The sequence below is a fragment of the Magnolia sinica genome, chromosome 8 (genome assembly GCF_029962835.1).
Source record: "Magnolia sinica isolate HGM2019 chromosome 8, MsV1, whole genome shotgun sequence".
Classification (NCBI taxonomy): Eukaryota; Viridiplantae; Streptophyta; class Magnoliopsida; order Magnoliales; family Magnoliaceae; genus Magnolia; species Magnolia sinica.
In genome coordinates this window covers 81,019,843-81,070,588 of record NC_080580.1, presented here as the reverse complement: position 1 = coordinate 81,070,588, position 50,746 = coordinate 81,019,843, and the positions used below count along the sequence as shown (strand labels likewise).

Below are 50,746 nucleotides of genomic sequence, written 5' to 3'. Positions count from 1 at the left end.
GCTCGAGCCCTTCTGAGACCATCGAAGTTGAAGGCTCTACCCAGGTCAGTCCTTCTGTCGGAGCCTCAGCCTCCAAAGAAGGCGAAAACTGCTCCCTCGGTTGCGGAGCCTTCTGCCCCAGTCGCCACTACCTCGGTCGTCCCGCCCCTCGTCGATCTTTCTGACCCCGAAGAGAGGGGGGAGGACGTTCCGGTCGAGTCCCGGGCGACTCCTGAGCCAGGACCTATTGTAGAACGGGTCTCGGGGCGAAGAGAGGAGCAGAGAGGGGAGAGTTCAAGAGAGGAGTCTGCTCCACAAGAGCAATCATCCTTCCGTCGAGCCGTGGCGGACATGATTCCTCGGGCTGTTTCTGCAGAGAGCGAAAGGGAATTCACTTCCATCTTTGAAGCTCCTGGGAGACGGATTCTCTCCCATATTGCGAAGGTCTTGCTTCATGTATGATTTCAAATTTATCCTTTAACTCCTTGTTTCTTTCGTCTTTTAATCGGACTTTATTTTATTTTTTTGCAGCTCGCTCCTTGCCTGATGAGAGCCAGCATAGACTTGACCGAAGCTGAGAAGGCCCAAAAGTGTGTGGCGGATGTCGAAGCGGCTTAAAAATGGGCAGCAGAGGCAGAGGCCCAACTTGAGATTACCTCAACTTGGGTCGGCTGTTTGACTGGCGAGTTGAGTTTAGCTCGGAAGGCGACTGAAGATGCTAGAGCCGAATGTGCTCGGATGGCTCAGCTGCTGAACGGGGCTATTGATGAGAGTCGAAAACTCCCCCTGGCTCGTGACACCTCCGAGGAGAAGCTAGCTCGGCTAAAGGCCAATACAAAAGCAGCGCTCAAGGTGGCCAAGAAAGAGGCAGGAGAGAAGGCCGTAAAAGACTTCCTTAAATCTCTAGAGTTTGAAGACGAGAGGGATTGCTTATACACGAGCGGGTACAAAGCTTGCATCCAAGTGGTGAAGCAGTTTTTTTCCCAACCTTGATCTCTCGAAATTCAAGGAAGGGCCTCCCGAGGATCCAGCTACTGAAGCGGCTGAGTCTGATGATGTTGCGGGTGGTACCGGGGCTAAGTCTAAAGCGGCTCAGGTTCCAGAGGTCATTCCAAATGACCCTTGATAGCCTTGGAGCTCGATTTTTGGTACCATCATCGGCTCCATTTTTTGCACTAACACCAGCTCCACTTGGAGCTCGATTTTTAGTACCATCATCAGCTCCATTTTTGGCACTAACACCGGCTCTGGGCAATCTCGAGAATAGCATTAACCGAAGAAGAAATTCACACGTTTTCACCGATCTTTCTTTTGCCCCTTTCTAATCTAACAATGTATTATTGAAGTAAGATGTAACTCAATGTAACATACTGATAAATGAATATGCTCAGTTTCATTTAATTCATTTTTGGCTCAGTTTACATGCCTGTTATTTTCGAGCATTTTTCAATGCTTTGCCGTCTTGACTTTAGGGGTAATAGGTTTTTAGATGCTCGACATTCAACAGATGAGGTAGTAGCCGTCCGGTTAAGTCTTCCAACCGATATGTCCCTGATCAAATGGTGGCTGAGACGATATAGGGTCCTTCCCAGTTGGGTCCCAGTGTACCTGAGCTAAATTCCTTAGTATTGAGGAACGTCTTTCGGAGAGCCATGTCTCCCACTCGAAAACGTCTGACCTTGACTCAGCGTTATAGAACCGAGTTACCTGTTGTTGCCGAGCTCTCATACGTTGTCGAGCTCTTTCTCTTTGTTCGTCCACAAGATCGAGTCTAAGTGCTAAGAGTTGTTCATTATCCTTTTCGTTAAACGAACTGACTCGGGCTGAAGGCAACCTGACTCGACCGAAGTGACGGTTTCCGAGCCATAAGCAAGGGAGAAAGGATTTTCATCTGTGGCGGTTCAAGTTGTAATTCGATATGCCCACAGTATTTTTCGGAGTTCCTCAGCCCATACTCCTTTGACTCGGTCGAGCTTGGTCCGAAAACGCTGTTTGATGATCTTGTTGACTACTTCAACTTGTTCATTCGTGTGATGATGGTGGGGCGATGAGTACACATTTTTTATCCCGAAGTTGCCACACATTTCACGAAAGCTATTATTGTCGAACTTCTTTCCATTGTCGGTAACAATGGTCCGGGGTATTCCAAACCGGCAGACAATGTTCTTTCACACAAAATCAATGATCTTCTGTTCGGTTATTTTTGCCAGTGGCTAAGCCTCGGCCCATTTCGTGAAGTAATCCATGGCTATGACAGTGAACTTGGTCTGGCCTCTACCCGCAGGGAGTGGCCCTATGATGTCGATTCCCCATTGTATGAAGGGCCAAGGACTAGTCATAGGAGTCAGCGCTTCTGAAGGTTGTCTTGGGATAACCGCGAATCTCTGACATCTGTCGCATTTCTGAACGAACTTACGAGTGTCGTGTTGGATAGTCGACCAGTAGTATCCCTGACGTAACACCTTATGCGCGAGTGACCATCCTCCTGAATCGTTTCCGTAAATCCCTTCGTGGATTTTCCGTAGTACATAGTCCGCTTCACTGGGGTTTAGGCATTGTAGCAGTGGAGCATAATAACCTTTCTTGTATAAAGTCTCATTGAGTATGGTATAACGAGAGGCTCGGATCTTTAATCGTTGGGCCTCAGCACGGTCTTCAGGCAACTCACTCTTGTTGAGATATCGGACAATTGGATCAATCCAAGAAGGTTCCGAGTCAATCGTATGTATGACCGAGCTAACTGATTCATCAATACTTGGCTTAGCGACATACTCGACTGGAACAAACCTGAGTATATCATCTTTATCGGCGGAGGCGAGTTTTGCTAATAGGTCGGCTTTGACATTCTCTGTCCAAGGGATCCGAGTGACGACACAATACTGAAAGTTTCTGATCAATTATTTAGCTTTCTCCATGTACGCTTTCAATTGTTTTTTTATGTGTTTGATATGCACCGGTAACTTGGTTAACAACCAGCTGGGAATCACTGAGAACATTTAGATGCGTAACACCTAAGTTAGCCGCAAGTCGAAGGCCGAGCAACAACGCTTCATATTCTGCTGTATTGTTAGACGCTTGAAATCCAAGTCTTAAGGCATATTGCATGTAGGTTTGATCTGGAGTTTTCAGAACTACTCCTGCCCCACTTGCCTTAGTGTTGGAGGAGCCGTCGACATACAGCTTCCAGGGTATTGGGTCGGATGATGACGCGGGAGAAGCAGTAGTCAATTCTTCGACAGCCTTGGTTGTATGCTCATTCATCAGGTTGGTTTGTGGTGTTACTTCAGCAATGAAGTCGCCCACAGCTTGCCCTTTGATTGCTACTCTTGGCTTATATTGAATGTCGAATTTGCTGAGTTCGATCACCCATTTTGTAAGTCGGCCGGATGCATCTGGTTTCTATAGAATCTGATGCAGTGGGAGATTGGTCATAACGACAATGGTATGGGCTTGAAAATATGGTCGAAGTCAGCGCGAGGAGACTACTAGAACTAGGGCCACTTTTTCCAAGAGTGGGTATCTCGTCTCTGCCGGTAATAGCGCTTTGCTGATGTAGTAAACCGATAGCTACTTTCCATCGTGCTCATGTATTAGGGCCGAGCTAACTACTACCTTGGACATTGCTAGGTACAGAAGTAGGCTTCTCTTGACTCGGGTTTCGATAAGAGTGGTGAAGATCCGAGATAAGACTTTAATTGCTGGAACGCTACTTCGCACTCTTCCGTCAAATCCACCGTTTGTCGTCCCTTCAATTGTTTGAAGAATGGGAGACATTTATTCGTGGCTCTGGACAGGAAACGATTAAGTGCCGCTACCCGTCTAGTCAGTCTTTGTATATCTTTAATCATTTTTGAAGATTCCATATCGAGCAGGGCTTTTATCTTTTCCGGGTTTGCCTCTATTCCTTGCTGACTGACCAAGAAATTGAGAAATTTTTCTAAACTTATGCCAAATGCACACTTGTTCGGGTTCAGTTTCATTCAGAACTTGCGTAAAATAAGGAACATTTCTTCTAAGTCGGCTATATGGTCGGCCGGGTGTACACTTTTAACGAGCATGTCGTCAATATACACTTCTATGGTTCGGCCGATCAGCCGAGCAAAGATTTTGTTCACCAATCTCTGATAAGTCGCACCAGCATTTTTCAAACCAAACGGCATCACACGGTAATAATAAAGGCCTTTGTCAGTGACAAAGATAGTTTTAGATTTATCAGGCTGATGCATTACAATTTGATTATACCCTTAATATGCATCCATAAAACTAAAAAGTTCATGTCCCGCAGTACTATCTACCAACTGGTCTATCCTCGGAAGAGGAAAGCTATCATTCGGGCAGGCTTTGTTTAGGTCGGTATAGTCAATATGGACTCGCCACTTCCCATTAGCTTTCTTCACAAGTACGACATTAGCTACCCATTCCGGGTAGTATATCTCTTCTATAAATTTTACCTTGAGGAGCTTGCTAACCTCTTCTTCAATGACAGCGTACCATTCGGGGCCGAGTGGTCGTCGCTTCTGTCGAATTGGTTGGTAGGTCAGATCAATATTGAGTCAGTGAGTGATCACTGACGGGTCGATTCCCTGCATATCTTCATGGCTCCAGACAAATACGTCAGCATATCGTCGAAGTAGGGCTATCAAATTATCTGTCAAGGGTGATCGCAGAGACAAGCCAACTTGCACTGTTTTAGACCCGTCTGTCTCGACCAAAGGGACCGAAATAAGATCTTCAATTGGTTGCCCTCGTTCATGCGTCTCGACCCGGGGTCCAGCGACACGATCATCGATACTTCGGTTGGAGCTTTCTTGGTGGATACTTTTAGAGCTGTCATGTAGCAACGTCTCGCGTCCTGCTGATCTCCTTTGACGACTCATACTCCCGACTCAGTCGGAAATTTCACGGAGAGGTGGTATGTAGATACCACAGCGTGGAGGAGACTCAGAGAGGGTCGACCGAGTATAGCGTTGTACACGGACGATTGGTTGACTATCAGGAAATCAACCATTGTTGTCACTTGGTGCGGAGGATTCCCGGCTGTGAGCGGCAATGAAATGATCCCCTCCGGGAATATCTGTCCCCCCAAGAATCCGACCAACGGGGTATGAACCGGTCGTAACACCAATCGTTCAACACTCATCCTATCGAACGCCTGAGTGAACAATACGTCAGCCGATGACCCTGTGTCGACGAGTATGTGGAACACCCTTTGGTTTGCAATGGTCAGGGTAACGACTAATGCATCATCATTTGGATGATGGATACCTCAGGCATCTTCATCAGTGAACGAGATACAGTACTTTTCCTTCTTCTTTTCTTTTGAAGGCCGAGCTATGATCAGAATTTCGGACTTAGGTCAGCTGAGGCTTCTAGCGTGGTTTTTCCTGGCATTATTTGAGTTGCCTCCACACAGGGGTCCTCCGACTATCGTCCGGATTTCTTCTGTAGATCGGTTGTCGCTTGGTCGTTCTTCCGTTGTTCCTGTTTTCTTGACATGTTCTTTGAGTCAGCCTTCTCGGATAAGCCTTTCGATCTCCTCCTTCAAGTGATAGCAATCACTTGTGCTATAGCCATGATCATGATGGTAGTGACAGTATTTGTCTTTATTTCGTTGATTCGGATTACTTCGAAGCTTATTCGGCCAACTTACAAATCCTTCACTTTTTATTTCCATCAACACCTGTTCTCGAGGTTTGTTAAGCAGGGTGTATGTAGAAAACATTCGGTCGAGTTGCTTGCCTGACTTGCGTTCATCGCGTGCTCGGTCATCCTTACGCTTTTTTCCTCCGGCCGAGTCAATTTCCTTTTTGGCCAACTCTTTAGCCGTGGTTTTTGCATTCTAAATGGCTTCACGCAAGTTCCGCGTTTCTTTGGCGTTAGCGTATTTGTCTAACCAAGTCATGAACTCCACCAAAGTTTCAGGCGGATTCTTGTCTAGGGACGCCAGAAATGGCTTATCCCTCACACCTTGCATGATGGAGTTAAGTGTTGTCTCCTCCGAATGTTTTTGAACTTGGAGTGATTCAAAGTTGAATCGTTTGATGTAATCTTTCAGCAACTCTCCATCCTTCTAAACTATATTATTCAGATGCGCTGGGGGTTTCAACTTCTTCTTCCCACCAATAAAATTGGTAAGAAAGGCATCACTAAGTTCTGCGAAGGTTCGGATGGACTTCAGTTTCAACTATTTGAACCAAAGTCGGGCTACGTCGGCTAAAGTGAGGGAGAAAGCCCGACACATTACGGCGTCCGAGGCATCATGTAATTCCATGTACATCCGGAAGCATTCGATGTGCTCAGTTGTGTCGGTTTTACTAGTGAAAGGCATAATTTTCGAAAGACGGAACCGTTCCGGTAGTCGAGCCTGCATTACTTCCTTCACAAATAGGGACACTTTTGCTTCGGGTCGATTCTGACGCAAATCCCGACCCTGTTTCACGTCCTCGATCTCTTCCCGCCCCTCCCTCCTGAAATCTTGAAGGTTGGCTTTCCAAGGTTCATCGCTTTCGGCCATTCCCTCGACCGAAGGCTGACTGCGCCTCCGCCGATCGATTTCATGTCGGAGGTTAGTGGGGGGCAGCACGACAGTAGCAGAATGAGCAGGAGCTGGCTTGGACGGACCTTGGGGCTGACTTCACTGAGGGAATGTCGGTTGTAGGACGACTGGCTCGGGATCGGCAACTTGCTACGGGACATTAGTCATCTGAACACCCGGCGGAACTTGCTACCGGTGTATCTGTTCCAACAGTTGTTTCATGACGTTGATGTCGGATCTGAGTTCCTGGACTTCTTTGTCCAGTCGCCCATTATCTCAGTTCCGCTGAGTGTTTCTCGTCCCAGCAGAGGTCGCTGGTCGAGCAGCGGAATTCTGACATTGATTCCCTCGAACAGCGTTTGCATCCGATGGTTCAATGACAGTAACCTCATTTAGATCTTCTTGGATGGTTCTTTTACTAACCACCATTAAAGCACATTTTACAGCCTCTGAATAGAGCGTAGGAAACGACTTTTTATATCGATTCCCACAGACGGCACCAAACTGTTGATGCAAAAAACTGGTCGTCCCTCTTTAGACCTTCGAGTACCTGCACAGGAAGAAGACAAAGGAGACCCTGGCTAGAGCAGGGGACTCTCCGATGCCAAAGTCAAGCTAGGAATCTGGGTCTTATAGTATTGAGTGGGTTTGGGAGAGAATTTTTGCGTACCTTTCATCCTTGGAGTCTCTCCTATTTATAGGAGAAGGAAGATCCCGCTGTATGGGGATTCTTTCCCGATATTTTGGAGATTTGATTTAGATGGTGTTTTGCTTACGGATACTTCCCGATCCCGAGATTTTCAAGATCGGGAATCCTTTTACAAGATTCTCGGTACGGTGTTTAAGATTACACCGTCTCTCCTTTGCTTGGCTTGGCCATAGTAGATTCGTAATATCGGTTAGTTTACATAGGAAACTTTTTGCTTACTGTCGGACGAAACTGAGTCGGTTCAGGACTGATGTTTTTCTTCTATCCGATTGTCGATACTACAACCAACCGTATATAGGTCGTTTTCATAATCGGTCAAGTGGCTTTTTGATTTGGGACCTTTAATAGGTCTCTTTAGACATTGCTGCCTCGTTAACCGAGTCAACTTGATGTGTCCTATACTTGCCTAAGGCTCTCGACTCTCAGCTTCGGTCGGGATTCGTTTCTTACAAATCCGAACAAGTCTCTCCTTTGGCTTTATCTTGCTCGATCCGAACTATTGGCTTGGATCCCCCGGACGGTTTCAGTAGAGTTGGTCCACTCCATAACCGAGTCTCCGGACTTGTCATATTTTTCCCCAACAACTTCTAAGTTAGTTTAAAGTTTCAATGTTGTGGACAACATCTTACAACACATGCAATACATGGACAATATGCCCAAGACACATCTCCTCACATTAACTAAAATTCAAATATCATATTACAATAGGGAGCCACAGTTTACAATCTCATCGGTTGATTTGCATACATTATTTTCCATTTTGGGAATTGAAGAGTAGCAGCACAAGTGTTCCATCTCAATTCCCAAAACAAAAGTGAGAATGATCAAGACAATCTAGGCAGGCAAAGATATCAATGCCCTTTAGGGGTCGTTTGGCAGAGTGGATTCGAGGAATTTGTAAGAATTTATTGTTTTTGGGCGTCGAATTCCATGCTGCCAAATGACCAAACTGTTGAAAACAAAATAACATGCTAGAGAATTACCATTGAAACAAATAGGAATGAATACACTCATCTTTTTTATTTTATTTTTTTTTTTAAAAGAAAAAAAAAAGGGCATGCTAGTGTCCGATCTCTAATGCTGATAGCGTGTGGCTATCAACACTATATTCACATGTTGAATATGTTGCATTGCTAGCATGGCCTTGTGAAGTTTCACCTAACAAGATCTCAATCTCTTCATGATTGTTGGGTACCCAGGGATGTTCATGAGACCTTAGCCCCTCCAGCTCCACTACCACTTCCTTCATTGTAGGTCGTTCTTCCCCCTTAAGTTTCAGGCATCTCTTAGCAAGTTGAGCAACTGCCATGAGCTCTTCTTCTCTCCCTTCATCTCGAACTCGGTCCTCTAAAATTTCAAAGAGCCGATTCTCTTTCATCGATGAGAGGAAGTACCTGGAAAGGCTTTTATATTCTTCGGATCTAGTGGAAGAAATGGGCCTCTCACCCGTCAAGAGCTCCACAAGAACTATGCCAAAGCCATATACATCGCTCTTTGCTGTTAATTGGCCTGTTTGATGATACTCTGGATCTAAGTATCCCCATGTCCCCATCACCAATGTCGTTACTTGAGTTTGATCCAGACGAACCAATCTTGAAGCTCCAAAATCGGACACTTTCGCTGTGAAATTATTATCCAAAAGTATGTTGGCCGACTTGACATCTCTATGAAAGATGGGTGCAGAAGCTATGGAGTGTAAATAGTGAAGTGCCCCTGCAGTTTCTGTAGCAATCCTTAGACGGTTTTCTAAGGAAAGTGATGATGCATAGCCCTCACCATGGATATGCTGGGAGAGGGTTCCATTGGAAATAAATTCGTATACCAGGATTGGAACTTCTTCTTCTAAACAGCAACCCAAGAGCTTGACAATATTCCTGTGGCTGATCTGAGACAAGATATGGACCTCATTTATAAACTGCTCGATTTGGGTCTTATCCACTATTTTTGACTTTTTAACGGCAACCATCTTATTGTTACGCAAAATTCCTTTGTAAACTGTACCAAAACCGCCCTGACCAACAATTTGGCTTTTGTCATAGTTATTGGTGGCTGTTTGCAACTCTTCTCTGGTAAAGATTTTGAATATCTCAGCAAATGATTGACGCTTTTCTTCTAATAGAAAACCTCCATTTTCTTGAAAGAATTTTTCTTTTTGTTTGATGAGCCTTCTTTTCCTCCATGCCCAATACCACCAAGAACCACCAATGAGTAAAAGCAAGAGACTTACACCGATACATACACCTGCACATATACTCACACCTAAGTGAATTAGTAAGTTCATAACATGCATACCTGATGAGAACCATACATAAGGACGGTCAGGCCATTTGATTTTTACATGTTGTCTGTTGTCCATTTTTATCTTCGTCAATTTGGATGAAAATAATCTTTGTATAGAACTAAATGTTAAAACACACTTTTAACCTTGATCCTTGTGATTTGAGGAGTTTTTATTTGAGGCGTTCGATCTATATGATAGGAGGAATGTTTGATCCGGAAATTTTAGAGCTTGGGAAGTGAGCATATTTTCGAACTTGAAAATGAAATAGGAAAACAGCCTTCTTCTTCTTCTTCTCCTTCTTCTTTTATTCTTCTTTTTCTTTTTTTCAAGACCAACAGGTGATAAAGGTCCATATTGCCCCAACTCTTCTGAGTCAGATGAGTCGGCAACAATATATGACAAGTTGCTGCCAAAAGAAATCATATAGGAAGGGCCAAGATAAGGCAAAGAGAAAATACAAGTAAGACAAACAAAAATCTTTATTAAAAATAATAATAATAAATAAATAAATTTCTTATTTTTTAGGCAGTTGAGTATTATGGATGTGTATGTTTCTACCAAATCTAGCTTAAATAAAAGTAAAATTCTAATATATTTAAACCCAAGTAAATAAAAAATTTCATACATTCAATATTAAAGGAAGGGTATTTATGTTATTTCACATTTATGGGATTGTTCTCTCATTTAAACAAAATGCATGCCAATCCACTACACGGCCTATCATTCAACTGTTCTAGATAAACAGAAATGAGTTGTATGTATCATTAGTGCCTTCTTTTTCCTACATGAAAAGTTTATGGATTGCCACTATAGAGGCCGGAAGAATAAGGTTATTCTTCAACCAAGAACATATCAAATTGAATTGAATAAAAAAACCAAGTTTACAGGACATCCAACCAAGAACATATCAAATTGAATTGAAATAAATAAATAAATAAATAAAAGTTACTCTTCAAGGGTGCACAAAAGAACCTCCTCTTTTTTCTTTTTCTTTTTTCTTTGTTTTTTTTGGCCAAAGTGTGGGAGCACACTGCCTATAATATTACTGATTAATGAATCTCGTATGTAAAATCAATTACAATGAATGCATAAGGAAAACAAATGGCCAAAAAATAAATAAATAAATGGCTTGATGCGAATAGTAGTAAGGGTTTATACAAAACACACCTACTTTTTTGGCTAACTAGATATAACCACCGAAATAAAAACTTTTTAAGTGAGCTCTTACTACCTTCCATTGGTTGTTGTTAGGGTCAGTCACCACATATTTTGTTTTGATGAGAGTACAAGCCCATAAATGTGAAATAATATAAATACCCTTCCTTTAATTGAAATGACATAAATACCTCTACATATGATGTTCAGTTGTACACGTAAATTGCACCCTACATTCCTTCATATGGACTGTCTAATGATAATGAACTACAATCTAGACCATTCAAAAGCCGGCAACAATTTGGACTATCTGTTCAAAGGTCCGTAGAAACGTTCAAAAGCAGGTGGACAAGGATATGGACCATCTAATGATGGTGGACAAGAACTGAGACTGTTCACAAGTCCTTGAACAACAATTAGGACCATCCAATGATGGTGGACAATGATCTTGACTATTTAAAAGCTCATGGACAATGATCTAGGCCCAACGATATGGTGGACAGAAATTTGAATAATTTAAAAGTTCATTGGTAGCAATCTAGTCCATCCAATGATGGTGATATTGATATGGGCCGTTCGAAACTGTATGGTAAGCGATCTAGACCATCTAATGATGTGGGCAGTGATCTGAACCGTCCGGTGATGGTGGGAAGCAATATGGATTGTTCAAAAGTCCATGAACAGTGATATGAATTGTCCAATTATGGTTGACAATAATCTGGACCATTTAATGTCCATGGACAATGTTCTGGATTGTCCAATGACGGTGGACAATGATTGGGACCGTTCAATGATCTGGGAAATGATGTATAGCTCATCGCGGGCAATTTCATAGCTGAGATGGACCATAGAAGGTCCAATCGGAGGTGGAAGTGATCCAAACCGTCAGAAACTTAAAACAGGCATATCTCACAAACCAGAATGAGTTATCCAACATGCAGAGAAGCTACTTTAGCCACCCAACCCTGCTATGCCGGGTTGCCCCTGCGGAATTTGCGAGATTCCATCAAATCAACAATTGAAATCCCATTTTATTTTCAGTTTTACTATTTATTATTAGTTTTAATTTGATTGTAACTCTTTAACCGATTCGGCTTTAAAAGTTGTGTCCAACGGGAAAAGTGCTTGGAAAAGAAGAGTACATGACCAATCAAATCACACCCCATCATCTATTTGCCTCATCACCAACATACAACAACTTTCAAACATGCTTTATGTGGTCATCTGAAAGCCACATATTATTTAATCAAAATCTCATTGAGTGGGCCACACCAAATTGGCCCACTAGAGTTTTGGATGACCTTCTTTTTTTGGGTCACATCCTAAGGGCGGTGATGATCCTAACATCTTAAAATAAGGGCGATGATGATCCAATATCCTAACATGAGGCTGACCTAATTAATTAAGATAAGGCTTAGATGAAGATGATGATACATGACACTACCATGAATCATGAGGCTGGCCTAATTAATTAAGATAAGGCTTAGATGAAGATGATGCATGAATCATCGCATCAGGCAGTGAAAATAATGGATGGCGTGTATGACACTACCATCACGGTGGGCCCATTGAGCTTTTTAGTGACACGGGCCCACCACAACTGTTGTAGGACATTCGCATCCATACATGTGTCGCCAGTCCAATGACCACTTTGGCCACCACAGCAAATTATGGGCGGACCCACCAGACCAATGACCGGGATCTCAAACACACGTGCCGCATCAGCGCGAGTGAGGTTTCAATTGTGACATTCCCTTCTGTGTGGCCCAATTGAATCTTGGATCGTCCTGATTTTCGAGTCCACCACTTAAAATGATGTGGCACAAATGATGGACGCAATGGATGTCACACAAGCATACCTCACTAGCCCCCATCAAGTTTTTAATTGCACGGGCTTCCAACTACTGTAGGAAAAGTCACGTACATACATGTGCGGCCCACCCAACAACCACCTCCGCCTGATTTTCAACACACGACACATAAACGGTGGGACCCATCAGACCATTGACCAAGACCTTAAACACACGTGCCACATTAGCACGTGCCAGGAGTGTAGGACTCTCTTTATATAAACGAGCCAGGCCCTCTCCCAAAAGAGGCCATGGAGCCTGACTCAATTAGACTTCTGATATGGAGCCTTTTCTCCTTGTTTGGCTTCCTGATTTTCAGCTTTCTACTTACAAATCTCACAAAATAAAAACATGGGTCCTCTCCTCCCTTATCTACTACACCTCCATGTAGTATTACAAGGGATATCTTCTTTTTTTTATTTGTTCAAGAAATCTGATTTCTGGACAGCTTTTTTTCTTTTTTTTTTTTGGATAAAACTGGATGTATATTAAACAGGAAAATCGTGAACAACTCACCCACCATTCAGGTTTGACCAGGGAGAAAAACTCCGGCTGAGCCACACGAAAGCTACATACATGTATACCACCGTCCAGCCCCTCTGGACTGCCCAAACGGACCTGCCTAATGATTTCCAGCTCAACCCTTTTTTTACCTGAACAAAATTATATTTCGGGCCTTCCCAGGAAAAAAAAGGACCTGAAGAATGCCTATCATATCTAAGCCAGGAGTACCCGTGCCAAAGGAACAGATTACCTCTCCCTAATTGCCCCTTGCCCCACCTTATCCAAGAAAAGAAGCCCTCTTACCTATGGAGGGAGCTCCACAAAACGATCACCGAAAAAGGCTGATTGGAGGTTGCTCCCCATGCGGGCCAAAGCATCAGCTGGGGTGTTACCCTTCCTGAAGATATGCCAGAATTCCACCTGCCCTCGTATTCGGAGCTTCTCAATCCTAACTGACCAATATTTTCACTATCAGCTGAGAATCGGATTCGACCACCACTCTGACATAGCCCTTTAAGAGACAAAGAGAGGCCATCATGGACCGCACGTAGTTTAGCTCCAATGTTGGAGAGCACCCTGTAACCAGCCGCAAACCCAAACAAAAACTGACCCTTGTCACCCCTACAAACACCTTCACCCCCTGACATTCCTAGATTACCTCTTGAGGATCCATCGACAATTATTTTTACCTAGTTGGCAAGTGGTTTCAGCCATTTCACCACCGATTGCAGTCCAGGTCTCACCCTATTCGCGATCCTAGCCACTGAAATACCAGATAGGGAATGAGCAACACCCTCCGAGCTTCTACCATTGTTACCGCTGATGTAGAATAACCACCAGGAGACTCTGGTGATCACGACAAAAACAGATGGGGACTTCCCCTCGAAAAATGCCGCATTTCTCGCCTTCCACAGCTCCCAGAAGATCAACGGCAGTGCTAACTTTTGAATGAGGGAACTCCTGGCCCCTGCAAAAGAGGAATTCCACCATTAGGACAACTTGTACTCAACCGAAGCTGCCTACATCACGCTGATCCCAAAAACCATGCCGAAATAGTTCCATGTAAAAACGGCTAGGTCACCATTTAGAAATAAGTGAGCAATGGACTCACCAAAGGGGCCCTGGGCTGAATTAACTAGACAGCAAATGCATTTTGATGCTAAATGAATTCCACGTGATTAGATGGCACCCTCCACCAGCACTGAATTATATAGCAGCTTCCAGATAAAGAGAGAAACTTTTGGAGGTAACTTACTATGCCAAACCCACCTCGCCCAACCCTTACGAGGAGAAAAAGCTCTGCTCCTAGCCCAAGAAAATTTAACAGAGAATAGACCCGAGGAGGTATAAGGCTAGAGAGGGGTATCTGGACCATCAGATAAACAAAAGCCTGCCTGAAAGATGTAGTCAACCACATCCTGAGGGAGGAGACCGAAAATTGCAAGGGAGGAAAGGGGCCATTCGGGCCTATGAATTGTTGAACCTTCATCGAACTTAACTCCTGAGGGATAATACCTGAGACTACCGACTGGAGGGGGCCAAGCCCTATCCAATTCGCACTCCATAGGCTGCATTCACCAGTGCCAATGCTCCACTGCACTTGGTCTTCTAACTGAGGTAATAACTGTAGGATTTTCTTCCAAATCGGGGAAAAGATGCGAGATGCATTACCCAAGCTAGAGGGGGGTTGATTCTGTCCATATTTTACTGCCATGAACGAGCTCCATAAATTGGCTTCCTTTCTGAATTTAACCGCCCAGGCCATCTTTAGCTGATATGCGTGCATGACCTCCGACAACTTACAGATACCGATCGATCCCACCTTCATCTTTAGGTTGCGCAATGGTTTTCCAGCTCCTCCAATGGAGCTTCCTCCTACCTTCTGCCCAACCCCAAAAAAAGGACGCAAAATGGCTTTCCAAAGCCGCAAGAACCTACTTAGGAAGATGGGCTACTGCCATTGCATGGACTGGAATGCTACCCAAAACATGATTAATCAAAACTGCTCTATCGGCCTGAGATAGAAACTTTGATTGCCATCCCTTGATTCGGCCTTCCACCTTGTCAATAAAAGGATGGAAAGCACTCGCTTTCAGCCTGCCAACTACTATCGGGACCCCAAGGTAATTGAAAGAGCTGAAGACTTGGAAATGCTGAGGAGGTTCACGATGGATCTAATTCTGGATGTTGAAATTTTATCTGTGCAAAAAAAGGAGCTTTTCCTGAGATTGATACTTTGGCCAGACGCTGCTTGGAACACATCCAGCAATGTCTTGATTTGGCGAAGAGAATGGAGCCCTCCATTGAGAAAAAGAAGGGTGTCGTTTGTATATAGGAGATGTGATACCTTAGGACAGTCTCTCCTAAGCTTGAAGGGCTGACACAAACCATGAGACACCAAAATTTTAAGGCTCTGACTTAAAACATCTGTACAAAGAATAAATAGACTCGGGGATATCGAGTCCCCCTGCCGCAGGCCTCTAGATGATTTGAAAAAATTGGCTGCCTCGCCGTTAATTAGGACTGAAAACTAGCCGTTAGCCTAACAATTCTCCACTAAGTCTATCCAATGAGGGCTGAAATCAAAACGATTTAACACATGTTTAAGGAATCCCTAATCCACCCTGTTATACGCTTTCTCCATATCCAACTTCAGAACCAAGTTTTCGCTTCGAAACTTCCTGTTAATTTCTCTGAATAGCTCCTACGAGAGCACAATGTTCTCGAAAATTGCTCGGCCCTGAATAAAAGCCCTTTGCTTAGGAGATATGAGGGAAGGAAGCACCTGACTAAGCCTAGAGGCGATAATCTTCGAGAAGATCTTGTAGAGGCAATTGAAGAGATAGAGGCAATTGAAGAGACTAATAGGTCAGTAGTTGGCCAATCTCTTAGGGGCAACCCCTTTGGGAACCATGCATATTAGGGAGGAAGTGATAGCAAGCAAGAGTTTTCCTCAGAAGAAAAATATTACTGCTTTGTGAATGTCTTGTCTAATAACGTCCCAGCAAGTAGAGAAAAAGACCCCTGAGAAGCCATTAGGACCGGGCGCTCCGTCAAGAGGAATGGTCTGGATGGTGTGATGCAGCTCCTGAATCGATGGGGGGGCTAGCAACATACGTTCCAATCCTGCGTAACTAGAGGAGGAATCGAATCCAAAATCTCTGGCTCTGTTGTGTAGGGAGTCGCTTTAAACAGATTCTCGAAATGCAGAACTGCAACCCTCTTAATGGCTTTCGGGTCGGACACAATCTTCCCCGAATCCAGCTCAATACTGTTGATTGTTACTCTCCTCTGTCTCTCTGAAGCTACAGCATGGAAAAACCTTGTATTCCTGTCACCATCTTTCAACCAATTGATCCTGGACTTCCGCTTCCAGAAGATTTCCAGCCTAATTTCCATATGATTAAGGTTTTCTGCAGCAGCATTGAATCTACTCTGTAGCTCACTGGCCTGATTGGGATAGGTCACTGACTATTGCAATTGAAGTTCTACCTTTGCTAGGGCTGCCTCCGCCAGTTTTACCTGATCAAAAATGTTTCCAAAGGATTCCTTATTCCATATTTTGAGGTCTTCTTTGATGCATTTCAGTTTGAAGAGCACATTGAGGATAGGGTAGTTGGATTCAGCCTTATTCCAAGCTGTCCTCACCACCTGGAGAAAGGAATCATGCCTTGTCCACATTCTCTGAAATTTGAACAGTTTTGCGCTGCTAGGAGGCTGGGGAGGGAAAGCCAGAAGAAGGGGATTGTGATCTGAGTTGAGGCAAGGGAGATGGTCGACATGAAAACGAGGAAAAGCAGAGGCCCAGTTTGCATTGATAAGGACCCTGTCCAGCCTAGCCCAAATTCTAGCTACGCCTAACTGATTGTTGCACCATGTAAAGCGGTTACCAAAGAATCCCACATCTATGAGCCCTACATTGTTTATCACCTCAGAGAATTCCAATGCGATAAGCCTGTCAAAGTCTCCACGACTCCTTTCCGAAGCTTCAATGATCACGTTGAAATTACTACACACTGCCCAAGGACCCAGTAGCGAAGATGCTTGAGACGCCAATTCATCTCAAAGGGACCTTTTATGAATTCTGAAACAACTATCATACACACAGCTAAGATAAACAGATACCTGCAAGTTCTACACATTTATAGCTAGAGTCATTGATTGGTTAGAAGCATAAGAAACTGAACAGGAAAGAAGATTCTTGTAATAAACCCATATTTTACCACCCTCTTCTCCATTTGAGCAAGATAGGTGAAAGCCAAGCGATAGACCAACTCTCATTCTTCTGTTATCCCTGAGCAATGGCTCCAAAATAACCACAATCCAAGGGTTGTGGTTCCTGAGCATTCTCTTCAAAGTTCTGATGGTACGCTGGTTATCAACGCCACGGGCATTCTATACAAGGATTTTATCTATCCGTGACACAACCAGAATTCACAGCCCTACATTTTAACCTTCTTAGTCTGGATTCCTAGTCTCCCCTGTTTGTAGAGGATACGTGATCTTCTCATTGTCGTCTTCGCTGGGTTCTTGATGGGGAGCGTCTGAACCGCTGACATTGATTGGTGAACATAGCTCTGGTTCTGAGCAGCGTCGAGGCTTCCAATTCTGTTATGGTTTTGGTTAGGAGGGATTTTCAATTCATCTAGAGAGGGGGCTACCTGAGAGTTGTCCTGAATTTGTTGATGCTTGGCGCTATCACTATCTGATTCCGCTGTTGTGCCTATCTCCCTATCATCATCATAAAGGATGGGGGGGGGGGGGGGACACTATTTTGCAAAGATTCTCTGTCACTACCCTTAGGACTTGCAACCTCAAGCATACCTGTAACACTCTGAATTTTTGCTATTTTAAATTTTCAAAAAAATTCTTCTTTTTTTTAATAACTAGCCACGTCATCACTTACTGACCCTTGACACTCGAGATGGTCTTATACGCGGCTGGTACCGCTAAAGAATCGTACAAATAAGATCGATCTACCAAATAAAACCAATGAATCCAACCGATCGAGATGGTCTTATGCGTGGCTGGTACCGTTAAAGAACCGTACAAATAAGATCGATCCACCATATAAAACCAATGAATCCAATTGATCACTTAAACATCGATTTTAGCCCCATGATTTGTTCACATAAGGCCCAAATCTAACCAACCCATCGCTGACTAATCAAGACAATCGTAACTAAATTAAAGATCTACTTAAAGCCGAGTCAGCTATGGCTCGGACCTTAATTAATAAACAAAATTAACCCAGCTACTCTTTTAGCCTAAAACCGATGGTTTAGAGTGATCATGACCGAATCACCATTTTCACTAATTTCGAATAGGTCATACTGTGAACTTATTTAATCTAGATCTTAATTAACTGCACCCAAGAAATCTCCATATCCAATTAATTCCAGAAATGCCCCGATTATCTGAACAAGCTCTAGACCGCTTGTTAGTGGGCTACTAGTTCTGAAATTTTAGAGTAATGTCAATCTCACTGGGCTTGTGGACCATCGCGGTCAACAGACTCAAACGACGCCTTGAAACAGATAGTTTATGCCACCCAATCGGCACTTTTAAAATGCAACTCTCCCAAGTTGTGACCAGAAATCTGAATTTTAAAATAAATGGCCCTGCACTTGTTCGCCAAATCTGACCCCCGATTGAGAAATGGTATCCGTTGATCATAAATTGGAACATTGTGATAAAATCCCGCGTCTGTTTGCAGTCAAACTTTACACAGCCCTTCATCGGCCCATGGGGCACCTATCCCATAAATTAGATAGAATAGGGGGCCATCAGGGCAACCCCAACAACCAGAAATGGTTCCCACAAGGCCGTTTGAAGCAATTAATGGAACCCAGGGCCAAATGATTTAATTCTAGGGTATAAAACCCTTAAACCCCTCTCTCCCACAGAATTTCCAACAGCTGAGAGAGGGAGATGAGAAAGGGAGAGAGAGGGAGAGAGAGAGAGAGAGAGAGAGAGAGAGAGAGAGAGAGAGAGGAGGGTGCATTGCAAGGGAGCTAAGAAATTGGGATTTCCCGCACTCCCACCTCCACATTGCCGGGAATCTCAGCCCCTATCGCCATAGAGGCGAGCTACGTCTGATCCAAGGTAAGAATCCGAGCTTCCTTTTGTTTCTTCTTAGTTAAAGCCACATGCATGCGTCTTAACATGAAGTTCATATAACGTAGGGCCCCGACACGTCAAGTTTGCAGACCCGACACCGCTAGAGCAACCACAAGGACTTCCGGTCGACAATAGGTGCGGACCATTATCTTCAGGTGACCAATTATCAATCGTAGGATGAAGTTAATGATTGTGGTTGTTGAAATTGCTGTGCATGTGTGATTTGTAGGAATTTCGTTAATGAATTCTCCTCATAATTTACCTAAACATGCATAGGGAAATCAATACTCAATTCCAAGTCAAATAGATTAGGCTGAATTGAACACTGCCTTCCTCCCTTAATTTTCTTTTTTTTCATAAATGATTGAGGTTAGATCATCCCCAAATTTGATTGAACTTGGAAATTGTGTTACATGTTTGTCTATGTATTAAATTTTACTTGAATGTTCATTGTTTGTTGCATGTATGACTGATTTTCCTGTAAATAAGAGTAACATGTGATTCGTTCTTTATTGTTAGGAAATCTAACCCTGTATGCATGCATGTCTAGTACTACCATTAGGAGTAGTTCGCATTTCCTTTTTGGTACCTTGCAAACTATGATTTGTTGCATATATTCGTTGCTATAGATGCATAGTTGATTTATTAGTATTATTGATTGACTGTGGCTATTTAGTTAATTGGGTCAGCCAGCAAAATCATAAATATTCACAAGGGTAGCCCCATTGGATCGGTTGCCCTGGGCCAATCTGACCAATCTAAGTCGAAGATGGACAACAGACAGTAGTTGGGCTATGCAGGATGCTTGCACCCAGTGCCAGTTACGCCGTACTTCACCTAAGTTAGTTGAATTGGTCCACCAGTTGGCCAACCATGTACGTTCACCATGTATTATCACGCCTGCCTGAATTTGAAGCACACCATACCTTTAAGAAGCCACTATTAACCGTAATGATATGATCCCTAAGACTCATGAGCCGGGCATGGTGGAATGGGACACTGTGTCCGAGCTATCGGCCTATGATGGGGTGACGAGTCTCCCCATAGTGACCAGTGAGCAACTAAGTCTCGGGAGCGGGGCATAGTGGAATGAGACCTATGTCCGTGCTGTTGGCCTACGCTAGGGTGACGAGCCTCCCCGTAGTGTCCAGCGAGCATAGGAGGTGATAGGTCCTTGTTCGAACGGCTCCTGTTAAATTACCCAACTGATGGTTTCGTGCTAGAGTACCGTTCAAGCGACCCGGGCATGAATGGAATTAGGTGACGAGCCCTTTCCCTTATAGTGATTTGGTTATATGACAAGCCCGCACCTCAAAATTGAGTGATCATATTCAGTGTTGGGTGATGATCCATACCGAGTTAATCCTCAAACCTTTAAGTATTATGCCTTACCTTTGGAATTATTGATTTGTGAGAAAAAATGATGATACCTAAATTTGGATCAAGGATCGCAGGCTCAGAGCCGCTACGGCCACCCTGAGTTAAGTGATTTGGGTAAGGTCATTGACTAAATGGAGGTGTTTCGGCTTCCCCAATCATGCTGGATGAACAGACTTAATTAAATACTCGGCTAACATGAATATTCACGCATTGCATTAGTTAGGTTGGCGACTCGGCAGTTGAGGTCGCATTGAGGAAGTGTTTGTCATTTGCGATCGTAAAATGGATTTGCTTGAGGGAGTGTTGTTGGTGAGGGCATGCATCATTCCATAATACATGCATATGCACTAACAAGAGTAGTTCGGTATTGGTGTTTATATGCTTTTCATTAATCTCGCCTCTGAAATTGATATTTTGTGTAACTCATTGCTAATGACACCCATTAAGTTGATCACTCACTGTCACTCTGGGACGGTGTTTTAAAACACCAATTAGACTCTTCTTTAGATGCAAGTGTCGCGGAGCTCGACGCACTAGGCAGGGCGAGCATAGATGAGGAAGAGGAGCTTTCCTACTTCTAGCTTTTGGGTGGATCCCCATAGACCGCACAGGATTAGAGATGGACCGTTGGGGCAAGGGGATAGTTGCATACCATTTTTGGACTTTACATTTTGTATATTTTGTCGGGTGTTGCCTCGTGCATCCCGTATGATATTTCCTTGTTGGATCTACACTTAATCGTGTTTTATTTCAGTAGCTTAGTTGTGGTTTGTGGTTTATGTTCCATTTGATCCCTCTATTGCTTATTTCATTTGATTTATACCTGAAATTACTAACTCTTAAGATATAAGTGACACCCAGGAACTTGAGAGTCGATTATTACTCGACCCTCGAAAATCCAGGGTGTTACAATACCATTTTGGGATATAATGCCATACTGGTTATGAATGGGTTGTCTAGAGGGGATTAGAAGCAGCGACGGGCTTGGTATGTCAGGAAGAGTACTATCTTTTTCTGCATTCATCTTATACGCGCGGGGTTTATCTGTGGTGAGCCGGTGGCCTCGGTTGAGGAACCACTGTTAGCTGGTCACAGGCTTCTGGTTGGCTACGATGAGATGCCTCGATAGGATTTACACAAACAGTTGTGGTGGGTGGATCATTATATACTGTCAATGTAGTTTCATTAGCATTTATACAAACATCTGTTGGGGGATCATGTTGACCAGAGGAATTCCTATGGAATTTTCTTTCCACCCATTCTCTCGTGCTCACATTGGCCACCATGTCTCTGGGGGGGATTGGTGGAAATGTGAGGAGATTACTGGTACCTACTATCGATTCCATGTCTACATATATTGGGAAAATCTTATCAGCCACTTTGAGTTTTAGCACTCTTTGCATATTCGATCTTGGGCGAATAACTACTTTGATTCGTGCAAATACCTAAAAAATCCCATAGGCGCAGATCGGGTCTATATGGGTAATACTGCCGAAATGGTTTCGTAGATCAAGGATGACCGACTCCATCTAGGCATGGGCCGGGATGCCAAATAATCTGAGCCAGATTCCACCTCCGATCACCTCCTCCGGAGTCCATCTGACCATCGAAGTAATGCCCATACTACTATGTAAATCTGAGTCAATTAGAAAGTTGTCATATTCTGGCTTGGACTTTAAAGTGATCAGAAATTTGATGGGGGATAACCTTGTAACATCAATAGATGGAGAGCCGAATCTCGAGTCTCTGATGGCACCATATAGTTTTAGGATTGAGATTCTTGGGCTGGAAGTTGTTCCAACTACCCCTAGCTATAAGGCCTGGAGATGGGTAGCCACCGCTCTAGGGTCTGCTTCTGAAAATATATCTTCCTCCTGCATCAACTTCTGCATTTGAGGCTTGGCTGGTACGGTCAAAACGTCCGCCTAAGAATTCAAAGAGGGCTTCCTATCTACCTGTTCTCTAGGGCGCATCTGGTGGATCGTTCTATCTGGCGAAGTCCTAGCTCTTGCCCATCTTACAGTTGTTATTCTGCCATCAATACACTTACCATTGAGGATATCCATTGCATTCTTAGCATCTTGCTCGAATCGGAAGTGTACAAAACCGTAGCCCCTGGGTTTCATTGTTCTTGGGATAGTTGGGATATAAACATTCAGAACCCTCCCGTATTTGCTGAAAATGCAAATAGATCTTCCATGAATGTATCAAAAGTGATGTTTCAAACAAATAGACTGAAATCTTTGGATCTAGGAGTTGGGAGCAACTGGAGGAAGATGAATTCGGGCGATTTACCTCTAGATCTAGGGCTGATCGACTTTCTATAGCTTGAAAACTCTGCGAGCTGGATCTCTGTCCCTCCTCCTTCCAAACGATCTTCCTCTCCTCGATTTCTGGACTATTACAAAGGATCTCAATGTCGAATCATTACGGTTTGCCACTAATGATTTTAGTACGTTGAACTTGATTAAGATCGGCCACTCGGGTGAATTCTTCGAAGAGAAGCTTTTCTTGGTTTATGAATTCATGGAGGGTGGAGATCTTACAACCATCCTCACAGCCAAAGATCGGCCGCTTCCGTGGATCGAAAAGTTGAAAATCGTCATTGAGGTGGCCGATGCATTGCTCTTCAACCACCTTTGGTTTCAACACTTGTTTAAGATTGATGCATGGGTGGAGCTTGATCTTGATTCTGGCAAACATCTAAAATAGCCCAAATCTACTTGTTGTGTCGACTTGAACCACCTTGCCGAAGTATCTACCCAGGTCAAGGATAATAGACTCAATCCAGGCATGCGGAGGAATCCCAAACAAGTGTACCTAGGTGCCCTCTCCCACCTCAGCTTCATGTGGAGACTATGGAAAGAGTTCAGCCAGGCCGATCTGAAGATGTAGTGGACTGTCTTCCTTGAATTCCTTCAGTTCCTCTTTTGATTTGAGGACAATTAGGAATTTGATAGGAGAGATCCTCACAACGTCGATCATTGAGGCTGCGAATTTGGAATCCCTAATAGCTGCCATTAGTCGAAGAATGGATATGGAATTGTCTGCCACAACCCCTACTAATCTTAATTTCAACAACTCGAACTTGGAGGAAACTGCCCCCACATATGCCACTGTAGTGATATCTTCCTCATTTCGTAAATCAGCTCCGGCTCCTGCACCTATAGGTAATCCCATATTCTTACCACCATTCACAAGCACACTTGCATAGGATCTCAGATGTCTTTGAAGCAGTTCCAGGGATGTGGCCTTTAATTTCCATGTAGCACTATGGATGGATGCCCTAGGTTTAGCCTCCCTGACCGTAGCTATCCTCCCATTAATTCTCTGACCGTCCAACATTCCCATGGATGCTCTTCCCTCGGATTCATATAAGAACCTTATAAAAGCATATCCCCTTAGATGGCCCCAATCTGGGAATGTTGGGATGAATACGTTGACAACTTTTCCCAAATTTTGAAATATAGCAAATAGATCCTGTTAGGAACAGTCGAAGGGAAGGTTACCTGCAAACACATTGAAATCCCTGTCCTTACCTCCCATTCTCCGATACCCCCTGGAGATCTTCCTCTGCTTGCCCCTCTTTCCTGACTAAGTATGCGAGATCTACCTCTTTTAGATGTGTCCCACCCTCTGCCCCTGGAAGGGGTTCTTCTCTCTCCCTCATCGCATTCTATGGTTACCTGCAAACACGCTGAAACCCTAGGGAAGTTTCAATGTCATGCATTTCTTACTCTTGTTCCACCATTGTAGTGTGGGCAGTTGGATCCACCGTATTCCAGTTCTTCGGGCTCTCTACCGTATTCTTGACTGGGCTTGTTTGCAATGAGTAAACCTTTATAGACGGAGATCTAATCTGCTTAAAAGTCTATGGGCATGATGGACAATAACTGGAACTGCTCAAAAGTACATGGACCTTATCTTGACCATCCAATGATGGCTGACAAGAACCTAAATGGTTGAATAGTCCTTGGACAATGATTTGAACTGTTTAATGATGGCGGGTAACAATATGGATTGTTTAAAAACCTGTGTAATGGCCGCAATTTTCGTGGCCCACCTGAGACCCTGACTAAAACAAATTAATATTTGAATTTTTTATTAATAAAAAACCAAGTATTTAGCCTAGTTAGTAGAAGAACTTTAGGTAGAGGGATAACTCAGTGGATTGATTCCCCATGCCGCATGAATTATAATTTTTGCCAAAATTCACAAAAGCCTATTGGAATATTCTAGAATCAAGACTCTCACTTTATTTAAAGGGGAGGTCAGCAAAAAATTCTTGTAGAAAACTCTAAACCCAAAAGAGCAATCATAGAAGAGGGAGAAGCCTTGCGAAAGAAGAGCCTCCACTAGTAAGTTTCATCATCCTATTCTTAATTTTTCTGTAAATCCTTGCCTATAATCCTGAATTCAACCAATGAACGTGGTGAGTTCACCCTATGCCCATCGTTTTGATCCAAGGGAGGAGTTTTGATCAATAGAAGACTGTTTTAAAAAATTTCGGTAACAAGGAATATCTGCTTTGAGAAATCAGGTTGTGTTAATGTAGGAGATTCAAATCAAAGGATCCTAAAGCCGTATCATGATAGGACCTTGAAATTTATAGTTATCCAACTAAGGAATTCCCACAGTGATCTACGAAGTCTTACCATTTATAATCGCTTTTGTCGAAAACAGTTTTTAACTATCAATTGTAGATGCTAGATATTCAAATCTAAGATATCATTTGGTTTCTCTGAATATAATTATGAGGAAAAACATTGGATGGGTTAGACCTAATTCCATAATCAATAGAATCCATTAAAACAAAGAAACTAGAGAAAAACCTAAGAATTTTCAAAAAATTGGATGGTGTAACTGAACTTATCCGACTTCGGTCGATCAACCAAAGTCAGTGTTCGATCGATTGAAGTAGGTCAATTTTTGTCTAGCGATTAAATTTTAAAATTCATAACCTATTTCAATTAATCAAACCTGAGGTTCGATCGATCGAGGGGATCCTCGAGTGATCCCAGTCGATCGAACTCTTTCGATCAAGGATGACCAAATTAGCCCAGTGAGTAAACTGATTTAACCCAACCATGCTTGATTGATTGATGAGCAAGGTTTGATCATTCGATGGTGGCTAAAAGTACTGTTTAGAGACTTAAAGAATTAATTCGAATTTTAATCGATCCATGGTCGATTAATTAGAAGATCGATCGAAGGCCCTTAAGCTGGTTCGATCAATTGACTACATTGATCAACAATCCCTGTGTTTGTCAATAACTAAATTTAAAAAATCATCTTGGGTCATCTTGATTGATTCAAACGTGGACCCCACTTGTTGAAATAATATTATTTAATTAGAGTATGCTAAATCATCTTAATAGGGATTTGAAGTATAATTCTACAAATTAGTGTTCGATTGATTGAAGGATTCGATCCTACCTCGAATAAGTAAGTGAATCCCAACGTGTCACATATCTACATGATTAAGATAGATGATTTCATGGTTGAGACTATTTTGATCGATGTGATTGCCGTATGATTGTTGAACCATTGTATAACTATAATCTTTGTTTATGATATATGTTTTAGAAAGTATTGATGAATGCTAAACATGCACATGCACAAATCATTGATATCATGAATTTATATTTCCTCTCAGAGAGAGATTTATTTGGTTGACTATACATATCAATGCATAGACATTGAGCATACATTATATGTATCTATTGAGAACGCATGCACAACTTGTGCTTGGGTTGCAAGGGGATCTCCTTAGATGGTTATGCCTGGAAGATTCATGATCAGATGACACGATAGTGGAAGCCTAATCATGGAGTAGATGTATGGATTGCCCATGCCTACCTAAGTGGATGTCTATAGGGTACAAGTTACTTAAACCTACCTAGGTGGATGTCTATAGGGTACAAGTTACTTAAGCCTACCTAGGTGGATATCTATAGGGTACAAGTTACTTAAGCCTACCTAGGTGGATGTCTGACAGGTACAATTTTAGGTTGATGAATATCCAACCCAAGCAAGTGGATAATCATCCCACTTAATATGCATCTCATGACATCCTTGCATTCACGCTCATGCTACATACACATAATATAGTTGGTTGTGCTATGTTTTATTATGATATGTATGAGCCATTCTGGGTTCACTCACTAGCTTGGCCAGCTAACATTGTGGATTAACAACCTTATAGTGACGGACGATACAGGGAAACCTAGTTAGGTGCCGAAAAATGAGGTGGGTTAGTGGACGAAACTCAAGAACAATAGCCGTATTTGGTGAAAGATGAACTCCGTTATATTAGATTACTAAATTTATTATGTAATTGATCTTAGAATTTTTAATTTCCTTTCATTATATACATTATTATCTAGATTAAATTGAGAATTGCTTATAGTACGTTATGATTGAGATATATGATTGATTATTTTAGTTAAATAAAGTTCCAAATGAGTGAATTTAGATTGTTTTTGAAAATTTATTTTAGGAATGAGAATGTTATGTATAAAGTATTATTAAACGAAGTAGAAAAATTAAGTGTGTTAATGTTGATGTGATGATAATCTAGAAAACATATAATTGTTTCTCTTAATAATCATATGATGGATGGACTTATGCACACTTACCGTACGAGTCATGGACTGTAAGTCGGGTATGATGGTGCACACACTGTATCCAAATACGGGGCATGACAGAATGTTAACAGAGAGAGACTTTCTTTAAACCTAGTGACATGTAGGTTATGACCCCACACATACTTTCATAAATGGTAGATCCTTAGAATTAGAAACTCTACATCTAAGATTTCCCTTATTTGGATTGATTGACAAATGACATAGGAATCAATTAGGTGCTACCAACACTCTGAACTGTGCGTAGAATTAACTACATAAACTTCTAATACTTTATGTCTTTAACCCTTTGCTGGACAGCCGGGATTAATCCATTACTAAACTTTGTTCTTTTATAAGACACAATGGCCCTACAGAAGCCGTGTATTGTTCGACATATAACCCTATCAACTCGCGTTGTTGTTCACCATGAACCAACGTCAAACTTGAATGGACCACTAGAATTTGAAACATCAGTAGGTGAACGAGATAAAATATGGAAGAATGAGAGGAGACAGAAAGTTCTACCCCTCCAGTAGGAAATCCAAGTGGTGTTGAACATAGTGCACAACTTCCACTATCACCAACCACTATGCGCACGAATTTTGTTAGACCCAGTTCCTAGCCATGGGACACTGCATTTGGATTAGTTACTCAATTGGCATTATGATGAAGCAACAACAAGATCCAATTATGGCCCAAATGGACATGATATCTAACATGGATCAGGCTCCTTGAGGACAGAGGAATTCAATTTAAAGGCACAAGCAACTCTGTGGAGTATTGAAAATTTTGCAAAACTACGATCACCTGTATTCAAGGGAATCTCAGATCAAGCGATAACATAAGATTTGCTACCTCAAGTTGAGAAAATTCTTGAAGCAATGGACTGCCCAGTGGACCAAAAGGTTTAAATGGTAGCATTTGTACTACAAGGAGAAGTAGATATATGGTGGCGAGGAGCAACAATGATGGTTGCAACAACTCATGCGTGGACCTATAACGAGTTTAGAAGAAAGTTCTATGAGAAGTATTTTGCCAAAGCATATCGTCTTCAGAAGATGGTGGAGTTTTCAAAGTTGGAGCAATGAGCTATGTTAATGGCTCAGTATGAGGAGAAATCACGGAATTATCTCGTTATGTTTCGAAGGTGGTGTAAGATGAAGAGTGTAAAGTTCAGAAATTAAAAAGGCCTTCGTAAGAAAGTTACAACTAGATTTTGTTTCGTAGATATCACAAAATTCTCCGAGACTATGGATAAGGACCTACGAGCCAAAAGAGACATTGAATGGACTCGTGCTCAGATGAGAGAGTATCAGAATAGGACGACACCCACTCTACAGTAACTGTAAAAAAGAGGCAACGGGCCACCGCTCCAATCAAGATGCCTAACAATTAGGAACGACAGTTTGTGGGGAATTGCACTTATTACGGGAAATATAGGCATAAGGCATAGTTTTGCAAGACTCGACTTAGAGACATCAAGTAGTTACTGCCACTTTGGAAAGCACCTTCACGAGTATCATTCCTTGTATCTACTCATCAGTTTGTTAAGACTCTTTAAACGTCCAGACTGTCTCACTCTCACCCTATGTCATCACACATTGTACCATCTTGACTGCCTCAAAATCAGTAGAATTGCTCTTAGCCATCATCATGGCCTATGAACTCTTAAGGAGGACAACCATTCAACAACAGCCCATACATGCAAAAGTTTACACCGTCACCTCTAGTGAAGAACCAGAAGTAGATAACAACATTATAGAGGGTACAACCATCCTACATGATCAACCCATTGTCATATTGTTTGATTTTGAAGCTTCATTGTCTTTTATTGTGACTACAATAGTTGATCGGTTAAGTATAAAATCTGTAGCTCTTAGTAAACCAATTTTGGTAAAATCACCTGTGGGAAAGACTGTCACCATAGATAAACTTTACAAATCATGTGAAATTGAAATTGAAGGAACCCTAATGCCAGTAGATATAGTTGTGATGGAGATGAAGGGGTATGATGTTATTTTAGGAATGAATTGGCTTACTACCTATCATGCTAAAATTAACTGCCATGCCATGGCAGTGACCTTCTTTATTTCAGGGAGAGAGCCTTTCCAAATCCGAGGGTGACAAAGAGACGAAGGAGTAAAACACATCATAGTGCCAAAAGATGGACAATCATCAAAGTTGACGATAAAACAGATCCCAATTTTGAAAGACTATCTAGAGATTTTCCAAGATATCCTTGAATTGCCACCTAAAAGGGAAGTAGATTTTGGTATTGACCTTGTACTAGGAACCATGCCTATATCAATGTAGCCCTACCGCATGCCACTAGTGTAGCTGCAGGAGCTTAAGAAACAACTAGAAGAATTAAAGGACCAAAGTTTCATTTGACCAAGCACATTATCATGGGAGTGCCAGTGTTATTTGTGAAGAAGAAGGATGGGAGTATGCAATTATGTATAGATTATTATTGATTGAATGAAGTGATGATGAAGAACAAATACCCATTCCCTCGTATTGATGACTTATTCGATTAGTTGAAGAGAGCTTGCTATTTTTCTAAGATTGACTTAAGTTTAGAATATCACCAACTGTGGATCAAGGAAGAAGATATTTATAAGACAGATTTTTGGACACGCTATGGGCACTAAGAGTTTCTGTTTATGCCCTTTGGCTTCACCAATGCCCCTGCTGCGTTCATGGATTTGATGAGCATGGTATTTCAACCGTATTTAAACTACTTTGTGATCGTATTCATTGATGACATATTGATTTATTCCAAGACGGGTGAAGATCATGAAGAGCACCTAAGAACGATGCTATAGACCTTGAAAGAAAATCAATTGTACGCCATGTTCTCAAAGTGTGAATTTTGGAAGGAGAGTGTGAAGTTCATCAAGCATATTATCATGAAGGATGAAGTAGCAGTGGATCCAGTAAAGGTTGAAGCAGTAGGTCAATGGGAATAACCCATGACTGTATCTGATATTAGGAGTTTTCTCAAGCTTGTTAGATATTACATAAGATTTATTAATGATTTTAAAAAAAAAAATCTGACTCGTTGACATGTTTAAGACAAAAGGGTGTATTATTCAAATGGAAGGAGATATGTGAAGCTGAGCTGAAATGATTATTAACTTCGAGGCCTATTCTTACTTTTCCCCACAAGGGAATGAAATTTGTTGTTTATACTGATGTGTCAATTTTAGGACTTGGTTGCATACTAATGCAGGAAGTTAAAGTAATAGCTTACACATTGCGGTAATTAAAGAATCACGAGCGCATTTATCTGACTCATGACCTAGAGCTAGCTGCTATAGTTTTCTATGTTGAGATTTAGAGACACTATTTATATGGCGAGCGATTCGCTCAGTTTACCGATCACAAGAGCCTCCTATATTTATTTTTACAGAAATATTTGAATATGATGCAAAGAAGATGGGTAGAATTCTTAAAGGACTATGAATTTGAATTATTTTATCATCCTGGTAAGGCGAACTTAGTGGAAGATGCACTAAGTAGAAAGCAATACAAGTTGCAAGGTATAGCCAGGTTGATGATTAGAGAATTGGAATATTAGACATTGTGAAGGAGTTTGATGTGAAATTGTAATTTGAAGAGAGGCGTATCCATCTCGGTAACATAATGATTAAGTAAACCTTGAAGGATAGAATCCTAAAAGCTCAAGAGAACAACAAATGGTTAACAAAGATAATGGTCAAACAACAAGAAAAAGATGAATATAAATGGAAGATTTGGGAGGATAAGAGTATTTGCTATCGACATCGCCTCTGTGTGCCGGATATTTTAGATTTAAGGGAAGAAATCTTGAAGGAAGCATGCCAATCTAAGTTTACAATTTATTTGGGCAGAAATAAGATGTATTAGAATGTGAAGCGGTCATTTTAGTGGTCGAATATGAAGAAGGAGATAGTCGAGTATGTATCATGATGTTTTACCTATTAGGAAGTAAAGGCTTATCATCAGAACTCCTCTGGTCTTTTACAGCCTCTAAAGGTACCAGAATGGAAATGAGATTGCATTTCGATAGATTTCATAGTTGGACTCCCTTCAACTCCGAAGAAGTATGATTCTGTTTGGATAATTGTTGATTAACTAACGAAGTTAGTACATTTTATTTCCATCTATATTAATTATTCAATGGATGTACTTTCCAAGCTTTATATCAAGGAAGTTGTGCGTATGCACGAATTACCGACTTCTATTGTGTCAAATCATTACCCATGTTTTACGTCACGTTTTTTGACAAGTTTGTAGGAAGTCATGGGCACTACTTTAGAGTACTACAGTACAACATATCATGCTTAGTCTAATGGACAGACTGAATGTGTAAATCAGATACTTGAAGACCTCTTGTGCACATGTGCATTAAATTTTAAGGGAAGTTGGGACGACAATCTCCATTTTGCAGAGTTTGTGTGTAATAACAGCTATTAAGATAGCATCGAATTGGCCCCTTATAAAGCACTCTATGGACGTCCATGTCGTGTGCAAAACTGCTAGATTGAAGTAGGAGAGAAAGGGTTAGTTGGACCCAATATTGTTCAAGAATCCACATAGAAAGTAGAGATTATTAGAAAATGATTTTTAGCGGCTCAGAGTAAGCAGAAGACCTATACTGACAATATAAGGTGTAACTAGGAGTTTGTAATTGGAGACCATGTATTTTTTAAAGTCTCATTGATGAAGGATTGATGTGTTTTGAAACTAAAGGGATTTTGGAGCAAGTTGGTGCTGTGATGTATCATTTTTCTTAACCACCTCAGTTAGCTAGTGTGCATAATAGTTTTCACGTATTGATGTTATAGAAATATGAAAGAGACGCCTCACACGTAATCGACTGGTAATACCTCAAGCTTCAAGAAGATATGACTTACATCGATATGTGATTAAGACCGCACCACTGGTTAAAGTATTGTGGACACACCATGGAGTAGACAAATCATCCTAGGAGATAGAAGCGAAAATTCAAGAGAAGTACCCTCAGTTGTTTAATGTTTAAAACAAGTAAATTTCAAGGTTGAAATTTTTTCTTTAAGGGGGTTAGAATGTAATGCCCTTGATTTTCGTGGCCCACTTAAGACCCTAACTAAAACAAATTAATATTTGAAATTTTCTTTATTAATAAAAAATCAAGCACTTAACCTAGTTACTAAAAACATTCTCATTATAGGGATAGGTCAGTGGATCGATTCCCTCATATAGCATGAATTATATTTTTGCTAAAATTCACAAAACCCTAGTGGAATCTTTTAGAATCAGGACTCTCACTCTATTTAAAGGGGATGACTGCAGAAAATTCCCATAGAAAATCCTAAATCCAAAAGAACACCTGTAGTAAATAGAGAAGCCTTGTGAAAGAAGAGCCTCCACAGCTAAGTTTCAACTTCATATTCTTAATTTTTATGTAAATCCTTACCTAAAATCATGTATTCAACCAATGGACGTGGTGGGTCACCCTACATCCATCGTTTTGATATGAGGGAAGAGTTTTGTTCAATAGAAGATAGTTTTAAAGAAGTTTCGGTAATAAGGAAGATCAGCTTTGAGAAATCCGGTCATGTCAGTCTAGTTGAGTCGAATAAAAGGATCCTAAAGCTGTGTGATCCCCATCGTGAAGTGTGTCGAACATCAACACTGTGCATTTGATGGGTCCCCTTTAAATTATGGGATATCCCAAAAATCATCCATATACGGAACTCAGGTTGGCCACACCATCTAAAATCATGTGAAGACATGCCTAAAATATATAAAAGCACTTGGTGGGGCCCGCATGAAATTTGGATGCATCTGACACTTGGCCTGACCCCTCGTCTAAGTGGGACACACATAATGGATGAGCGGGATTTGTGAACCACATCTTTGTGGGCCCAATAGATTATTATGAATGTTTTAATGGGAGGGTAACCCCTCTCAACATTTGTATGTGGTGTGGCCCACACAAGTCATGGATTGACTTGATTTTTAAGCCTGAGGCCCACTATGGAATGGTGCATCCGACCGAGGGGTTAGATGCTCGACACACATCATAGTGGGTCCACACAGCTCGACCTCATGGCAAGTTCCCATGAGGTCGACGGTATAGTACCAATTCCCATACACACACACACACATACACACACACACACGCATGCTCACATGCGCACCTATGCATGTGCGCACCTTTCCACACGTGTCATGGGCATCTAATCCGAATGGTCCATGTGATGCGGAATCCCATGAAACCCCAAGGGACTATACACACACACACACACACACACACACACACACACATGCTCACCTGCACACTTAGGCATGTGCGCACCTTTCCACACGTGTCATGGGCGTTTAATCTAAACGGTCCATGTGATGCGGAATCTCATGAAACCCCAAGGGACAAAATTTCACCCTGATCTAAAATTATGGTGGGCCATAGCAAAGAGAAATGTAAATCAAGGAAGGAAACTGTTTTCATTTCTCATGGCCCACCAAAGTTTTTGATCAAAGTAAAAATTGGGCACAGGGGGCTTCATGAGATGCTGCTTCACATGGACCATTCAGATTTGGAAGTCACATCACGTATGATGAGTTCTCAGAAAAGTTCGCACGAGTTCCATGCTAACTAGTGCGCCGCTAAGCATTTGAATATGTGTGTGTGTGTGTATTGATCAGGGTCAAATATTGCATATCAGACCCCAGTAATTGCCTAAATTGACGTACATGATGAGGCTTAATGGAGTGTTTTACTCGTGTTTTTATTACAGGATGAAATCAGGAGTATGTATTGGAAATTGATGTTAAAGGCATGGATTTTATGATCCAAAGTCTCCAGAGCATGGGATGGACTCCAGAAAACCAATAGTGAAGATTTTACACGCCTGAGATCTGAGGAAAGCAAGCCAAAGGGGCCCGAAAAGGGTCCAAAATGCAAGATCACATGGTTCCCGCTATCCGATCAGTTCGAAACTTCATACATGGGATGAGGGCCGTAAATTAACCGTACATATTAAATTTCAGCCATTGAAGAGCTCGGGAAGTGGTCCAACGGATAGATCAGCCTATTAATCTCCAATTTGGGGCCCACTTGATATTTGGAACTGCCTCAACCTTGGTATTGACGGCTAAATTACCATGATAAAGAGGATGGATGGTGTAGATTTCTCGTAAATATCACGGTGGGCCCTGTGTATGAGGAGCGTGCACACTGCACGTTTCCACCGGCTGAGCACCGAGCAAGCCGGCGTCGGTCAGCAGCGCTGACCCGATTCCTTTCAAAAAATGGAACTTTCCGTTTCCAGTGCCGCAACGGGCGGAAAGACCGCTTTTTACGGACCGCTGTGGGCCCCACCGGTAACACGTACGGCCGATCCGAGCCGTTCATCATGTAGAAGGGTTCATCAGCTACAAAACCATGTTTGCAGTTTGTGCTCATGCGTGCACACGTGCGTGATACAAAGGCCACAAACAGGCCGTCTTGTGACGTTCAAAACTGATTTTGTTCTGATTTCTTCTCTGGGCTACGTCCACGCAAATTCAAAACTATCCATATTTGAACGAAATCTCGTCCTCTATCCAATGGACGGGGTGGATTTCCCCGAAAAATCTTATGTGGGGCCCACCGAGCATCACAGCGCCGGACGTGCGAAGGCTTACGCACGTCCGCGAAGAACTGACTTCCGGGCGGTTGTGGCCCACCATCTTCGATCAGATGGAAGATCTGATCCGTCCATCGTGTAGAAGGCTTCGAAAGCTTCAAAACCATGTTGACATTCCTCGCCCATGCGTACACACGTGTGCGGTACAGAGGCCAAAAGTAGACTGCCCCGGGACGTTCAAAACTGAGTTTTTTTGAGATTTCTTCTGTGGGCCGCGCTAATGGACCTTCAAAACCACCTATTCTTGACTGAAATTTCGTCCTGAATCCAATGGACGGGGTAGATTTTCCAGAAAATGCCTCTGTGGGGCCCACCGATCACGGCTGTGAAAAATTACACTTCGAGTCCTTCTACGACTCTGCCACCGACCCCAGCCATCCAGCAGCTATAGAAGGAGAGTTTTGGACGTGGGAAAGGCATTCAGAACCAGGGGATTCCAGATCTGGAGCAAGGAAGAGAAGAAAGAGAAGAAAGAGAAGAAAGAAGAGAGAGAGAGATTGTTTGGTTTGATGTTTTTTTATGAATTTTATTTAATATTTTTTATGGATTTTATGGGTCACTAATCTCTCAGCTAGGGCTGAGATGAAGCCCTTAATTTGATCAGCTCTTGTGTTGGTTGATTTACTTTGAATTTCAATTAATTTGTTTCTTTCTCTAAGTGGGCTTTATGGGTTTAAATTCTATACTTCTCCATCTATGAATTTGATTAAAGTATATATATGGATGTTGTTTGGATGCTTATTATAGGTGCTTGTGTCTGATCAAGAACAAGTTTCCTATAGAGGAAGAAACAGGGTGCTTTAATGAATGTACATTCCATGTACCCGACCAAGGATATGGGATATGTCATTCATGGCATTGCTTAAAGGAATTAGACAGTTTGTATGCCCGATTAAGGACACAGATTGTGCTTTCTCTGTATAAGTGGTATCAATCTAGATCAAGGTGAATCAACAGACAAAACAAGGTTAGGATAATTAGGGGTGGATTCGAAAGTCCTAGTGCTCTCTCTCTGATTGAATTTTCTTCCCTGTTCTTAATTAATTGTTTTTTTTTCATAAAATTGTGCTTAGTAATTCATTCCATTATTTGTTGGATTAGTTAAGGAGAATCGTAGATTTGAATTGTGACGACCAGTCCTCGTGGGAACGATCTCGTAATACGTACCGTATCTGCATCTGATTCATATACTTGCGAGTTTAAATATCATTTAAATTGTGTTGGTTTAAATAAAACATCAAGTTTTTTGGCGTCGTTGCCGGGGACTGTTTCGGTCCAATTAGATTTAAGATTCTCTCTTATCATAATTCATAGTCTTAGGTTTTTTACTACCTTTAGGTTAAATTTTTTTAGAAACTAACCTATTGCTTGTTTTGTAGGGACCTGACATAAACTACTAATTTAGTAATCTCTTTCCAATTTTCTTTTTTTTTTTTTCTAATTTCTATTTTTAGAATTAAGGTTTTATTTTTTTTAGAAAGTTTCTATTTCTAGGCTATTTTATTTTTAGAAATTTCCTATTTTCCAATTCTAGATTCTGATTCTTCTTTCAAGTAACTTTCTATTTTCTAGTTTTAGAATTTTTTTTTCCCTTTTTAGAAACTAACTTAGTTTTTATTTCTAAGATTACAAACTTTCTTTTTTTTTTTTTTAGAAATTAACCGTTGCTTAGGATTTTTTTTTTCCAGCATTATTTTAGTAAATTTAATTTATTTTTGTTTTCTTTTTGTTTACAGGAATTAAGGAAGGAAGCTGCTAAATAACATTGTCTTCAAAAGGAGGAGCTCTCAAATCTTCAGACATTCATCATCTCCTTTTCTCGGGTTCGTCTTTCCAATTCTCGTTTACATAGCTTTCTCTTGTTTTTAGGAATTCATAACTTTTTCCTTTAGTTTTATTCATCTTAGGTTGCATCTTAGTTTAGTTTTTTTTTTTTTATATTGATAGCATAGTTTATGCTAGGACGTAGATCTTTGAATATAGAACTAGCACCGTTTGATCTTGAGATTGAAAAAACAATTCGTGAAAGATTGAGAAATAATCCTGTTGAAATGGCGAATGAGACTGAAGTTAAAGCTCTCAAAGATTATTCAGCTCCTGTCCAATTTAATGCGCCTTCATGCATAGTGTTGCCAACCACTACGGCAGCACACTTTGAACTTAAACCTGGAGTTATACAATTGTTGCCATCCTTTTATGGATTGGACAAGGAGGACCCATATCATCATGTGAAAGAATTCTTAAACATTTGCTCCACCTTTAAGTTCCAAAACTTCTCAGACGATTCGATCCGCCTACGCCTGTTTCCTTTTTCTTTGAAGGATAAGGCGAAAGCATGGTTGAATTCTCTAGAAGTTGGATCTATCACTACATGGGACCAACTGTCTAAGAAGTTCTTAAACAAGTTCTTCCCCGTTCACAAAACCAATGCCCTCCGTAGAGAAATTACTAACTTCACACAAAAAGAGGGCGAGCACTTTCATGAATGTTGGGAAAGATGGAAGGACTTGCTTCTTAAATGTCCTCACCATGGTTTTGAGAAGTGGCAACAAGTTCAATACTTCTATGACGGTCTGACACCACAAAACCGTCGCATGGTTGATGCCACCAGTGGAGGGTCATTCATGACCAAAAGTGATGTCGAAGCGTGGAACTTCTTTGAAACCTTGTGCGAAAATTCCCAGCAATGGGATTATTCAAATAGAGGTGACAAAAGTCCCCAACCACAAAAGAGAGGTGGTATATATGAGATAGGAGTCATGCCAGAGCTGAGGGCCAAGCTTGATAACCTGACAAAGAAATTTGATGCTCTGGTATTAAATTGTGGACCACCACAATCAGCTCAAGTCGAGGCATATGCCAGATGTTCTAGTCCGTCCCATCCTATGCGGTATTGTCCATCTGGTGCAGCATTCCCAGAACTTCTCTCTGAACAAGTTCATGCTATGAACACTTTTCAAAAATGGGAATGATACTAACTAGAACAAATACAACCCAGGGTGGGCTAGACATCCAAATATCTCTTGGGTAAAAGGACCAAAACAAGGAGGACAATCTAGAAAACATAACATGCAACCGCACCTCCAAGTTGGCAATCAACAACCTCAACAGTTTCCACAATATCAACAACTGCCTACACAATCAAGGAAACCATCTCTTGAGGATACACTCCATCTTTTCATGCAGAGTTCTCTCCAATTCCAAAAAGACACCCAACAAACCTTACTGGCCAACCAGCAAAGCTTACATCCAAATGCACAATCCATTGCCAAGCTGGAAGTACAAATGGGTCAACTAGCTGCCACATTGAGTGAGAGAGAGAAGGGCAAGTTCCTTAGCCAACCTGAGGCTAATCCAAAGGGACAGTATGAGATTGGCTCTAATTCCAACCAAGGGCAATATCATGAACAGGCCAAATCGATCACTACCCTTAGGTCAGGCAAGCAGATTGATAACAGAATAGAGATGCCTGGGGATGAATCAAATTCTAAAACAGAAGATCAAGATGAAGCAGAGAGCCATACCAATGCATCCAAAGTCCAAAAGCTCTCTAACTCTCCAAGAGCCACTAATGTGCCACCTTATGTGCCCAAAGCACCCTTTCCTCAACGTCTGGCACCAATAAAGAAAAGAAATAACTTTGATGAAATCTTGGATGTGTTTCAAAAAGTGCAAGTCAACATCCCGTTGCTTGACGCTATCAAGCAAGTCCCTGCTTACGCTAAGTTTCTTAAAGATTTATGCACTCAAAAGCGTAAGCAGAATGTTCATAAAAAAGTCTTCCTTGCAGAGCAGCTCAGCTCCATGATTCAACATAACACCCCTCCTAAATTTAGGGATCCAGGAGCTCCCACCATTTCTTGCGGCATAGGAGATCATAAGATCAGGAAGGCATTACTTGATTTAGGGGCGAGTGTCAATTTGTTACCATATTCGGTTTATGAGCAGCTAGGACTTGGGGAGTTGAAACCGACTAAGGTAACATTACAACTAGCCGATAGATTTGTCAAGGTGCCCCGGGGTGTTATTGAAGATGTGTTAATCCAGGTTGATAAATTTTATTTTCCAGTGGATTTCATAGTTATAGATACTCAGCCTATCCAGAATCTTCATAGTCAGATCCCAGTCATTTTGGGTCGTCCATTTTTGGCCACATCTAATGCTATTATCAATTGCAGGAATGGAGTTATGAAATTGTCCTTTGGTAACATGAATATTAAACTCAATGTTTTTAATGCAGGACAACAACCCTCAGATTTGGATGACATATTTGAAGTGGACATGATCGAAAGTCTTGTGCAGGACTCCTTTCGTACATCTTTTGAAGATCCTCTTGAGACCTGCTTAGCACAATCGGGCATGGATTTTGACATTGATAGTCCCATCCATGAAGTCAATGCATTGCTCGACTCTACTCCTATATTGGAGACTGAAAAATGGAGAGCGAAAGTGGAACCTCTTCATCCCTCTGAGACTCTTCCTGACAGCATAGTTTGTAACTCTGAGAAGACAAAGGCGAGCAGGCTGCTTAATGTTCTTAGAGCATATAAGGCAGCAATTGAACGGAAGATAGAAAAAATCCAGGGAGTATGCCCCACTGTATGGATGGATCATGCTGTGGTAATATCGCATAACATGCAAAGGAAGCGTGATCCTAACATAGAAGAAGTCGTTCGAGCAGAAGTCCTTAAATTATTTGACGACAGTGTCAGTTGCCTTATTTCAGATAGCACAGTTCATGGGAACTCACATCACTTGTCTGGGATCGGTTAATGAAAGTGTTGAGGTAATTTCTTTGGCGGACCCTGGTTATAAAGATTATTTCATTCATGGTCCGTTCCTGTCTGGCTGAAGACGTTAAACTTAGCGCTTATGGGAGGCAACCCAGCCTTTTGCTTTATTGTATTGCTTTTTTCATTCATTTTTATTTTTCTTAGTTAGTTACTTCAATGTTTGTGGGTAACATTACTGCAAACCCTCACGAGACTACAACTCGTCCACTAGGGGTAACCTAGGGGTTTAAAGGCTTGTTGCATGCGCTAAATGCAATCGAGAGCACCTGCGAAAGTGGTATAGAAAGCTTCTTGATTCTCCATCCAGGTATTATCTTTTCATCACTCCTCTTTTATTCCCGTTGTCCCATGTGCATTGCTTGTTTATTTCTTTACATTGAGGACAATGTCGATTTTAGGTTGGGGGTGGGAGATTAGGTTACCTAATCAGTATTTTCTTGGTCTTGAGCAAAATTTGTGAAAATTTTAAAATTTTTTTTCTGAATTTCTATTGAATTCAAAGTGATTTTGAAGGATAGTTGTGATTTTAACATTATAAGATACATGATGTTGGTAACTAATGACTCTTGGATTCGGCCATCTGCTTGATTTCACAGTCAATTTTGAATTGTTAATCCATGATTAGACGTTGTAAACATTGATTGAGTCATGATTTCACATATCACATCTCGCTTGCACATTAAGTTTTGGTTCGATAACTGAATGATTAACTTGGTAAAAAGAAGAATTAAAAGGCTAAGTCACATAATCTTCACTATAGGTTTGCTCCCTATAGGTGTAGATTTGATTCTCTCCATAGTTGACTTATAAAAAAAAATGAGGCGACGAGTTTTCACCATAGGTTTGCTCCCTGTAGGTGAGGATTTGATTCCCTTCCTTGGCGTACTGTTCATAAAGAAAATAAAAAAAAAATAATAATAATAAAAAAAAAATAATAAAAAAATAATAATAAAAAAATAAAAATTTGAAGGCTGAAAGGTTAATCTAAAATGCTAGTGTTGGTTGTCAGGAATTCTGTTGTTAATTATCAATTTTAACATGAAATTGATTATTGGAACTCTTAATGATTGTAAGCTGAGATTATACTATACACCTGTGGAACTCAATGTTTAGGAATGTTCTAATTAATGGATTAATATGTTGAACTTGATTATGAAGTTTACTGTGAGCTTGATTTCAGGAGAAAATTCTACTTACCATTCATGAATCTTAGAATTTTCACATCTCAGCTATCTGTTCACAAGTCACTTGAGTTTACAGGAATCATCTTTTATTTCTAAAATTATTTTTCGCATGTTTTGCTCGGGACTAGCAAAATGCTGGTTGGGGGTTGTGATCAGGGTCAAATATTGCATATCAGACCCCAGTAATTGCCTAAATTGACGTACATGATGAGGCTTAATGGAGTGTTTTACTCGTGTTTTTATTACAGGATGAAATCAGGAGTATGTATTGGAAATTGATGTTAAAGGCATGGATTTTATGATCCAAAGTCTCCAGAGCATGGGATGGACTCCAGAAAACCAATAGTGAAGATTTTACACGCCTGGGATCTGAGGAAAGCAAGCCAAAGGGGCCCGAAAAGGGTCCAGAATGTAAGATCACATGGTTCCCGCTATCCGATCAGTTCGAAACTTCATACATGGGATGAGGGCCGTAAATTAACCGTACATATTAAATTTCAGCCATTGAAGAGCTCGGGAAGTGGTCCAACGGATAGATCAGCCTATTAATCTCCAATTTGGGGCCCACTTGATATTTGGAACTGCCTCAACCTTGGTATTGACGGCTAAATTACCATGATAAAGAGGATGGATGGTGTAGATTTCTCGTAAACATCACGGTGGGCCCTGTGTATGAGGAGCGTGCACACTGCACGTTTCCACCGGCTGAGCACCGAGCAAGCCGGCGTCGGTCAGCAGCGCTGACCCGATTCCTTTCAAAAAACGGAACTTTCCGTTTCCAGCGCCGCAACGGGCGGAAAGACCGCTTTTTACGGACCGCTGTGGGCCCCACCGGTAACACGTACGGCCGATCCGAGCCGTTCATCATGTAGAAGGGTTCATCAGCTACAAAACCATGTTTGCAGTTTGTGCTCATGCGTGCACACGTGCGTGATACAGAGGCCACAAACAGGCCGTCTTGTGACGTTCAAAACTGATTTTGTTCTGATTTCTTCTCTGGGCTGCGTCCACGCAAATTCAAAACCATCCATATTTGAACGAAATCTCGTCCTCTATCCAATGGACGGGGTGGATTTCCCCGAAAAAGCTTATGTGGGGCCCACCGAGCATCACAGCGCCGGACGTGCGAAGGCTTACGCACGTCCGCGAAGAACTGACTTCCGGGCGGTTGTGGCCCACCATCTTCGATCAGATGGAAGATCTGATCCGTCCATCGTGTAGAAGGCTTCGAAAGCTTCAAAACCATGTTGACATTCCTCACCCATGCGTACACACGTGTGCGGTACAGAGGCCAAAAGTATACTGCCCCGGGACGTTCAAAACTGAGTTTTTTTGAGATTTCTTCTGTGGGCCGTGCTAATGGACCTTCAAAACCACCTATTCTTGACTGAAATTTCATCCTGAATCCAATGGACGGGGTAGATTTTCCAGAAAATGCCTCTGTGGGGCCCACCGATCACGGCTGTAAAAAATTGCACTTCGAGTCCTTCTACGACTCTGCCACCAACCCCAGCCATCCAGCAGCTATAGAAGGAGAGTTTTGGACGTGGGAAAGGCATTCAGAACCAGGGGATTCCAGATCTGGAGCAAGGAAGAGAAGAAAGAGAAGAAAGAGAAGAAAGAAGAGAGAGAGAGAGATTGTTTGGTTTGATGTTTTTTTATGAATTTTATTTAATATTTTTTATGGATTTTATGGGTCACTAATCTCTCAGCTAGGGCTGAGATGAAGCCCTTAATTTGATCAGCTCTTGTGTTGGTTGATTTACTTTGAATTTCAATTAATTTGTTTCTTTCTCTAAGTGGGCTTTATGGGTTTAAATTCTATACTTCTCCATCTATGAATTTGATTAACGTATATATATGGATGTTGTTTGGATGCTTATTATAGGTGCTTGTGTCTGATCAAGAACAAGTTTCCTATAGAGGAAGAAACAGGGTGCTTTAATGAATGTACATTCCATGTACCCGACCAAGGATATGGGATATGTCATTCATGGCATTGCTTAAAGGAATTAGACAGTTTGTATGCCCGATTAAGGACACAGATTGTGCTTTCTCTGTATAAGTGGTATCAATCTAGATCAAGGTGAATCAACAGACAAAACAAGGTTAGGATAATTAGGGGTGGATTCGAAAGTCCTAGTGCTCTCTCTCTGATTGAATTTTCTTCCCTGTTCTTAATTAATTGTTTTTTTTTCATAAAATTGTGCCTAGTAATTCATTCCATTATTTGTTGGATTAGTTAAGGAGAATCGTAGATTTGAATTGTGACGACCAGTCCTCGTGGGAACGATCTCGTAATACGTACCATATCTGCATCTAATTCGTATACTTGCGAGTTTAAATATCATTTAAATCGTGTTGGTTTAAATAAAACATCATGTATACCACATGCGCACTTGCACACGTGCGCACCTTTGCACACGTGTCATGGGCATCTAATCCGAACGGTCTATTTGATGCGGCATCCCATGAAACCTTAGGGTACCAATTTTTGCTATGATCTAAAACTCTGGTGGGTCATAGTAGAGAGATGCAAATCAAGGGAGGAAACTATCTTCTTTTTTCGTGGCCCACCATAGGTTGGATCAAAGTAAAAGCTGGGCTCTAGGAGTTTCATGGGGTTCTGCATCACGTGGCCCGTTCAAATATTGGAAACATCTCATGTGTGATGAGTTATCAAAAAGTTCGCACGAGTTTTGTGTGATCTGGTGCGTAGTTGAGCTTTCAGCTATATGTGTGTGTGTGTGTTGTGTGTGTCGAAAGTTCCGGCGAGTTCACACACACACACACACACACATTCATGGTACCCTTTTAGACAGGAAAACACTTGGCACCTTGACGCAAGGATGAACGTGATGAGGATAACTACTCCGAATCCACGGAGCTTCTCTGGACTCCTCACAAAGATTTCTCGAATCCACGAGGAAAGAAAGTAGAAAATAGAAATAAATTCTAATAAATTCAAAATTGATTAATTGATGAATAAAAATGAGTTCACAACCCTTTAAATAGGGGTACCAAGCAATGGGAAAGAAATTAGAATCAAACTACAACTCAAACTCTTAGAATCCGCGACTTACTATAAATAGTAAACTTACTATTTATAGACTGCCGTGATGTCTACTAGTGCGCAAGGTTTTCGGCCAAAAATAGTAAGTGTCCTATTTGGCTTCACCAAACCGTTCTCCTAATTATTCTAAGCTCTTTTCACGTTGGGCGCAACTCCTAAAGCTCAACGGATGAAGAGTTATAATCAAACTAAAACTTACTATTTATAGTAAAAACGAAATTAAAATGGGGAAACGACCATCGATCCAGGGGTTTTTCGCAATTCCGGGTTACGCAACCCGGCATAGCAGGGTTGGTTGGCTTCAGTAGCTCGTTCTACCCCAAAATCATATATTTTATGTCAGATAACTCATTCCGGATTGCAAGATACGCCCAATTTAAGGTTCGATGGTCTGGATCACTTCTTTCGTCGACTGGGCCTTTTCTGATCCATCTTGGCCATGTAACTATCCGCGACCCGCTCTACATCACACCTCCACAAGGTTACTTTCACTAACTATCCATCAGGTACACCACCCTTTAGTTGCCATTGATTCCAAAAATCAGGTTGATTCAACACGCAGGTGGCCTATTCCATAAAACAATTCCTAAAATCGATAAACTCATGTTTTATGGCTCACTTGAGTTTTGGAATAACGTGATTTTAAGAATTCTTTCACTTGGTGAGGCACATGTGATGAATGGATTGGATGGCATATAAACACCACGGCGGGTCGTACCAAAAACGAATGGTTGGTGTTCCATCCCAACTCTTTCACGCGGTGTGGCTGGCCTACTTCAAATTTTGATGAGCATGATTTTTGGGAAGCAGCCCTTGATATCCCTCTCTTGTTCACCGTTAAGGTCAATTGGATATTTTCGAAAAAATTTGCACAGTTAAAACTGATTACGGGTATTTTCCTCATTTTGAAAAAATATGGAACGGAAAATAAAGTTAAAGCAAAGTATGGGTGCTGACTTCTATAACCCCCTTTTTCTGGGTGGTTCTATTTAATTAGACCAAAAAGTGAATGGATTTATTTTTAAAAGCTGTAGAATGACACCCAAAAAGAAATTTTAAAAATAAATAAATTAAGTACTGCCTGACTTTTTTTTCTGTTTTTTTTACACACGCACACACACCCCGACACACTCACGCTAGTGGAATTTCAACACCTATGGATACTCGAACCCTTGACTGGTGTTGAAACTCCCAAAGTCTACCACCGGAGCAAGAGTACTAAGGACCCAGTTTCTAGTCAACCGGCGAATGAAATACTACCTGACTTGAGAACAGCTCAAAAAGAAAAGAATAGAGCAGAAAAAAGCTCAAAAAGAAAATAAAAAATTAAAATAGAACAGAATAATGGCCTATCTCGTTGAGCCGAAAGATATTAACTCAAACCGAGTTGAATTAACCCAGTTTCTAGTCAACCGGCGAATTCTTGAACTATTATGGAATTTAGGATTACCTAGAACAACAGCGACCACTGGAAATTCATTTGTGTCTTTAATGCAATGTCTCTGATCAAGGTAGAGTCCATGGTAGCCCTCCCGACAGGAACAAGAATAATTTCCTGGCAAATTTATGCAATCATGTTCACAGAGCTTCTTCACTTGATCCTCCTCACATTCGTTGATATCTACAAATCAGTCACCACAAGCAGCAACAAGAAGTCAGTAATTTAAATCACACTAGTTAGGATCGTTGGATCAAATGGACTATGAAGAGATATTAACATTCCGAGATTCACCTTATTTTCAGTCCCAGACTAATGCCCCAAAGAAGATTAACATACCTAGGCACCCTCCAGGGAGATAAGGATTTCCTTGGTAACCTTCAGTGCAGTTGCACCGGTAACCGAGGCCGTTAGTCGAGTTGTAGCAGTGGCTATTCTCACTCACACAAGCGAAGTTGGGTGAGTACTGTGCTTTCTCGCATGATTCGTTTCCAATAGCCCAGTCAAGCACAACTGGAACGGTATTGCTTCTATCCCAAAATTTGTATCCGTTCAGGTCCGATGGTTGGAAGCTGAAATTATTTTGATCCGCCAGAAAGGCGTAGCTGCAGGGATTGAAACTCCAGACATCCGTATGATTAGAGATGCTACCAAGAGCCAGTTCGAAATACTTGAAACCTTTTGGGATGTCGGTTTGACAACATCCTATACCAGAGCAAGAGCCGTTGATCACGCTGTTAGTGTCACTGCAAAATGACATACAACCACTCGTGAAGTTGCGGCCCGATAAGCCTTTGATGTAGCCGTAGGTATCGCAACCAATGGCTGTGAATTTGTTATGGGTTTCTGAGTACGTGAACGAGTTCCCTTCCGCCAATTGCATCCAAATGGGAGCGCTGGACTTCCATTCTCCTGTCCTTTCATAACACTTCCACATTATATAGGATGAAACTCTCATTAGGCCTGACAGTAATGATATGTCGAGAACCTCAAGCCCACCCTTAAATGGTTTTGGAGGGTGAAAAGTGTCGTTGCAGGAGAAATTGAAGCCTCCTAGGCCAATGTTGCAGCCATCACCGATACCAAACGGGTAGGGAATGTGAACATTCCCGCATTTGTCGGGGCAGCTGGGCTTGGTTGTTACTGGAGGTTGTGATGCCACTGTTGTTGCTAGCCAGAAGAGCTGAAGCAACAGATACAAAGCCATCCCTCTCTCCCTCTCTCTCTCTCAATGTATCTGTGGACACTAGGAGGGAGATGGTCCTATAAATAGGCCATACATCGCTCGATTTTGGTCCATACTTGTTCCAAGTGTCTACGTACAGGTGGGGCCGAGGATTGACTGATGTTGATCAATGGTTTGATGTAACCTGTGCTACGGTGTGGACCATACCCAAAGGCTCCAGATCGGAAGATGCTAGCCTGTCCTGAGTTAAACGTGGAACGTTGTCCCATTTATCTTCTGCACCGTCTCTTGCAGGCCAGAAATTCAATGGCTGAGCGTTCTTCCCTGAGAAAAAATTGAGTAATTGCTCCTTGGATAAGTCGAGACCGTAGCGATTGGACTGGAGTCATTTATTCGATGGGCCTCACACCCGTGGAAAATAGAAGAAAAGATTTCTGAGACTGAAGTATTTCAAGCCTTGAGATTATTCGAAGGTCAAAGAAACCATCCATATTCAAAGAAAAAGAGTTGCAGATCAAAGGTCAAAATATTCCAATGTAATAGTATTTATTTCTTGGCTACTGAATTCACAAAAGGTGATGCCTGTTGGGGGACTGCACAAGCACATATAGATGAATAAGTGCAATAATAATCCAATCACACTAAGCAAGCACAATGCAAATACTCTAAATTTAACACACAAAAACCCTTGCAGGAAATAAAACCATGGCACAAAACGACTAATAGCACTATGAAAGCAGAAAATTACAAGAGGAGAGATTACCCAATCCGAACAACGTCGAATCAACCCAAGCTACACCCTTGAAATCCTAAAACGAATTAGAAAGCCTTGAATACCTCCCAATCACGATAACACCCAAATATATATCCTTTTGAAGAATCACAATTGATATATGAAACAAATCCTGCAAAATTGCGTCTTTGCGAAAATCTATGTGAAAATGTTCAATGGCATCGAACACACTTTGATGTCATTGAAACTTATCTTTCGATGGCATCAAACTAGCACCAATATTGTCTAGAGACATGAAATGAAAATTGAATTTTCTTTGATTTTATCGAGCCATCTTTGATGGCATCGAGCTTAACCTTCAATGTCATTAAACACTCTTCGATGGCATTAAAAAAGCATCTAGTTGGTCCAACAACCAACTAGAGAAAATCTAACAATTCTCGATGGGCGAACAATGCTCGGTGGCATGGAATAGTCTGTCAATACAATCGACAGACCCTGTTTCTGAATGATTTAAGACTTAAAAAAACAACAATTTCTATAATGTCTTCATCAAACGTAGCTTCTTATTCACTTCTCTCATCTCTACCTCATCATAGCTCTACCAACACTTCTCGTGCATATCCCGTCCTTCTTTTACGCCTTAGCCAAGCCAAGAGAAGTTGCATAGAACTTAAACTTCTCTGTAGAAACTACCTTGGTGAGCATGTTCACTGGATTCACGCTAGTGCGAATTTTCTTCAAAGTTACGCTTTCTTTCTCAAACACCTGTTGGATAAAATGGTGATGAACATCAATGTGCTTAGTATGAGAATGATAAATAGAGTTTTTAACAAAATTTATAGTGCTCTTGCTATCACAATTAATTGGTACAGCCTTCTACTGAAATCCTAATTGATTTATCATGTCTCTCAACCAAATACATTCTTTAAATGCTTCTGTTACAACCAGATAATCTTCTTCTATTATGGAAAGAGCCGTCACAAATTGAATCTTTGACATTCAACTGATTGCTGCACTTGCTAGCACAAACGAGTAATTGTTGTATGACACAACTGGGCCCCAGACACATCCAGTTCAAAGAAATTCATTTCGGATAATGAGAAGTTGTCGTTCGAAGTGTGAGTAGTAAATCAACCAAAACTTTTGATCCAGGTATCATTACAAGATGCACGACTTATCAAACTTTACTGTAATGGGCTATTCGGGGTCAATCAACCTATTTGTCCGTCTGTTTCTCAAGAAAACTTATGCTTCCAATTCTAAAATAAGATTTTAGAGACAATTTACTATTTTTAATAATTTCAAAGTTTTAGGATTCCTTTCTTTTTTTAAAACTACTTGTAATCATGTTAGGACTTCTATAGTAAGGTTTATATAGTTATTTTATTTTTATTTTATTTTATATGAGTTTTACTATTTTGGATAACTTTCAATTAGGGTTTTAGAATTTCACTATTTTAGATAATTATGAATTAAGATTTTATTTTTCTTTTTTAGTGGCATAATTGAGAAATCATACACATTAGACAATTATTTATTAATAAAAATACTCAAAATTTCTCTTATTATTTCTTGCAGATTCAATAACTACTTTATAAATTTAAGATTTTGACTATTTGACAAGAGAATGATCTTCCTATTATTATTATTATTATTATTATTATTATTATTATTTTATACTCTTTTCTGCGGCAATGGGTCTATGGCTCTAACTGTGGATGGACCACCCCTAAAAAATTAGCTGGAATGATGATACATCACGTGAAGGAAAGGATGAGAAAACTCACAGAGTCCATACTATCTGGCAAGTTAGGTGGCGACTCCTCAGTCCCCTTGGAAATGAAACTGGTGGTGCCAACTCCCAATAAAAACTAAGTCGAATTAGAAGAGTCGATGCAACTCAAGTGAGTTGGGCTCTACCAGGAGCTGTCGAACCATAACCTATTGAGTAAAAAACTGAGAAAATATTATCTTATCATCTCATGATGATTTTACAAGATTTCCTATAAGCATGTATTCCACGGATTCCATTTGAGGGTCTTTTATGGATAATAAATGAAAATCTAAATAAATCTCTTAAAAAAGCACATTGTATTTTGGAGTTTTAACCCATGGCTCAGTGGTAAATAGAGTGCGTTTGAACCATCAACGTTAAGGTCATTGGTTTGAGGCCATATTACCTTACAAAAAGTGCCTAGCTTTTTTGTTTTGTATTTTTACAAGAATTTGGCTACGATGTTTTGAACAACAATTACAATTTTAAACATTTCCTCTGGTATTTTGAATATGGTGAAACGTCCCGTACAAAATTTATCTACTTTCGATCCCTTTTTTTTCTTTCCTTTTCTACTGTTTAAATAGCCCTTAAACCAATGAGCATATGCCACATGTCATTGACCAAACGATCATTGTACTCGAATGAAAATGTGACCTGCACAGATGCATGGGTCGTTGTTGCTCTAGAGCTTTCTATCTCTTGACATCTTTTTGACAGTTGGACAACGTTAGGCAGGGGGCACTTTGTCCTGGGGTATCATTTTTGCAGGGCAGTCTGCTCATTCATGCCCATGTGATGATCCTAACCATCTCATTACTGACAAGAAAAATGGATGATTAAGATGGAGTGGAGAAAGGAAGTAATCAAATCATCTTCTTCAAATGTCTATTTAATACAGTACTAACATGAAAAATGGATGATTAAGACGCAGTGCAGAATAGATAGGTAATCCAATTATCTTCCCGAAATGTCTATTTTATACGTCCTACTTTTGAATGTTTGTGGTTCCAATCAGTAGGTTGACTGATTGGTATCAATCACAAGGTCCCGGTCTTTGTTAAAGACTCATGTGATCCTTGGGCTAAGGATAGTGTCTTCAGGCGCATCTATTTCAGGGGACTTGATGGATCAAAGATCCAAGCCATCTAATATTTGATGGTAATTATATTGGGACATCCCAACCCCAGCCATCTGGCTCTTGGTCTTTTTATATTAAATTTGGACCATCGTTAAGCATTGCAGGATAATGATCTTTCATTTGGCATAATCTCATTTGGGTATTTGGGGCTTTCTCCATCCTTTGTGGACCTATCATATTGACGGTCAAGATTGTATGATCATAGGCTACACAGTTGCTGGAGGATTTTATAGAAATCCACTACTTGGGTAACACCTACTTCCTTCATCCGGTGGACCTCATCATGGATGGTTCTTGCACCAACACGTCCCCTGTCAGATGTCCACATCAATCCAATTCGTGGCTTACATCTAATGGTATACATTTAACAAAATGGAAAGTTAGGCCCAATCGGATGATCAGGATAATCCTATAGGTCAGATCTTTTAGGCAACCTCCCATCCCTAGTAAGCACTACAAGATGAACATCCCAGATCTAAAATTGATTCCCCCTACATGTTCCATCCAACAGAGCGTGTTCCTTCTCAAAGTAAATTAAAATCATTTTCGTCATTTTGTCACAGGGTATTTTGATCATTCTAGTAATAGATGGCTTTTGAAATATGCCCTTAAGATTGTATTATTGAG

General features: G+C 41.3%; 1 protein-coding gene and 1 non-coding gene across 2 annotated transcripts; both read right to left on the bottom strand.

Moving 5' to 3' along the window:
• Window positions 1-7,897: 7,897 nt before the first annotated feature.
• LOC131253505 (wall-associated receptor kinase 2-like) lies at window positions 7,898-46,526 on the bottom strand. Its single transcript, XM_058254534.1, has 3 exons — window positions 45,622-46,526; window positions 45,295-45,465; window positions 7,898-9,464 (listed from the first exon to the last, which is right to left on the bottom strand). The coding sequence occupies exons 1-3, from the start codon at window positions 46,487-46,489 to the stop codon at window positions 8,284-8,286; spliced, it is 2,220 nt and encodes a 739-aa protein (XP_058110517.1). The 5' UTR covers window positions 46,490-46,526; the 3' UTR covers window positions 7,898-8,283.
• LOC131254426 (small nucleolar RNA R71) lies at window positions 37,224-37,330 on the bottom strand. Its single transcript, XR_009175539.1, has one exon. It is a non-coding gene; the product is annotated as a small nucleolar RNA R71 (small nucleolar RNA).
• Window positions 46,527-50,746: the final 4,220 nt, after the last annotated feature.

What these genes read in the sequence shown, in the direction of transcription:
- LOC131253505 (XM_058254534.1), bottom strand. Translation starts at nt 46,489, where the DNA reads ATGGCTTTGTATCTGTTGCTTCAGCTCTTCTGGCTAGCAACAACAGTG. An exon ending in TCTCCCTGGAGGGTGCCTAG is followed by an intron (nt 45,466 to 45,621) that starts GTATGTTAATCT and finishes ACTGATTTGTAG; the next exon opens with ATATCAACGAATGTGAGGAG. An exon ending in AGTGGTCGCTGTTGTTCTAG is followed by an intron (nt 9,465 to 45,294) that starts GTAATCCTAAAT and finishes GTATATGTGCAG; the next exon opens with GTGTATGTATCGGTGTAAGT.